Below are 72,089 nucleotides of genomic sequence, written 5' to 3'. Positions count from 1 at the left end.
CACATTTATACCCACTCTGTTACTGGGACTGCATGATTATACCCACTCAGTGTTACTGGGACTGCATATTTGTACCAACTCAGTGTTACTGGGACTGCACATGTATACCCACTCACTGTTACTGGGACTGCACATTTATACCCACTCAGTGTTACTGGGACTGCACATGTATACCCACTCAGTGCTACTGGGACTGCACATTTATACCCACTCAGTGTTACTGGGACTGCATGATTATACCCACTCAGTGTTACTGGGACTGCATATTTGTACCAACTCAGTGTTACTAGGACTGCACATGTATACCCACTCACTGTTACTGGGACTACACATTTATACCCACTCAGTGTTACTGGGACTGCACATTTATACCCACTCAGTGTTACTGGGACTGCACATGTATACCCACTTAGTGTTACTGGGACGGCACATTTATACCCACTCAGTGTTACTGGGACTGCACATGTATACCCACTCTGTTACTGGGACTGCACATTTATACCCACTCTGTTACTAGGACTGCACATTTATACCCACTCTGTTACTGGGACTGCATGATTATACCCACTCAGTGTTACTGGGACTGCATATATGTACCAACTCAGTGTTACTGGGACTGCACATGTATACCCACTCAGTGTTACTGGGACTGCACATTTATACCCACTCAGTGTTAATGGGACTACACATTTATACCCACTCTGTGTTACTGAAACTGCACATTTATAACCCACTCAGTGCTATTAGGAGTACAGGCCTACACCCTCTTGATGTTACAATTACACTCAGTGTTACTGGGACTAGGACTGCACATTTATACCCACTCAGTGTTACTGGAACTGCACATTTATACCCACTCAGTGTTACTGGAACTGCACATTTATACCCTCTTAGTGTTACTGGGTCTGCACATGTATACCCACTCGGTGTTACTGGGACTGCACATTTATACCCACTCTGTGTTACTAGGACTGCACATTTATAACCCACTCAGTGTTACTGGGACTGCACATTTATATCCACTCAGTGTTACTAGGACTGCACATTTATAACCCACTAAGTGTTACTGGGACTGCACATTTATACCCACTCAGTGTTACTGGGACTGCACATGTATAACCCACTCAGTGTTACTAGGACTACATATTTATAACCCACTCAGTGTTACTAGGACTACATATTTATAACCCACTCGGTGTTATTAGGTCTGCACATTTATACCCACTCAGTGATATTAGGAGTGCAGGCCTACACCTGCTTAATGTTACATTTACACTCAGTGTTAGTGGAACTGCAAGTTTATACCAATCTGGCAGTGTGATATTGCTTATTGATTGCAGACTGCCAGTCCAGGCACTCATTTCCATTAGAAACCAGTTCACGTCTCTTACTCGTTTCCTGTCCAGGAGGTGATTAATATTCCAGAGACATTGTCCACATGTTGTGCTAGCAGTTGAGGTTGCATAGCAATGGCCAGTGGTACAAAAACCATGGTAATGATTATTCTATGAAGAATGTCTGAGAAAAGGGTTACTTCTGCAATTTATAGTTTCCCAACAATAATAAAGCTCCTCACAAAATCAGTAAAAACAGTCACTGGCACAAGCTGATAAATAGCTAACCACATACAAACATTTGTATACACTGACATAAAGGTGACACAGACATACTCTGACACTTAGGCACAAACAATGTGATATGTGCACGCCAACACTCTAGTAGAGACACACAGTGGTACATGCACACTAACAGCAACAGACACTGACATAATAGCACACACACACACACACACACAGTGGTACATGCACACTGACAGCAACAGACACTGACATAATAGCACACACACAGTGGTACATGCACACTAACAGCAACAGACACTGACATAATAGCACATACACACAGTGGTACATGCACACTGACAGCAACAGACACTGACATAATAGCACATACACACAGTGGTACATACACACTAACAGCAACAGACACGGACATAATAGCACACACACAGAGTGATACATGCACACTAACAGCAACAGACACTGACATAATAGCACACACACACAGTGGTGCATGCACACTAACAGCAACAGACACTGACATAATAGCACACACACAGTGGTACATGCACACTAACAGCAACAGACACTGACATAATAGCAAACACACAGTGGTACATGCACACTGACAGCAACAGACACTGACATAATAGCACACACACAGTGGTACATGCACACTAACAGCAACAGACGCTGACATAATAGCAAACACACAGTGGTACATGCACACTGACAGCAATATACACTGACATAATAGCGCACACACACACAGTGGTACATGCACACTAACAGCAACAGACACTGACATAATAGCACACACACACACAGTGGTACATGCACACTAACAGCAACATACACTGACATAATAGCGCACACACACACAGTGGTACATGCACACTAACAGCAACATACACTGACATAATAGCGCACACACACACAGTGGAACATGCACACTGACAGCAACAGACACTGACATAACAGCACACACAGTGGTACATGCACACTCACAGCAACAGACACTGACATAATAGCACACACACACACAGTGGTACATGCACACTAACAGCAACAGACACTGACATAATAGCAAACACACAGTGGTACATGAACACTGACAGCAACATACACTGACATAATAGCGCACACACACACACACACACACACACAGTGGTACATGCACACTGACAGCAACAGACACTGACATAATAGCACACACACAGTGGTACATGCACAACAACAGCAACAGACACTGAAATAATAATACACACACAGTGGTACATGCACACTAACAGCAACAGACACTGACATAATAGCACACACACAGTGGTACATGCACACTAACAGCAACAGACACTGACATAATAGCACACACACAGTGGTAAATGTACACTAACAGCAACAGACACTAACATAATAGCACACACACAGTGGTACATGCACACTAACAGCAACAGACACTGAAATAATAGCACACACACAGTGGTACATGCACACTGACAGCAACAGACACTGACATAATAGCACACACAGTGGAACATGCACACTGACAGCAACAGACATTGACATAACAGCACACACACACACAGTGGTACATGCACACTGACAGCAACAGACACTGACATAATAGCACACACACACACACACACACACACACAGTGGTACATGCAAACCAACAGCAACAGACACTGACATAATAGCAAACACACACAGTGGTACATGTACACTAACAGCTACAGACACTGACATAATAGCACACACACACACAGTGGTACATGCACACTAACAGCAACAGACACTGACATAATAGCACACACACACAGTGGTACATGCACACTAACAGCAACAGACACTGACATAATAGCACACACACACAGTGGTACATGCACACTAACAGCAACAGACACTGACATAATAGCACACACACACAGTGGTACATGCACACTAACAGCAACAGACACTGACATAATAGCACACACACACAGTGGTACATGCACACTAACAGCAACAGACACTGAAATAATAGCAAACACACAGTAGTACATGCACACTAACAGCAACAGACACTGAAATAATAGCACACACAGTGGTACACATACACTAACAGCAACAGACATTGAAATACTAGCACACACACTGTGCTACAAGCACACTAACAGCAACATAGCTGGTACATCAGTGTATATATATACTAGTGCCTGTCAGTGTATATAGTTCTTTGTTCTCCTTTGGATGCGTACATGTAATTTGAACTGCACCCCGGGCAAGCTATTGAAATCAAAGGAACTGTGAGTGCTATACTACTAGTGGATATATATATATATATATATATACACACACATACATACACACACATATACATATTTAGACACACATATATGCACACACACACACACACATATATATATATATATATATACACACACATATATATATATACACACACATACATACACACACATATACATATTTAGACACACATATATGCACACACACACACACACATATATATATATATATATATATATATATATATATATATATAATGTGTGCCTATCACAATGGAGTATTTGTTTTCCTCCAAAAAATAGAGTCCATGCAAAAGATGTGACAGCACCACAGTAGTTACTGCTGATAGTTTCCTTATTAAGATACAAAAAAACTCAAAAGGTGCGACGTTTCAGACCTACATGGTCCTTAATCATGCATAGTAAAAACAGGTGAGTACACACATTTAAAAAGCCTACCTGAACCAATCAAATCACACAGTGCCTCTAGTTCATATTAACCCTTGTCTATCCAGGCTAGTCTTTCAATGAGACAGCAACATCTAGTGGTATCAGTAGAGAACATTATAAAAAACTTTAAAAAAAAATCAAAAATCAAAATATAAACAAATGCAAATAATAATCCCTATTCAGACCATTTGGATTAAGGGTATTCAAAAATTTGATCCACCATACTTCCTTTTGTTTTAGCCTGAGTTCTTTGTCCCCCCTCTCCTATACTGGGGAATATGGTCTATGACCTGAAAATGGAGCTGACTGGACTGTTTGGACCCATTTGTGTAAATGTGCAGAGACCGGTAAAGTCATATCCTTAGATCTAATAGAAGTTTTATGCTGGCCGAATCTTTCCCTGAATGCCTGGGTGGTCTCGCCAATGTAACATAGCCCACATGGGCATTTAAATAAATTAATGGCATAGTCTGTCTGGCAGGTATAGAGGCCATTAATTTTCAATTGCTTTCTTTTGTCATTCTGAGCTAAATATTTACCCTTGATGACAGAGTTACACTGTACACAATGTAAACAGGGATAACATCCCTTATTAGGAGTAGTTAAATAGTTAATAGTAGCAGGTTCAGTAGTACCAACATTAGCTCTAACTAAATTATCTCTGAGGTTCCTTACCTACGGTATGAGAGCATAGGGGGGCAATTTAAATGACTCAACTTCAGGATTATATTTTGGATAAAAGATACCAATGTTTCCTTACAATTTTAAAGATGTCTTTACTCCTATCACTATATTCTGTTGAAAAAAACAATCTGTTCTTGTTATTTCTCTCAATTGATTGTATTTCTTTACTTTTATCAATAGTTAAATCATCAATAGTTTTGTCAATTAATCTCTTTGGGTACCCTCTTTTTATAAACATATTACCCATAGACTGTAACCTATCAGAGAGCTTTTTTTGATCTTTAAAGATCCTTTTTGTGAGTAACAATTGACTTTTTGGTATTGAATGGAACACAGTTTCTGGATGAAAACTCTCATACCTTAGTCAAAGTATTTTTGTCCCCCTGTTTATATACCATAGTATCCAGAAAACTGATTTTTTTTATAAGAGTGGGTAAGGGTAAATTTCAGACCTGACAGACATATTATTGTCTTCAACAACTTGTAGCAGGGACTACAATGGACCCCCCCATATGCCAAAAATATCGTCTTATATATCTACAGCCAAAGCTTACATTCACTTTTAAATAGGTTTTTACCATAGACATATCTGTCTCAAAATCACTCATAAACAAATTGGCATATGAGGGGCCCACATTGGAGCCCATAGCTGTGACTCTTTTCTGCATATAGTAGGTATCCTGAAAAAAGAAGTAATTGCAAAAGAGCACAAGTCTCAGTAAATCATAAAAAAAATCACATTGCAAACAGTTATATAATTTAACTATCTTCCAATAACCCTTTAACAGTAAGCAATCCTGCCTCATGGGGGATAGAAGTATACAAGCAACGTCAAGGGAAACATCAAGGGAAAAAAATAATCGCATGATTCCTCAATTATCAATATATTCCAATCTTTCTAAAAAATCATGAGCATCTTTGATGAAAGATTTTTGTGTTTTCAATATAGGAAATGAAATCCTATTAAAAAAAAATAGAAATATTGGAATAAACTGAATCTGTACCGGGCCACAATAGGCCAACCTGGAGAGTAAAAAAGATCTTTATGAATTTTCGGCAATGTGTAAAAAAAAATAGAGGTTATTGGAAATTTTTGCCAAAAGAAAACATAAACTTGTTTTGTAATGAAAACATAATTGTGGGCCCCTATCTAGTATAACTCTTACCGTCCTTTTGCATATTCTAGGATTTCATATACATCACCATCGGATAGTTGCTGTAATATTTCTGAATATAATACTCAGTATACGATATAACAACTGTGTCCTCCCTTATTTGCACTTTTAATGGTAATCTCTTTATTTGTTTTTTAATTTTGACATAGCCTCATTCTCCTCTCTAGTCAAATTATATTGGCGGTTTCACTGGAGTCCTATCAAAACTTGGTTAGAAAGATCATAAGATTCTTTTGCACAAATTATACAAAAGTTTCTACCCCTGCGATTGTTGATTGCTAGTAGGAGGAAGATAGGAAGATTTCTTATTTTACCCACAGTATTTAGATTAAGTGGCATAGAATCTGATTAGCTCTAATTTATTACACATTTATCGTTATTTTCAAGCATAAACCTAGGTTACGAGTTTTTGCGATACGGCTTTTAATGCTGAAAAAATGGCAATTTCATTGTAAAAGCAGTAATGCCGCTATTGCGAGTCGTGTCGTTATAGCTGTACAGCAAGCATTTTAGCCTGTAACGCAACGTCCATTCGCACTCAAAAAAAGGATTTTCATAGCGCCGGTATTACAGGTTGTGCGGTGAGGCTAAAAAGCTTGCATTACAGCCTAATACTATATAAAATCAGCCAATAGGAATGCAAGGTATGCCATTTTAAACACGGCTACCTTGCATTGAAGCTTCAGTGGTACGGCGGGGACCGTATGAAGAGAACGCTCCACACTGGATGTCTTTGCCGCTCCGCTCCGCCGGGATGAAGGCTAGAAGTCCCCTCTCCGTGATGGGATGAAGATGTCGCCGTCTGGATGAAGACTTCTCGCCGCCTGGATGGAGATTGATGTCCGGACTTCAGGAACAGTGAGAAGATATTCTGGGTTAGTGTTAGGTATTTTTTTATTTTTATGGTTGTTTTTTTTTTCAGATTAGGGTTTGGGCTTTTGAAAAAGAGCTAAATGCCCTTTTAAGGGCAATGGAAAAGAGCTGAATGCCTTTTTAAAGGGCAATGCCCATCACAAATGCCCCTTTAGGGGCAATGGGTACATTAGGTTTTTTTAGAGTTAGTTTTTTTATTTTTGGGGGGTTGGTTGGGTGGTGGGTTTTACTGTTGGGGGGACTTTGTATTTTTTTTACAGGTAAAAGAGGCTGTTTAACTTAGGGCAATGACCTACAAAAGGCTCTTTAAAGGGCTATTGGTAGTTTATTGTAGGCTAGGGGTGGTTTTATTTTGGGGGGGGTATTTTTATATGGCTATTAGATTAGGGTATAAATGTTTTTTATTTTTGATAATTCCGTTTATTATTTTTGTAAGCTTAGTGTTTTTTATTTATCGTAATTTAGTGTTATTTTTTGGAAATTTTAGATTTTTTAATTTTTTTCGTAGTGTTAGGTTTTTTTAAATTTTAAATTTAGATTTTTTTAAGTGGTAGTATTTTTTATTTTATTGGAGTAGTAAGGTTAGGTTGATTTATAGTTTAATGTTAGGTTTATTTTTATTTCACAGCTAAGTTTTTATTTACTTTAAGATAGTTATATTTAGGGCTGCAACAACTAATCGGTAAGATTGATCATAAAAATAGTTGTCAAAGAATCTCATTATCAATTAGGTGGTCAGCGATTAGTTGGTCAATTGCACAGCACCAACTGCTTCAATCCGATGAACTCCTGCACATGGTATTGTGCAAACATTTTTATTTATTTATTTTTTTCTTCTATATGATTAATTGGATGATTATTGTCCAATAAATATATCGGATAGAAAAAAGATTACAAAAATAAATTCCATTTTGTTTGCTCAATCTTAGTTGCAGTAGATCATCAGATTAAAGCAGCTGGTGCTGTGCAACTGACCAACTAATCGCTGACCACCTAATTGATAATGAGATTTGTTGACAATTATTTTTATGATCAAACTTACCGATTAGTTGTTGCAGCCCTAGTTATATTGTAATTTTAATTTAAAGTTAGGGGGGTGTTAGGTTTAGGGGTTAATAGTTTAATTTAGTGTTCTGAGATGTGGGGGGCAGCGGTTTAGGGGTTAATAGGTTTATTTAGTGGCGGAGATGTGGGAGGCCGGAGGTTTAGTGGTTAATAACTTTATTATAGTGTTGGTGATGTTGGGGAGCGGCGGAATAGGGGTTAATAATTTTATTTAGGTGGCGGCAATGTTGGGGGCAGCAGGTTAGGGGTGTTCAGACTTGGGGTTTATGTTAGGGTGTTAGGTTTAAACATAACTTTTTTTCCCCATAGACATCAATGGGGTTGCGTTTCGAAGGATTTTCATTCCGAGATCGCAGGTGTTAGTTTTTTTACTAACATTCTTCAGCCTGCAGGCATTCAACTGTGAGTACAATGAGGTTGAATGAATAGGGATTATGATTTGCATTTTTAAAAAAAAGTTTTTTATAATGTTCTCTACTGATACCACTATATGTCGCTGTCTCATAGAAAGACTAGCCTGGATAGGCAAGGGTTAATATGAACTAGAGGCAATGTGTGATTTGATTGGTTCATGGAGGCTTTTTAAATGTGTGTACTCACCTGTTTTTACTATGCATGATTAAGGACCATGTAGGTCTGAAACGTCGCACCTTTTTAGTTTTTTTGTATCCCAATAAAGAAACTATCACCAGTAACTACTGCGATGCTGTCACATCTTTTGCATCTATACTATAATCGCGTTTGTAATGCGTCCGTCTGTGTTGCCAGTTGCACACACATCCTCAAAAGGAATGTTGGCTGCGCGAAGCAGTCAAAAGAATATTGGCTGAGCTCCCGCAGCCAAAAGAATCCACCTGGATGCAGCGAAGTGATTCTTTCCCCACCCTGATATTTTCAAATTCCACCTGGATGCAACTTAGGCAAACCCGAAGCCTTAAAAAAAAAAACATGCAACCGCACAAAATAAATAAAACTCACATAACCGCCCGCAAGAAATAAAAATAAAAACACGTAACCGCCCACACGAAGTATAACAAAAAAAAAATAACCTCCCGCACAAAGTATAAACAAACACCTAAACCGTCAACCTCCACATCGCAAAACAATAAAGTAATTAACCCCTAATCTGCATATAACAGAATTAAAATATTAACCCCTTAACCGCAAAACCCCCACATTGTAAAAAACCTATTTAACCTTTTAACTCTTAATCCGCCAACCCCCCCACATCGCAATAAACCTAATTAACCCCTAAACTGCCAAACACCCACATCGCAATCAACCTAATTAACCTATTAACCACTAAACCTCCAACCCCCCCACAACACAAATAACTAATTTAATTACTAAGCCCCCTGAACTAACACCCCCTAAATTAACCCCAATTACTGCTAAATTACAAAAAATAAAAAAGTCTGACATTACAGAAAAAAATTATCAAAAATAAAAAAAAATATACCTAATCCATATGAAAATAAAAAAGCCCCCCAAAATAAAAACACCCCTAATCTAAACTATCAATAACCCTTAAAAGGGCCTTTTGTAGGGCATTGCCCTAAGTTAAACAGCTCTTTTACCTATAAAAAATACTAAGTCTCCCCTAACAGTAAAACCCCCCACCCACCAAACTCTGCAAAATAAAAGAAAATAACACTAAAAAAACTAAACTATTCATTGCCCCAAAAGGGGCATTTGTATGGGCATTGACCTTAAAAGGGCATTCAGCTCTTTTACTGCCCTTAAAAGGGCAATCAGCTCTTTTTCAAGCCCAAAAAAACCCTAATCTAAAAAAAAAACCACCCAAAAAATAAAAAAAAAAAAGCCTAAACCTAAGCCCCAAATAGGTACTCACTGTTCCTGAAGTCCGGCGGAGAAGGTCTTCTTCAAGCCGGCTCCATCATCTTCTAACTTCATCCGGATCAAAGGCGGTGCGGAGCTGTCTTCCCGATGCCTGGATCCTCAGCGGCGGTCCTCGGGCGGTGGCGGTCCTCAGCGGCGTGGAGGCTCCTCTTTATTGCGATCATCCATCGCACACTGAAAATTGAATGCAAGGTTCCACATATTTATTGGGGTACCTTGCATTCCTATTTGGCTGAAATTTTGAAACCAGCCAATAAGATGAAAGCTTACTGAAATCTTATTGGCTGATTTGAACAGCCAATAGGATTTCAGTAGCTCTAATCCTATTAGCTGATTTCAAAATTTCAGCCTATAGGAATGCAAGGTACCCCAAATTGATTGCAGTACCTTGCATTCAATCTATAGTGTACGAAGGACATCGGATGAAGAGGAGCCTCCATGCCATTGAGGACCGCCCCTGAGGATCCACGCTCGGGGGAAGACAGCTCTGTATCCTTCGCTCGTCCTCGCTGCCAGTGAGGACTACCACTGAGATCCACACTCCGCACCTTCACTTCACTTAGTGCTAGGTTTTTTATTTTGGGGGGTTTGGTGGTCGGGGGGGGGTTTTACTGTTAGGGGGTAATTGGTCATTTGTTAGGTAAAAGAGCTGTTTAACTTAGGGCAATGCCCTACCACAAGCCCTTTTAAAGGGCTATTGATAGTTTAAGTATTAGATTAGTGGTGTGTTTTTATTTTGGGGGATTTTTATTTTTATAGGGGTATTCGTTTGGATTTAACATTTTTTATTTTGGATAGCTTTGGGTTTTTTTTCTGTAATTTTACATTTTTTATAATTTTAGCTTTGGGGTTGAAGTTTTTTTTTTTTAAATAGACTGCCCTCTGGGCAGGCTTATCGCCTAGTGTATATATATACATACACACAGAGAAGTGCACTCACAGGAATGAACAACTGGCTCAATACCATTGTTAGCCTGTTCTATGGTGATTTACAACCTGGGTGCAACTTCCCTTAGCCCAGTAATGCTTTTCACAGAGTAGAACTTTCCTGTAGTATATCAGTCTGATCCCCGCCTATTACAGTCAGTCCAGGCACTGAAATACCAGGCAATTCCTCTCTGAACAAAGAACACAGCAACCCCCAGAAGATCATTTTTGGCCTTCATTGGGCCTCGTCAGTGAGGTGTAGCAGTATTCCTCTAAGGCACACTGAGCAAGGAGTCCACGCCTGGTTGCCCCATTTTCACATAGGGAGACTAAATACACACAGAGTAAATGCACTCACAGGAACGAACAACCAGCTCAATACCATTGTTCGCCTGTTCTATGGGCAATTTCCCACCTGGGTGCAACTTCACTTAGCCCAGTAATGCTTTTCACAGAGTAGAACTTTCCTGTAATATATCAGACTGATCCCGCCTATTACGGTCAGTCCAGCGCCGACAGGGCAATGCCTTCTGAACAAGGAACACAGCAACCCCATGACGATTGTTCCGCCTTCATTGGGCCTCGTCATGAGGTGTAGCCATATTCCTCTAAGCACACTGAGCAAGGAGTCCACATCTGGTTGCCCCTTTTTTTCCCATAGGGGACTAAATACACACAGAGAGAAGTGTATATATATATATATATATATATATTAATATTTTTTTTTTTTTTTTTTTGTTATAAATACCTTGTTCATATAACATATACCTTTCAACCCTTATAATACTTTTTATATATTTATAGGAATATTAGTGCATATATTAGTGTAAACACTTCATTTTAATGTATTTATGTTGCGTTTGGTGCACATTTTGTTTTAACTCTTATACTTTACATTAGGGGGGCCAATTTATGAAAGTGGGAGTGGACATGATATGATGTAGTGATTCATGTCCGCCGCACATCGATAAATGCCGACAGTATACACTGTCGGCATTTATCATTGCACAAGCAGTTCTTGTGAACTGCTTGTGCAATGCTGCCCCCTGCAGATTCACGGCCAATTGGCCGCTAGCAGGGGGTGTCAATTCAGCCTGATTGTATAGGATCAGGCGGATTGAGGTCCGCAGCCTCAGAGGCAGACAGACAAGTTATGGAGCATGGTCTTTAACTGCTGTTCATAACTGCTGTTTCCCCCTAGGTCTACACAGGGCCTTCTTTAATATTGCTGGGGTCTCTGGGCAAAAATTTTCTTGGGCCCCCCCCCTGCCCATGCAATCCACACCAACATCCCAAAACACAACTAAATCAATGTTTTTTTTTTTTTAAAATGATTAGGCCCAGCAGTGGTTCATAAACTGTTGGGCTAATCATTTTAAAAAAAATATGAAATCAATTGCAATATGTGAAACTGGACTCTAAGCATACTAATAATAAATACATATATAAATTTCCTCCACTGTGGATTAATGTAATATATTTACTAATTAATTAAATGTTCTTATTTAATTTATTTATATATATTTTTTACGTACATAAATACTTAATGCAATGCACGGCATCACATAGTAGTAATCAGTGGGGCCGGGGGCCCTGTAGACCTAATGTCTACAGGGCCCCGGTACAAGAATTTATTTTGGGCCCCCCTAAAAGCATCTCACCAGTTTTGGGATATTCACTACATATGTATTATTTAGACAGCCACTGTACAGCAAAATTACCACTTGCATGAATACCAAGGGAATGCCTAACATAACAAACTCCCCTAACCCATATACACACACTCTCTCCAGAGCATACACATGTACACACAAACACACACTCTCCAGAGCATACACATATACACACAAACACACACTACAGAGCATACACATGTACACACAAACACACACTCTCCAGAGCATACACATGTGCACACAAACACACACTCTCCAGATCATACACATGTACACACAAACACACACTCTCCAGAGCATACACATGTACACACAAACACACACTCTCGGAGCATACACATGTACACACACAACACACACTCTCCAGAGCATACACATGTACATTACAAACACACACTCTCTCCAGAGCATACACATGTACACACAAACACACACTCTCCGGAGCATACACATGTACACACAAACACACACTCTCCAGAGCATACACATGTACACACAAACACACACTCTCCAGAGCATACACATGTACACACAAACACACACTCTCCAAGCATCACACATGTACACACAAACACACACACTCTCCGGAGCATACACATTACACACAAACACACACTCTCCAGAGCATGACACATGTATAGTACAAACACACACTCTCCAGAGCATACACATGTACACACAAACACACACTCTCCAGAGCATACACAAGTACACACACAAACACACACTCTCCAGAGCATACACATATACACACAAACACACTCTCCAGAGCATACACATGTACACACAAACACACACTCTCCAGAGCATACACATGTACACACAAACACACTCTCCAGAGCATACACATGTACACACAAACACACACTCTCCAGAGCATACACATGTACACACAATCACACACTCTCCAGATCATACACATGTACACACAAACACACACTCCCGAGAGCATACACATGTACACACAAACACACACTCTCCAGAGCATACACATGTACACACAAACACACACTCTCCAGAGCATACACATACACACACAAACACACACTCTCCAGAGCATACACATATACACACAAACACACACTCTCCAGAGCATACACATACATACACAAACACACACTCTCCAGAGCATACACATAGACACACAAACACACACTCTCCCGACATACACATATACACACAAACACACACTCTCCAGAGCATACACATGTACACACAAACACACTCTCCAGAGCATACACATGTACACACAAACACACACTCTCCAGAGCATACACATGTGCACACAAACACACACTCTCCAGAGCATACACATACACATGTACACACAAACACACACTCTCCAGAGCATACACATATACATGTACACACACACTCTCCAGAGCATACACATATACACACAAACACACACTCTCCAGAGCATACACATGTACACACAAACACACTCTCCCATGAGCATACACATGTACACACACACATACACACTCTCCAGAGCATACACATGTGCACACAAACACACACTCTCCAGAGCATACACATACACATGTACACACAAACACACACTCTCCAGAGCATACACATATACATGTACACACACACTCTCCAGAGCATACACATGTACACACAAACACACACTCTCCAGAGCATACACATGTACACACAAAAACACTCTCCAGAGCATACACATGTACACACAAACACACACTCTCCAGAGCATACACGTGTACACACAAACACACACTCTCCAGAGCATACACATGTACACACAAACACACACTCTCCAGAGCATACACATATACACACAAACACACACTCTCCAGAGCATACACATGTACACACAAACACACACTCTCCACAGCATACACATGTACACACAAACACACACTCTCCAGAGCATACACATATACACACAAACACACACTCTCCAGAGCATACACATATACACACAAACACACACTCTCCAGAGCATACACATGTACACACAAACACACACTCTCCAGAGCATACACATGTACACACAAACACACACTCTCCAGAGCATACACATGTACACACAAACATACACTCTCCCGAGCATACACATATACACACAAACAAACACTCTCCAGAGCATACACATGTACACACAAACACACACTCTCCAGAGCATACACATGTACACACAAACACACACTCTTCAGAGCATACACATGTACACACAAACACACACTCTCCAGAGCATACACATGTACACAAAAACACACACTCTCCAGAGCATACACATATACACACAAAACACATCACTCTCCAGAGCATACACGTGTACACACAAACACACACTCTCCAGAGCATACACATGTACACACAAACACACACTCTCCAGAACATACACATATACACACAAACGCACACTCTCCAGAGCATACACATATACACACAAACACACACTCTCCAGAGCATACACATATACCCACAAACACACACTCTCCAGAGCATACACATGTACACAAACACACACTCTCCAGAGCATACACATGTACACACAAACACACATTCTCCAGAGCATACACATACACACACAAACACACTCTCTCCAGAGCATACACATAAACACACACTCTCCAGAGCATACACATGTACACACAAACACACACTCTCCAGAGCATACACATGTACACACAAACACACACTCTCCAGAGCATACACATACACACACAAACACACACTCTCCAGAGCATACACATGTACACACAATCACACACTCTCCAGAGCATACACATGTACACACAAACACACACTCTCCAGAGCATACACATATACCCACAAACACACACTCTCCAGAGCATACACATGTACACACAAACACACACTCTCCAGAGCATACACATGTACACACCAAACACACATTCTCCAGAGCATACACATACACACACAAACACACTCTCTCCAGAGCATACACATAAACACCACATCTCCAGAGCATACACATGTACACACAAACACACACTCTCCAGAGCATACACATGTACACACAAACACACACTCTCCAGAGCATACACATACACACACAAACACACACTCTCCAGAGCATACACATGTACACACAAACACACACTCTCCAGAGCATACACATGTACACACAAACACACACTCTCCAGAGCATACACATGTACACACAAACACACACTCTCCAGAGCATAAACATGTACACACAAACACACACTCTCCAGAGCATACACATGTACACACAAACACACACTCTCCAGAGCATACACATGTACACACAAACACACACTCTCCAGAGCATACACATACACACACAAACACACACTCTCCAGAGCATAAACATGTACACACAAACGCACACTCTCCAGAGCATACACATGTACACACACAAACACACACTCTCCAGAGCATACACATGTACACACAAACACACACTCTCCAGAGCATACACATGTACACACAAACACACACTCTCCAGAGCATACACATGTACACACAAACACACACTCTCCAGAGCATACACATGTACACACAAAACACACACTCTCCGGAGCATACACATGTACACACAAAACACACACTCTCCAGAGCATACACATGTACACACAAACACACACTCTCCAGAGCATACACATGTACACACAAACACACACTCTCCGGAGCATACACATGTGCACACAAACACACACTCTACAGAGCATACACATGTACACACAATCACACACTCTCCAGAGCATACACATATACACACAAACACACACTCCCCAGAGCATACACATACACACACAAACACACACTCTTCAGAGCATACACATGTACACACAAACACACACTCTTCAGAGCATACACAAATGTATGTACACACTCTATATAATCCAATATTAAAAATCCAAAGTATGTGTGCACTGTGCAGTATACTGAGGTGTGTCTGACCTGTAAGGGGGAATCGTGACATTTGGGGAGAACAAGATCAGCTATGGATCATCTAATCAATCAAGCGAATGCTTTTTAATGTGATTCTGGTGTGAGGTTAGCTGGTTAAATAGATTTAGGGCTGGTTAAAGAAATTTAGGGCAGCCAACAGGAGCAAAGCAAGGTAAAGACTGAGGAGGAAGCATGGAGGTGCAGACAAATATAAGTTTACTGACTGGAACAGCAGAACTACTATGGGAAGCTGTAAAATCTGAGACAGAGAGAGAAAAAAATCTATAAAAATAAACCTTACCTTAATGTGTGAAGTATCAGCATGACACTATACATCAGCCACAGAAGCACATGTCACTTCCCTCTCACCCTGCACTAGACAATGTTGCATGGGGGAAGGGTTTGTGTGCACTTATTCTTACCCCTGACACCTTTCTACAAAGCACTGTTCCCCTAACAAACTTCAGTTCGTTGATCTGAGGGCCACATCAGAAAAAGCAGGGCTAAGGGGGGCAAGCAGACTGGATGCTGCCTGTCCAAGGCTGCATGGATACAGTGTAACACGAGTCACACAGCCTCAAGACTGAAAAGAGCAGTGTCTGCAGCTGCACATATGTTTAAATTCTCACGTGCCTTCCGCTCCAGCTTTCTACTGCATGCGCCTACGGTCAGCCTTACCCTGAACAATCCCCACCACCAGTGCAGTTACCTGGTAACAGTGGTAACCCCAGCAGGACCTTTTCTGATGCAGTGGGATTGGCTGGATGCCGAGTTAAGGCTTAGCATTCAGTGCTGCACAGTGCACACCTAAAACAGCACGTGGCACTAGCTTGGCATGTCACATGATACCGGCACGGTCTGACACAGTTTCTCACAAATAAATATAAGCAGAGAACTTTTGACTGTGACAGTATTAGGACTGACTGTGTGTGTTAGGATGGACATTAGCAGTCTGGCATGACTCTTGGGCCCCACAAAAAAAGACTGGACCCTGGGCAGTTGCCCCTTTTGCCCTGTGTTAAAAACGGCCCTGGGTCTACACTTGCGCAAACCTGACATGCGCAAAATTTGACTACACTCAAGCAAACGTGATTACTTTCAGCTTGCAATATGAAAGCAATGTTGCAACCCACTGTAACAATAGTGTGCCACTTGTAATCTAGCCCTTTATGTATAGAGCAAGGGTTGGGCACACAGCATATTCTCGCCTGACTAGTACCTTTCTTCCCATAACTGGTTTCCCTCACATACATTAGAACATTTGAGCATGATCTTATTTGTTAGGGGACTAACAGGATATGTTAATAAAATGTTGCCCCCTCCTTGATCGTGTCTGAAGCAATAGTGACAGCTGAATAAAACCTTCAGGTCAGAACCTACAAACACAATTAAATAGATACATTTAAATTGCTAAATAAACTTCAGTCACCCCTAGGATAAACATATGGCAGCTTTTAGTGGGGAGGGTGTTTTCTTAAACAATTGGAAGACAACATATAATTGCTTTTGAATCTCAAAGAGGATATTTTCTTATTCAGGCAAGTAACTATTAAAACATATTAGTCTATATACCAAGTGGAGTAATATTTATTTATTTTATTTAAATTAAAAAATTTTAAAAGAGCGTCCCAAATAAATCAAAATATTCGCCAAGAATAAGATATACAGAGATATAATAGTTCTAAGAACCACAAACACAACAGACAAACAAAGGAACAGCGCTAACATGTTGGAAAGTTAAAATGTAATCTACTTTGTAAGAATATGTGGACACAAAGTAAAATACAATAGACCAATACAAAATATAGTGACAGCTGGCCAGACCACACACACAATGCATTTCAAGGGCTTTTCCTTTAATTGTCATTTTTAAGAAAAGAAAATGAAGACGGCAGAAATAGCAATGATAGTTTAGTGGTGACAATGACAAGAGCTTGGTCAAGTGGAATTTACAAAAAATATACCATAATAGATGATTCTAAATCACAAACAGTGCAACCTCTTGCTCACTTCTGATTCCAGGATAAATAAAGAGTAGAAAAAGAAAACACACACTTTAATTAATGGGAAAATAATGTCTGTGGTCAGATACCACGGGATGCTGGAAGAATACTCCACGTAAGTAAGATTCAGGTTGCCCATTCTGAATGACCGAAGTTATGACGTGATGATTAAGAGCTAAGTAAATCATATAAATATAATTAAAACTGCGTCACATGGTAGTTCTTCAATTATAACCCACTCAATCGCTGTTGATAGCTTTATCCAGCGCAAGAGCACACTATATTTATCTGACAGGCGCAATAAGCTGTTGGGATTGAAGAACAACCCTGTGGCACGGCTTGAAAAAAAAATATAGCACCAGGAAGGAGTTTTTTCAAACCCATAGCTGAGAACTTTTAAAAACAATAAAAGTTCAGAAATGAGTCTTTGCACAAGGTGAGAGTCCTATTATAGTTGTAAATTCTCCACATACAGCACAATTTATCGGCAAACATTTTAGTGTTTACTGCCCATCTATGTGTTTTTAATTAATTAAGCCATTATTATTTACTTTGTTTCTGTATGTTGCTGCATTAAGGGAAAAAAATATTAGGCTGCTGAGGGGTCTCGTTGTTCAGACGAAACCAGGTTTGAAATTTGTTGAGATCATTTCACCTATCTGTTCTAGCCGATTATCATTGGTTGTTCCTGCCATTAACCCCTTGGATGTAAATCTACGTCATGTGGTACATAGCACATTGTATGGCATAATGTAGATCCATGTTCATAATGCTGGAAGCCAGTATCTGCCTTCATATGGTAACGGAGTACACTTGGTGCCTCTTTACAATATGAAGGCAGATTGCCAGATCGTTACAGACAGGGACAATTTTAAAAGTGTGGTGCACAGCTGCAATTAGCGGCCTACTAATAACCAAAAAGCAAAGGCAAAGTTATGTATGTCAGCTATTTCTGAACAAAGCTTTTTAACCATTTGTGTTATGACTGCACAAGCTGTATATAAATAATTTCAGTTTGCAAAATTTTGCTGGTTTTCTTTTATCGCATTTGGCGGCAAAAAAGGTGGCATGAAATATACCAAAATTGGCCTAAATCAGTACCTTGGGTTGTCTACTTAAAAAATATATATAGTTTTAATAGGTAAAAAAAATAATGAAAAAAACAAGGCTCAATTTTTTTTCCAATGGATTGATAGCAAAAATGCTACAAATTCTACAGCATTTTCGGCAAGGTTTTTTTCTGAAATTCCCAATACTTAATCTTAAGGGGATTAATAAATATAGTTATGTTAAATTGTCAAGATTTGTCACCTAAAGAGTATGCAAAATTTAGAAATCTGTAATTGCCCCAGTGAAGTGCCTTATTTCACAGACAAGTCTCGCTGTGCCAAAGTTGATAAGGTTATCTTGTTTTATTCTATATGTTAGAGTAGACCGTGGTATAGAGGGTATTGTTTGTTTCATGTATTTTCAGTTTCTTAAAGGGACACTCAAGTCAAAATTAAACTTTCATGATTCAGATAGAGCATGCAATTATAATTTACGTTCCAATATACTTCCATTAACAAAATGTGCACAGTCTTTTTATATTTACACTTTTTGAGTCACCAGCTCCTACTGAGCATGTGCAAGAATTCACAGAATATACGTATATGCATTTGTGATTGGCTGATGGATGTCACATGGTACAGGGGGGAGTGGAGATAGACATAACTGAAATATGTTAGAAAAAAATCTACTATTCGTTTGAAGTTCAGACAAGGGCGTATACGCTGTCGGCATTTAACATTGCACAAGCATTTCACAAGAAATTTTAGATTAGTGGAAACAAATTCTTGTTAAAAACACCAGCATGTTCTGGCTAATTATACAAGCTTTACAACACCTAGATTCAATAAAAACATTCTTTGTGAAACTAATACGCTGCCTGCAAACACTTGCCTCAACATAGCAACTCGAAAACTCGAAAAATCATAAAGATTTGTACCTATTCTTGACACAGCTGGGAGTTTTGAGTTAAGCTCCATTATAATCAATTGACCTGCATGTATCTCATAACTGTTCTTATCTCAGCACATAGAACAAGTTCCACTGTAAAATGTACCAGCATCACAAACACGTCTTTAAAGCGTTACAGAACGAACAAAAGTCATTAAAGCAACATCAAAAATCCCTCTATAAAACCTTACACTCAAAAATATGCACACAATAAAGCATGAGAATAGTTAAAGGAACAATAAAGTCATAGGGGTAGATTTATTGAGCAGCAGATGTTGCTTTCTACCCGCGAAGTTTTAGGTCGTAAGACAGCTGCTCCTTAACTTGTCCGCCACCAATTGGCCGCGAATGTGCAGGGGGCGGCATTGCACAAGCATTTCAAAAGAAATGCTTGTGCAATGTTAAATGCCGACAGCGTATGCTAAATTTGATAATAGAAGAAAACTGGAAAACTGTATGTTCTACCTAAATCATGAAAGAAAAATGTGGGGCTTCATGTCCCTTTAAATAAAATAAAACTAAAAAACAAGACAGCCTAGCAAACTTTGTAATAGCAGGTGATGAACATGAACGTAAGATACATCACATGGGCAACACAGTCTTTATGTGTAGGTAAAACCCCCCACTGTGGGCCAGATTACAAGTGGGGTGCTATTTAGTGCTTTCACTCACACGCAAACACCGCCAGAAGAAAACGCTATACGCATGTAGGTTAGGGCACATACTTCAAGTTAAAAGTAAAATGTTTGAACGTGAGCGAAAGCCAATGCGCGTTAACTTGAGGACTTTGGATATCGTGACTCTGCTAACTTCTTTTTCCCATAGACTTCAAGGGAGCATGCAAACTGAAAAACCTAACACTTATCACTTGCGCGCCAACCCGACACAGCGTTCAACCTTCAGCACTAACCCGAAGGTAGTTATGAATATTTTACATTCCAATGTTCTTCACATAGGTGAAAATGTTCTATTTATTTATAAATACATATGATTATTTTTTTGTAAAATATGTATACATATACCTATATATCTATATGAATATATACAGGTATATATATATATATATATATATATATATACACAGATATCTATAGGAATATATAGTTAAAAATACAAAGAAAATTTTAATGTGAAAAACATTGGAATGTAAAACACAAATTGCATTTTTTTCTCCATGTTTTATAGTATTTGACTGGAAAGGGCTCTAAAGTATATATATAGACATACATATATACATATAAACATAAATACACATGTATACATATACACATATACATACATACACATATTTAGACATGAATATGTATGTTTATATACATTATAGCCCTTTCCATTTATACATCTTGTGATATACCATATACCTTTAACCCTTACAACTTTATTTTTAATATGCATGTGGATAATTATTATTAGATAATGTATATATGAGTGTAACACTTTATTTTAATCTATTTATGCTATGTTTGGTGCAACTTTTTATTCAGTTCTTCTAACCCTTTACACATGTGGTTGCGTTTACTTTCAACGTGTAATATGAGTTAACCTGAGTGCGATATTGCAATATCAGGCACACATTAACTTGTAATCTAAACCCATATCTCTAGAATGCACAAAAATACTCCTTTTCACAGCCGTGAGTTGGGAGTCAATCTCCATTATAATCAGTGCTGCTGCCGCTACGTTATAACGTTCACGTCTTGGTGAATAGAACGGGTTACTCTATGAACTATGCCAGGACATTAAAAATCCCTTCAAAATGTTACAACACAAACTAATTCCTATGAAAAAAAAAGAACTAACTCTAAACCATCCACTCTAACATATGCACAAATGAAAACCTGAAAACAGTTAAAGAGAAATAAAAGAAGACAACCTCAACAACATTTGAAATAGTGAGACATAAGCACAAGACTAGATAGTTCACAAGTAGTATAAAGTCTTTATAAATTCCACCCATGCGGAAGATGAAAAACCAGCTTGCGCTTGTAAAACACCCTAGATCACTCAAGGCCAGCCCGTAGAGTCTCTAAGGCTAACTTTAAAGTGACACTTAACCAAATGTGTTTTTTTTCACGATTCAGGTACAGCAGCAATTTTAAGCAACTTTCTAATTTACTTCTATTATCAATTTTACTTCATTCTCTTGCTATCTTTATTTGAAAAAGGAGGAATGTAATCTTACATTTAGCCACCAATCAGCAAGCGCAACCCAGGTGCTGAATAAAAAAATGGGCCGGCTCCTAAGCTTTACATTCCTGCTTTTGAAATAAAGATAGTAAGAGAACGAAGAAAATTTGATAATAGGAGTAAATTATAAAGTTGCAAAAAATTGCTGCAATCATGAAAGAAAGAAATTGAGTTTAGTATCCCTTTAACTTAGTGAAATAAAATATTTTACAATTACATTAACCACTTTACAAGAACGCTTCCTAAGTGTTGTTCTTCTCTTCTGGTAGTGGTTCCCGTTTGAGGTGCAATACATTGAACACCTCTAGCTACTATAGATACTATAACAAGGGAATGTAGCCCAATGTGTATATGCGAATAATATCCAAACATAACATAATAATAAGCAGTAATAGACATAATAAATGGCCCTTCTCTAGTAACAGGCTTCCTGTTCACAGATATCCATTACGCACATGCAATATAGATTATTATAAATACCATGGGGTCTATTTATTATTGTGCGAGCGGACATGATCCAATATTGCGGATCATGTCCGCTGCCTATCGATAAATGCTAACGGCATTTATCATTGCACCAGCAGTTCTTGTGAATTGCTGGTGCAATTCCGCCCCCTGCAGATTCACGGCCTATCGCTAGCAGGGGGTGTCAATCAACTACAGAGCTTGATAAATATGCCCCCATGTCTGATGTAAAAGTAAAATATTTGAGTACCAAGAATAAAAAAGTCTATTATCTCAATGTAGAATCACATAATCAGACCAAACCTGGATGTTGTACAGAATTACACTTTCCTCTACTTGATGCTGAAACAGGATTAACTATTTAAAGCATTATGGTCAATGCTGGATCTGTGTTTTAGGTGTTTCAAACCAGTATGCGTCTTCAGAAGCTATCAAGAGAATTTCCTGAGGCGCAAACAGCTGCAGTGTAAATCTCAGTCAAAAATTACTCAGCCTCACACCTTGATGTGCAGGACTCAGAAAGTCTGCTATTTCGTACAGTACTGAAACCCAGCGTCTAGTAGATTGCAGAAAGAAAAGTAGTTTCTTGAGGGCAGAAAAAAACAAAACAAACAAGAATCCCACGCAGTATACGAGATGACCGTACACAACAGGGAGCCTGTTTAATTGTTCATTCGCCACTTGGAGCCAAGGGAGTTATTGGCGGTGGAACATTTAAAGGTAAAGTCCCTGCTGAGACAAAACTGTTCAGAAGGGAGTCATATACTGTATATGAAGGAACATTATAATGTAAAAAAGTAATATTGTGTTAAGAGAATTGTATTGTTAAAGTGCATTTTTTACTTTTTTGGCAAACTACTTCAGCATACTCAAAGTTGTACTCCTGGAACAGCCTATATTATGTTTTCAGAGGTGTATATAGCGTATACGTATGTATGAACAAGTGCACAATGAGAGAGAGAGAGAGAGAGAGAGAGAAGAGAGAGAAGAAGAAGAGAGAAAAGAGAGAGGAGAAGAAGAAAAAAGAAGAGAGGAGAAGAGAGAAGAAGAGCGGAGAAGAGAGAAGAAGAGCGGAGAAGAAAGAAGAAGAGAGAAGATAGAAGAAGAGAGGAGGAGAGAGAAGAAGAGAGGAGAAGAGAGAAGAAGAGAGAAGAAAAGAGGAGAAGAGCGGAGAAGAGAGAAGAAGAGCGGAGAAGAGAGAAGAAGAGAGGAGAAGAGAGAAGAAGAGAGGAGAAGAGAGAAGAAGAGCGAAGAAGAGAGAAGAAAAGAGAAGATAGAAGAAGAGAGGATGAGAGAGAAGAAGAGAGGAGGAGAGAGATGAGAGAAAAAGAGAGGAGAAGAGAGGAGGAGAGAAGAGGAGAGAGGAGAAGAGAGGAGAAGAGAGAAGAAGAGCAGAGCAGAAAGAAGAAGAGAGGAGGAGAGAGAAGGAGAGAGGAGAAGAGAGAAGAAGAGAAGAGAGGAGGAGAGAGAATGAGAGAGAAGGAGAGAGGAAAAGAGAGGAGAAGAGTGAAGAAGAGAGAAGAGAGGAGAAGAAGAGAGGAGGAGAGAAAGGAGAAGAGAGAGAGAAGAGAGGAAAAGAGAAGAGAGTAGAAGAGAGAAGAAGAGAGGAGAAAAGAGGAGAAGAGATATAAAATAAAGAAGAGAAGAAGAGAGGAGAAGATAGAGAAGAAGAGAGGAGAAGATAGAGGAGAAGAGCAGAGAAGAGAGAGGAGAAAAGAGAAGAAGAGAGAAGAGAAGAGAGAAAAAACTAGAGACGAAGAGAGGAGCAGAGAGAGGAGAAGAGAGACAGAAAAGAGGAAAAGAGAAGAGAAGAGAGGAGAAGAGAGAAGAAGAGAGGAGAAGAGAGGAGAAGAAAGAAGAAGAGAGGAGGAGAGAGAAGGAGAGAGGAGAAGAGAGAAGATGAGAGGAGAAGAGAGGAGAAGAGAAAAGAAGAGGGGAGAAGAGAGGAGAGGAGGAGAGAGAAGGAGAGAGGAGAAGAGAGGAGAAGAGTGAAGAAGAGAGCAGAAGAGAGGAGAAGAAGAGGAGGAGAAGATAGAGAAGAAGAGAGGAGAAGATAGAGGAGAAGAGAGGAGAAGAGAAGAGAAGAAGAGAACAGAAGAGAGAAAAAAACTAGAGAAGAAGAGAGGAGGAGAGAGAGGAGAAGAGAGAGAGAAGAGAGGAAAAGAGAAGAGAATAGAGGAGAAGAGAGAAGAAGAGAGAAGAAGAGAGGAGAAGAGAGAAGAAGAAAGGAGAAAAGAGGAGAAGAGATAAAAAATAAAGAAGAGAGGAGGAGAGAGAGGAGAGAGGAGAAGAAAAAGAAGAGAGGAGAAGAAAGGAGAAGAAAGAGAAGAGAGGAGAAGAGAGAAGAAGAGAGAAGGAGAGAGAGGAGAGATGAGAAGAGAGTAGAAGGAAGAAGAATATAGAAGAGTGAAGAAGAGAGAAGAAAAGAAGTGTGGAGAAGGGAGAAGAAGAGAGAGAAGAGTGGAGAAGAAAGGAGAAGAAACGAGGAGAGAGAGGAGAAGAGAGAGAAGAGAGGAGAAGAGAGAAGAAGAGAGGAGAGGAGAAGAAAGAAGAGAGAAGACGAGAGGAGAGAGAGAAGATATGAGAAGAGAGTAGAAGAAAGAAGAAGAGAGAGAAGAGTGGAGAAGAGAGAAGAAGAGGAGAGTGGAGAAGGTAGAAGAAGGGAGAGAAGAGAGGAGAAGAGAGGAGAAGAAAGGAGAAGAAAGGAGGAGAGAGAGAGAAGAGAGGAGAAGAGAGAGAGAAAAGAGGAGAAGACAGAAGAACAGAGAAGAAGAGAGGAGGAGAAGAGAGAGATGAAAGGAGAAGGAAGAAGAGAGAAGAGCAAAAAAGAAAGGAGAAGGGAGAAGAAGGGAGAGAAGAGAGGAGAAGAGAGGAGTAGAGAGAAGATGAGAGAAGAGAGGAGAAAAAAGGAGGAAAGGAAAAGTGAGGAGGAGAGAGAGGAGAGAGAAGAAGAGAGAGAAGAGAGGAGAAGAAAGGAGAAGAGAGGAGGAGAGAGAGGAGAAGAGATAGGAGAGAGAGTAGAGAGGATAAGAGAGAGAGAATAGAGGAGAAGAGAGAAGAAGAGAGAGAAGAGAGGAGAAGAGTAGAAGAGAAGAAGAAGAGAGGAGAAGAAAGAAGAAGAGAAGAGAAGAAGAAGAGAGGAGAAGAGAGGAGAAGAAAGAAGAAGAGAGGAGGAGATAGGAGAGAGGAGAAGAGAGAAGAAAAGAGGAGAAGAGAGGAGAAGAGAGGAGAAGAGAGGAGGAGAGAGGAGGAGAGAGAGGAGACAGGAGAGAGAGAAGAGAGAAGGAGAGAGAGAGGAGAGAAGAAGATAAGAGTGGAGAAGAGAGGAGAGGAGAAGAAAGGAGGAGAGAGGAGGAGAGAGAGTAGAAGATAGAGAAGAGAGGATAAGAGAGAAGAAGAGAGAAGAAATGAGAAGACAGAAAAATAGAGAAGAAGAGAGGAGGAGAGAGAGGAGAGAGGAGAAGAGAAAGAAGAGAGGACAAGAAAGAAGAAGAGAGGAGAAGAAAGAGGAGAGATAAGAGAGAGGAGAAAGAGAGAGAGAGAAGATAAAAGAAGAGAGAAGAAGAGAGAAAAGAGGAGAGGGGAAGAGAGAGGAGAGGTGAATGTTGAGTCTGAATTCTGGTTGCATGTTGTAAGTAGCATTTTATTTGCAGAATATACATTCATATTGCAGCACTGACAAACACACATTTTGTGCTATGTGCTAAAACTATTATCTAAAGGAATATTATATATCCATGAAAATGCAAGGATATGATATTCCTCTAGGGCTGTAGGGGGCCCCATTAGTGCTTAGACTGTTACTTCTGAGAGAATAAACGGGGCAGAGAGAGAGAGAGAGAGAGAGAGAGAGGAAGAGAGATAGGAGAGGAAAAGTGAAAGTGGAGAAGAAAGAAGAGTTAAGACAGAATGAAGAAAAAAAGAGTGAAGAGATATGAGAGAGGGGAAAGCAATAGTGTAAAGAGAAGATATGGCCTGAGAGATAAGGGAGAGGGGAAAAAGAGAGATTGAAGAGAGGAGGGAGTCGGGAACGATAGCTAAGAGCAAGAAGGGAGAAATTATAGTTAATGAAATAAATCTCCAGGGGGCCTATTTATCAAATGTCTGTCGGACCGGATCAGGCAGTGCGGATCAGGTCCGACAGACATCGCTGAATGCGGAGAGCAATACGCTCTCCGTATTCAGCATTGCATCAGCTAGTAGCATTGTCCTGGCTAGTAGCTTAGGAATTTAAATGTTGAGCCCTGTATCTATCTATCTATCTATCTATCTCTCTATCTCTCTCTCTCTCTCTCACTCTCTCTCTCTCTCTCTCTCTCTCTCTCTCTCTATGTATATACACAGTGTTCTCCCCAGGGTACTTTCTTACTGGGCACACCACCCAGCTGATTTTACTGACAACCCAGCAAAATTTAATATGTGTTCAATATTTGTTTCTCAAATTATCATTTAATCAAGTTATATTAAATTATGCAATTAATTATTGCATTGGATAGCTTAAGTAACATTTATAAAAAACAGAAAATGTTATAATATTACAAAGTACTACACTGCCCCCACCCACTACTTCATAATGCCACCCTGCTAGAAACAGTTTCTTTTATATATATATATATATATATATATATATATATATATATATATATATATATATATATATATATATGAAATAAATTTAAAAAATGAAAAACTTTAACAGCATAGAATATTACATTTTTATCCTAGAATGTTCCTTTAAGGGACTGATCCCTGCTAGGACAAAATGTACTAATATAATCACTGATTATTATTTTCTCTTTTATACCAAATTATAACAATCTCTTCCCTGTTAAACAATATATTTAGTTGTTCTCTACTAAATGTTTACAATTACAAACATTGTGTTTCTCAGGAATAAAGATGCCTCTTTCCTAAGGAATCCAGCTGAGTGGGGGTTAAGAGCAATCTCTACATCTGAGCATCTAGGCAAAACGGCTGCCTAATGATCATAACAGAATACTCTCTGGCATATGCCGGATCTGGCCACCGACAGCTGGCACTTTCTCTGTCCTGTGCCGAGTTGGCAACCATGCAAAAATGCTGCTTGGTCCAGAGCGCTAAGGGGTGGGAGAGCACTCAGGAACAGAAGGGAGGAGATGCTATTCATTAAATCTGATGAGAGCTAATGGTGCCCATGACCTCCCCCCTCCAGCCCTGGATCTGACATAGCGTGGGCAGTGCCAAGTTCAAAATTATATTAAAGCATTACACTACTGACTCATAAACACATTGATGATATTTACATATGTAAGAAAATAGCTATATTTTTTCACCACTTTCATTGTTTCTCCTTTCTTGCCAAGCTTCTAAATAGCACAATAGTTCTCTACTGTAAATAACATCATGTCCTGTCTTGCTACATTTCTCGCTTTCACACTTCAACATTTCAGTTCTTTGTATTTTATGTTTCTCTATTCATCTCAACCTTACCTGGACCTCTGTTCCTCTACATAATCTGTTACCCTGTAGCCCTACTTTCTTCTGCATAATGATACATTCCTATCCTTTTCCTACCCTTGTATTCCTATCCTCTACATAACCATACATTCCTATCCTTTGCCTATTCATTCCTATCCACTGCCTAACCATATATTCTTATCCTTTGCCTATTCATTCATATCATCTGCCTAATCATACATTCCTATCCTCTACCTAACTATGCATTCATATTCTCTTCCTAATCATACATTCTGATCCTCTGCCAAATCATACATTTTTATCCTCTACCTAACCAAGCATTCATATTCTATACCTAATCATACATTCCTATCCTCTGCCTAACCATGCATTCATAGTCTATGTCTAGTCATACATTCCTATCCTCTACCTAACAAAGCATTCATATTCTATACCTAATCATACATTCCTATCCTCTACCTAACCATGCATTCATATTATATGCCTAATCATTCATTCCTATCCTCTACCTAACCATGCATTCATATTCTATACCTAATCATACATTCCTATCCTCTACCTAACCATGCATTCATATTATCTGCCTAATCATACATTCCTATCCTCTGCCTAATCATACATTCCTATCCTCTGCCTAACCATGCATTCATATTCTATGTCTAGTCATACATTCCTATCCTCTACCTAACCATGCATTCATATTCTCTGCCTAATCATACATTCCTATCCTTTGCCTAACCATGCATTCATATTATATGTCTAGTCATACATTCCTATCCTCTGCCTAACCATGCATTCATTTTCTCTTCCTAATCATACATTCCCATCCTCTGCCTAACGGTGCATTCATATTCTCTTCCTAATCCTACATTCCTATCCTCTGCCTAACCATGCATTCATATTCTCTGTCTAATCATACATTCCTATCTCCTGCCTAATCATACATTCCTATCCTCTGCCTAACCATGTATTTATAATCTCTTCCTAATCATACATTCCTATCCACTGCCTAACCATGCATTTACATCCTCTGCCTAATCATACATTCATATTCTCTTCCTAATCATACATTCCTATCATTTGCCTAACCATGCATTCACATCCTCTGCCTAATCATACATTCCTATCCTCTGCCTAACCATGCATTCATATCCTTTGTAAAACCATACAATCCTATCCTTTGTAAAACCATACATTCCTATCCTTTATAAAACCATATGTTCCTATCCTTTGTAAAACCATGTATTCTTATCCTTTGTAAAACCATACGTTCCTATCCTTTGTAAAACCATGTATTCTTATCCTTTGTAAAACCATACGTTCCTATCCTTTTGGAAAACCATGTATTGCTATCCTTTGTAAAACAATACGTTCCTATCCTTTGTAAAACCATACGTTCCTATCCTTTGTAAAACCATGCATTCCTATCCTTTGTAAAACCGTGTATTCCTATCCTTTGTAAAACCATGCATTCCTATCCTTTGTAAAAACCCTGCATTCCTATCCTTTGTAAAACCATGCATTCCTATCCTTTGTAAAACCATACGTTACTATCCTTTGTAAAACAATGCATTCCTATCCTTTGTAAAACCATGTATTCTTATCCTTTGTAAAACCGTGTATTCCTATCCTTTGTAAAACTATATGTTCCTATCCTTTGTAAAACCATGTATTCCTATCCTTTGTAAAACCATGCATTCCTATCCTTTGTAAAACCATGTATTCCTATCCTTTGTAAAACCATGTATTCCTATCCTTTGTAAAACCATGCATTCATATCCTTTGTAAAGCCATTTATTCCAATCCTTTGTAAAACCGTGTATTCCTATCCTTTGTAAAACCATGCATTCCTATCCTTTGTAAAACCATGCATTCCTATCCTTTGTAAAACCATGCATTCATATCCTTTGTAAAGCCATTTATTCCAATCCTTTGTAAAACCGTGTATTCCTATCCTTTGTAAAACCATGCATTCCTATCCTTTGTAAAACCATGCATTCCTATCCTTTGTAAAACCATGCATTCCTATCCTTTGTAAAACCATTTATTCCAATCCTTTGTAAAACCATGTATTCCTATCCTTTGTAAAACCATGCATTCCTATCCTTTGTAAAACCATTTATTCCAATCCTTTGTAAAACCGTGCATTCCTATCCTTTGTAAAACTATGCATTCCTATCCTTTGTAAAACCATGCATTCCTATCCTTTGTAAAACCATTTATTCCAATCCTTTGTAAAACCATGCATTCCTATCCTTTGTAAAACCATGCATTCCTATCCTTTGTAAAACCATGCATTCCTATCCTTTGTAAAACTATGCATTCCTATCCTTTGTTTAACCATTTATTCCAATCCTTTGTAAAACCATGCATTCCTATCCTTTGTAAAACCATGCATTCCTATCCTTTGTAAAACCATGCATTCCTATCCTTTGTAAAACCATGCATTCCTATCCTTTGTAAAACCATGCATTCCTATCCTTTGTAAAACCATGTATTCCTATCCTTTGTAAAACCATGCATTCCTATCCTTTGTAAAACCATGCATTCCTATCCTTTGTAAAGCCATTTATTCCAATCCTTTGTAAAACCGTGTATTCCTATCCTTTGTAAAACCATGCATTCCTATCCTTTGTAAAACCATGCATTCCTATCCTTTGTAAAGCCATTTATTCCAATCCTTTGTAAAACCGTGCATTCCTATCCTTTGTAAAACCATGCATTCCTATCCTTTGTAAAACCATGCATTCCTATCCTTTGTAAAGCCATTTATTCCAATCCTTTGTAAAACCGTGTATTCCTATCCTTTGTAAAACCATGCATTCCTATCCTTTGTAAAACCATGCATTCCTATCCTTTGTAAAGCCATTTATTCCTATCCTTTGTAAAACCGTGTATTCCTATCCTTTGTAAAACCGTGTATTCCAATCCTTTGTAAAGCCATTTATTCCTATCCTTTGTAAAACCGTGTATTCCTATCCTTTGTAAAACCGTGTATTCCTATCCTTTGTAAAACCGTGTATTCCTATCCTTTGTAAAACCGTGTATTCCTATCCTTTGTAAAACCATGCATTCCTATCCTTTGTAAAACCATGCATTCCTATCCTTTGTAAAACCATGTATTCCAATCCTTTGTAAAACCATGCATTCCTATCCTTTGTAAAACCATGCATTCCTATCCTTTGTAAAACCGTGCATTCCTATCCTTTGTAAAACCGTGCATTCCTATCCTTTGTAAAACCATGTATTCCTATCCTTTGTAAAACCATGCATTCCTATCCTTTGTAAAGCCATGTATTCCAATCCTTTGTAAAACCATGTATTCCTATCCTTTGTAAAACCATGCATTCCTATCCTTTGTAAAACCATGCATTCCTATCCTTTGTAAAGCCATTTATTCCAATCCTTTGTAAAACCGTGTATTCCTATCCTTTGTAAAACCATTCATTCCTATCCTTTGTAAAACCATACATTCCTATCTTTTGTAAAACCATGCATTCCTATCCTTTGTAAAACCATACATTCCTATCCTTTGTAAAACCATGCATTCCTATCCTTTGTAAAACCATGCATTCCTATCCTTTGTAAAACCATGCATTCCTATCCTTTGTAAAGCCATTTATTCCTATCCTTTGTAAAACCGTGTATTCCTATCCTTTGTAAAACCATGCATTCCTATCCTTTGTAAAACCATGCATTCCTATCCTTTGTAAAGCCATTTATTCCAATCCTTTGTAAAACCGTGCATTCCTATCCTTTGTAAAACCATGCATTCATATCCTTTGTAAAGCCATTTATTCCAATCCTTTGTAAAACCGTGTATTCCTATCCTTTGTAAAATCATGCATTCCTATCCTCTTCCTAACCGTGGATGCTTAGGGGCCGAATTATCAATTTCTGAATGGAGCTTGATGCCCCTGTTTCCGCATGAGCCTTCAGGCTCGCCGGAAAACAGAAGTTATGAAGCAGCAGTCTAAAGACCGCTGCCCCATAACCTGTCTGCCTGCTCTGAGGCACTAGGCAGAAATCAACCTGATCGAATACGATCGGGTTGATTGACACCTCCTGCTAGCGGCCGGCCGCGAATCTGCAGGGGCCGGCATTGCACCAGCAGTTCTTGTGATAAATGCGTATGCTGTCGGCATTTATCGATGTGCAGCAGACATGATACTCTACATTGTATCATGTACACTCGCACTATGATAAATCTACCCCTTATTCTCTGCCTATTCATTCATATCCTCTGCCTAACCATACATCCCTATCCTCTGTTAAATCATACATTCCTATCATTTGCCTAACCATGCATTCATATTCTCTGCCTATTCATTCATTCATTAATTCATTCATTCATTCATTTCCTCTACCTAACCATACATCCCTATCCTCTTCCAAGTAATACATTCCTATCCTCTGCTTAATTATACATTCTTATTCTCTTCCTAATCATACATTCCTTTCCTTTGCCTAACCATGCATTCCTATCCCCTACCTAACCATGCATTCATATTCTCTTCCTAATCATACATTCCTATCCTCTACCTAACCATGCATTCATATTCTATACCTAATCATACATTCTGATCCTCTGCCAAATCATACATTCCTATCCTCTACCTAACCAAGCATTCATATTCTTTACCTAATCATACATTCCTATCCTCTACCTAACCAAGCATTCATATTCTATACCTAATCATACATTCCTATCCTCTACCTAACAAAGCATTCATATTCTATACCAAATCATACATTCCTATCCTCTGCCTAATCATATATTCCTATCCTCTGCCTAATCATACATTCCTATTCTCTGCCTAATCATATATTCCTATCCTCTGCCTAACCATGCATTCATATTCTATACCTAATCATACATGCCTATCCTCTGCCAAATCATACATTCCTATCCTCTACCTAACCAAGCATTCATATTCTAAACCTAATCATACATTCCTATCCTCTGCCTAACCATGCATTCATAGTCTATGTCTAGTCACACATTCCTATCCTCTACCTAACCATGCATTCATATTATCTGCCTAATCATACATTCCTATCCTCTGCCTAACCATGCATTCATATTCTATGTCTAGTCATACATTCCTATCCTCTACCTAACCAAGCATTCATATTCTCTGCCTAATCATACATTCCTATCCTCTGCCTAATCATACATTCCTATCCTCTGCCTAATCATACATTCCTATCCTCTGCCTAACCATGCATTCATATTCTCTGCCTAATCATACATTCCTATCCTCTGCCTAACCATGCATTCATATTCTCTGCCTAATCATACATTACTATCCTCTGCCTAACCATGCATTCATATTCTCTGCCTAATCATACATTAATATCCTTTGCCTAACCATGCATTCATTGGCATCTATTTATCAAGCCGTCAACTTACTTGCATTCGAAGGCACCAATACGCTCGCCTAAGATCGCCTAAAATCGCTGCCGCGAACCTGTATACACTCTCCAAAATAACCAAAAAAGCTGTCAAAAAGCCGCGCACCAAGTACGGTGCGATGAGCAGCTGACTGTTGTTAACTAACAGTCATCAATCTCGCTGCTCTTCGGCTTTTTCCCAGCTTTCTTGGTACCCTATCACTAAACACCCACACTATACTATACTGTTACCCCCTATACCGCCGCTCCCGGAGCCTACCGCCACCTACATTATACTTATTAACCCCTAATCTTCCGCCCCCTACACCGCCGCCACCTACATTATACTTATTAACCCCTAATCTGCCCCCCCTACACCGCCGCCACCTACATTTTATTTATTAACCCCTAATCTTCCGCCCCCTACACTGCCGCCACCTACATTATATTTATTAACCCCTAATCTGCCCCCCCGACACCGCCGACACCTACCTACATTTAATAACCCCTAATCTGCCGCCCTTAACGTCGCCGCCACTATATTAAATTTATTAACCCCTAAGTCTAACCCTAACCCTAACACCCCCTAACTTTATAATTTAAATAAATCTAAATAAATATTCATATCATTAAATAAATTATTCCTATTTAAAACTAAATACTTACCTGTAAAATAAACCCTAAGCTAGCTACAATATAACTAATAGTTACATTGTTGCTAGCTTAGGGTTTATTTTTATTTTACAGGCAACTTTGTATTTATTTTAACTAGTTACAATAGTTATTAAATAGTTATTAACTATTTAATAACTTCCTAGCTAAAATAAATACAAATATACCTGTAAAATAAAACCTAACCTAAGTTACAATTACACCTAACACTACACTATAATTAAATTAATTGCCTAAACTAAATACAATTAAATATAATTTAATAAAATTGTAAAACCATGCATTCCTATCCTTTATAAAACCATGTATTCTTATCCTTTGTAAAACCATACGTTACTAGCCTTTGTAAAACCATACGTCCCTATCCTTTGTAAAACCATGTATTCTTATCCTTTTTTAAACCATACATTTCTAGCCTTTGTAAAACCATATGTTCCTATCCTTTGTAAAACCATGTATTCTTATCCTTTGTAAAACCATACGTTCCTATCCTTTTGGAAAACCATGTATTGCTATCCTTTGTAAAACCATACATTCCTATCCTTTGTAAAACCATGCATTCCTATCCTTTGTAAAACCATGCACACCTAACAAAACACTATAATTAAATTAATTCCCTAAACTAAATACAATTAAATACAATTAAATAAAATGATCTAAAGTACAAAAACAAACACTAAATTACAGAAAAGTCTTCATCCAACCGGGCTGAAGTCCTCAACGATGCCGGCAGAAGTGGTCCTCCAGGCGGGCAGAAGTGGTCCAACCAGACGGGCAGAAGTCTTCATCCAGATGGCATCTTCTATCTTCATCCATCCAGCGCGGAGCGGCTCCATCTTCAAGACATCCGACGCAGAGCATCCTCTTCATTCGACGTCTTCTTGAACAATGACGGTTCCTTTAAGTGAAGTCATCCAAAATGGCGTCCCTTCAATTCCGATTGACTGATAGAATTCTATCAACCAATCGGGAATGCAAGCTCAATCCTATTGGCTGATAGGATCAGCCAATAGGATTGAACTTCAATCCTATTGGCTGATTGCATCAGCCAATAGGAATTTTCCTACCTCAGCCAATCGGAATTGAAGGGACGCCATCTTGGATGACGTCACTTAAAGGAACCGTCATTGTTGAAGAAGACATCGTCAGAAGAGGATGCTCCATGTCGGATGTCTTGAAGATGGAGCCGCTCCGCGTGGGATGGATGAAGATAGAAGATGCCATCTGGATGAAGACTTCTGCCCGTCTGGAGGACCACTTCTGCCGGCTTCGTTGAGGACTTCTGCCCGGTTGGGTGAAGACTGCTCACGGTAGAGTGATCTTCAAGGGGTTAGTGTTTTTTTAAAGGGGGATTGGGGGGGGGTTAGAGTAGGGTTGGTTGTGTGGGTGGTGGGTTTTAATGTTGGGGGGGTTTGTAATTTTTTTTTACAGGTAAAAGAGCTGATTACTTTGTGGCAATTCCCCCGCAAAAGGCCCTTTTAAGGGCTATTTGTAATTTAGGGTAGGGTAGGGCTTTTTATTTTGGGGGGGCTTTTTATTTTGTTAGGGGGATTCGATTAGGTGTAATTAGTTTAAAAATCTTGTAATTTGTTTATTATTTTCTGCAATTTAGTGTTTTTTTTAATTTAATTGTATTTAATTGTATTTAGTTTAGGGAATTAATTTAATTATAGTGTAGTGTTAGGTGTAATTGTAACTTAGGTAAGGTTTTATTTTACAGGTATATTTGTATTTATTTTAACTAGGAAGTTATTAAATAGTTAATAACTATTTAATAACTATTCTACCTAGTTAAAATAAATACAACCTTGCCTGTAACATAAAAATAAACCCTAAGCTAGCTACATTGTAACTATTAGTTTTATTGTAGCTATCTTAGGGTTTATTTTACAGGTAAGTATTTAGTTTTAAATAGGAATAATTTATTTCATGATAGTAATATTTATTTAGATTTATTTAAATTATATTTAAGTTAGGGGGTGTTAGGGTTAGACTTAGGTTTAGGGGTTAATACATTTAATATAGTGACGGCGACGTTGGGGGCGGCAGATTATGGGTTAATAAATGTAGGTAGGTGGCGGCGGTGTAGGGGGGGCAGATTAGGAGTTAATAAGTATAATGTAGGTGGCGGCAGTGTAGGGGGGGCAGATTAGGAGTTAATAAGTATAATGTAGGTGACGGCGGTGGCGGGGCAGCAGATTAGGGGTTAATAAGTATAATGTAGGTGGCGGCGGTGGCAGATTAGGGGTGTTTAGACTTGGGGTACATGTTAGGGTGTTAGGTGTAAATGTTACCATAGGAATCAATGGGATATCGGGCAGCAGCGAACATAAGCTTTCAATGCTTTCAGACTCCCATTGATTCCTATGGTATCCACCGCCTTTAGGGTGGCGGATTGAAAACCAGGTACGCTGGGCCGGAATAACTAGCAAAAGTAGTCAGATTGTGCTGAATTTGCATTCATAACATCTGTAATGATGTAAGCATCAATCTGTGTCGGCGGATTGTATGTTACGTCACAAAATTCTACTTTTGCCGGCCTGTAGGGTTTGATAGCTAAGGGGAATCAGGCTCGCCACAAATACGCTTCGGAATTCCAGCGTATTTGCGGTTGACGGCTTGATAAATAGATGCCATATTCTCTTCCTAATCATACATTCCTATCTTCTGCCTAACCATGCATTCATATTCTCTGTCTAATCATACATTCCTATCCTCTGCCTAACCATGCATTTATATTCTCTTCCTAATCATACATTCCAATCCTCTGCCTAACCATGCATTCATATTCTCTTCCTAATCATACATTCCAATCCTCTGCCTAACCATGCATTCATATTCTCTGTCTAATCATACATTCCCATCCTCTGCCTAACCATGCATTCACATCCTCTGCCTAATCATACATTCCTATCCTCTGCCTAACCATGCATTCATATTCTCTGTCTAATCATACATTCCTACCTCTGCCTAACCATGCATTTATATCCTCTGCCTAATCATACATTCACATCCTCTGTCTAACCATGCATTCATATTCTCTGTCTAATCATACATTCCCATCCTCTGCCTAACCATGCATTCACATCCTCTGCCTAATCATACATTCATATTCTCTTCCTGATCATACATTCCTATCCTCTGCCTAACCATGCATTTATATTCTCTTCCTAATCATACATTCCAATCCTCTGCCTAACCATGCATTCATATTCTCTGTCTAATCATACATTCACATCCTCTGTCTAACCATGCATTTATATTCTCTTCCTAACCATGCATTCACATCCTCTGCCTAATCATACATTCATATTCTCTTCCTGATCATACATTCCTATCCTTTGCCTAACCATGGATTCACATCCTCTGCCTAATCATACATTCCTATCCTTTGCCTAACCATGGATTCACATCCTCTGCCTAATCATACATTCCTATCCTTTGCCTAACCATGGATTCACATCCTCTGCCTAATCATACATTCCTATCCTTTGCCTAACCATGGATTCACATCCTCTGCCTAATCATGCATTCCTATCCTCTGCCAAATCATACATTCCTGTCCTCTGCTTAATCATACATTCCTATCCTCTGCCAAATCATACATTCCTGTCCTCTGCTTAATCATACATTCCTATCCTCTACCTAACCATGCATTCATATTCTATACCTAATCATACATTCCTATCCTCTACCTAACCATGCATTCATATTCTATACCTAATCATACATTCGTATCTTCTACCTAACCATGCATTTATATTCTATACCTAATCATACATTCCTATCCTCTGCCTAACCATGCATTCCTATCCTTTGTAAAACCATCTGATCCTATCCTTTGTAAAACCATGCATTCCTATCCATTGTAAAACCATGCATTCCTTTCCTTTGTAAAACCATGCATTCCTATCCTTTAAAACCATGTATTCCTATCCTTTGTAAAACCATACGTTCCTATCCTTTGTAAAACCATGTATTCCTATCCTTTGTAAAACCATACGTTCCTATCCTTTGTAAAACCATACGTTCCTATCCTTTGTAAAACCATGTATTCCTATCCTTTGTAAAACCATGTATTCCTATCCTTTGGAAAACCATGTATTCCTATCCTTTGGAAAACCATGTATTCCTATCCTTTGTAAAACCATGTATTCCTATCCTTTGTAAAGCCATACGTTCCTATCCTTTGTAAAACCATGTATTCCTATCCTTTGTAAAACCATGTATTCTTATCCTTTGGAAAACCATGTATTCCTATCCTTTGTAAAACCATGTATTCCTATCCTTTGTAAAGCCATACGTTCCTATCCTTTGTAAAACTATGTATTCCTATCCTTTGTAAAACCATGTATTCCTATCCTTTGGAAAACCATGTATTCCTATCCTTTGTAAACCCATACGTTCCTATCCTTTGTAAAACCATACGTTCCTATCCTTTGTAAAACCATGTATTCCTATCCTTTGGAAAACCATGTATTCCTATCCTTTGGAAAACCATGTATTCCTATCCTTTGGAAAACCATGTATTCCTATGCTTTTTTAAAGCCATACGTTCCTATCCTTTGTAAAACCATGTATTCCTATGCTTTGTAAAACCATACGTTCCTATCCTTTGTAAAACCATGTATTCCTATCCTTTGTAAAACCATGTATTCCTATCCTTTGTAAAAACATGAATTCCTATCCTTTGTAAAACCATACATTCCTATCCTTTGTAAAACCATGTATTCCTATCCTTTGGAAAACCATATGTTCCTATCCTTTGTAAAACAATGTATTCCTATCCTTTGTAAAACCATGTATTCCTATCCTTTGTAAAACCATACGTTGCTATCCTTTGTAAAACCATGTATTCCTATCCTTTGTAAAACCATGCATTCCTATCCTTTGTAAAACCGTGCATTCCTATCCTTTGTAAAACCATGCATTCCTATCCTTTGTAAAACCGTGTATTCCTATCCTTTGTAAAACCATGCATTCCTATCCTTTGTAAAACCATGCATTCCTATCCTTTGTAAAACCATGCATTCCTATCCTTTGTAAAACCATGTATTCCTATCCTTTGTAAAACCATGCATTCCTATCCTTTGTAAAACCATGCATTCCTATCCTTTGTAAAACCATATGTTCCTATCCTTTGTAAAAACATGCATTCCTATCCTTTGTAAAACCATGCATTCCTATCCTTTGTAAAACCATACATTCCTATCCTTTGTAAAACCATGCATTCCTATCCTTTGTAAAACCATGCATTCCTATCCTTTGTAAAACCATGTATTCCTATCCTTTGTAAAACCATGCATTCCTATCCTTTGTAAAACCATGCATTCCTATCCTTTGTAAAACCATGCATTCCTATCCTTTGTAAAGCCATTTATTCCAATCCTTTGTAAAACCGTGTATTCCTATCCTTTGTAAAACCGTGTATTCCTATCCTTTGTAAAATCATGCATTCCTATCCTTTGTAAAGCCATTTATTCCTATCCTTTGTAAAGCCATTTATTCCAATCCTTTGTAAAACCGTGTATTCCTATCCTTTGTAAAAGCATGCATTCCTATCCTCTTCCTAACCGTGGATGCTTAGGGGCCGAATTATCAATTTCTGAATGGAGCTTGATGCCCCTGTTTCCGCATGAGCCTTCAGGCTCGCCGGAAAACAGAAGTTATGAAGCAGCAGTCTAAAGACCGCTGCCCCATAACCTGTCTGCCTGCTCTGAGGCACTAGGCAGAAATCAACCTGATCGAATACGATCGGGTTGATTGACACCTCCTGCTAGCGGCCGGCCGCGAATCTGCAGGGGCCGGCATTGCACCAGCAGTTCTTGTGATAAATGCGTATGCTGTCGGCATTTATCGATGTGCAGCAGACATGATACTCTACATTGTATCATCTACCCCTTATTCTCTGCCTATTCATTCATATCCTCTGCCTAACCATACATCCCTATCCTCTGTTAAATCATACATTCCTATCATTTGCCTAACCATGCATTCATATTCTCTGCCTATTCATTCATTCATTCATTCATTTCCTCTACCTAACCATACATCCCTATCCTCTTCCAAGTAATACATTCCTATCCTCTGCTTAATTATACATTCTTATTCTCTTCCTAATCATACATTCCTTTCCTTTGCCTAACCATGCATTCCTATCCCCTACCTAACCATGCATTCATATTCTCTTCCTAATCATACATTCCTATCCTCTACCTAACCATGCATTCATATTCTATACCTAATCATACATTCTGATCCTCTGCCAAATCATACATTCCTATCCTCTACCTAACCAAGCATTCATATTCTTTACCTAATCATACATTCCTATCCTCTACCTAACCAAGCATTCATATTCTATACCTAATCATACATTCCTATCCTCTACCTAACAAAGCATTCATATTCTATACCTAATCATACATTCCTATCCTCTGCCTAATCATACATTCCTATCCTCTGCCTAATCATACATTCCTATTTTCTGCCTAATCATACATTCCTATCCTCTGCCTAACCATGCATTCATATTCTATACCTAATCATACATGCCTATCCTCTGCCAAATCATACATTCCTATCCTCTACCTAACCAATCATTCATATTCTAAACCTAATCATACATTCCTATCCTCTGCCTAACCATGCATTCATAGTCTATGTCTAGTCATACATTCCTATCCTCTACCTAACCATGCATTCATATTATCTGCCTAATCATACATTCCTATCCTCTGCCTAACCATGCATTCATATTCTATGTCTAGTCATACATTCCTATCCTCTACCTAGCCAAGCATTCATATTCTCTGCCTAATCATACATTCCTATCCTCTGCCTAATCATACATTCCTATCCTCTGCCTAATCATACATTCCTATCCTCTGCCTAACCATGCATTCATATTCTCTGCCTAATCATACATTCCTATCCTCTGCCTAACCATGCATTCATATTCTCTGCCTAATCATACATTACTATCCTCTGCCTAACCATGCATTCATATTCTCTGCCTAATCATACATTAATATCCTTTGCCTAACCATGCATTCATTGGCATCTATTTATCAAGCCGTCAACTTACTTGCATTCGAAGGCACCAATACGCTCGCCTAAGATCGCCTAACACCTGTATACACTCTCCAAAATAACCAAAAAAGCTGTCAAAAAGCCGCGCACCAAGTATGGTGCGATGAGCAGCGGACTGTTGTTAACTAACAGTCATCAATCTCGCTGCTCTTCGGCTTTTTCCCAGCTTTCTTGGTACCCTATCACTAAACACCCACACTATACTATACTGTTACCCCCTATACCGCCGCTCCCGGAGCCTACCGCCACCTACATTATACTTATTAACCCCTAATCTTCCGCCCCCTACACCGCCGCCACCTACATTATACTTATTAACCCCTAATCTGCCCCCCCTACACCGCCGCCACCTACATTATATTTATTAACCCCTAATCTTCCGCCCCCTACACTGCCGCCACCTACATTATATTTATTAACCCCTAATCTGCCCCCCCTACACCGCCGCCACCTACCTACATTTAATAACCCTAACACCCCCTAACTTTATAATTTAAATAAATCTAAATAAATATTCATATCATTAAATAAATTATTCCTATTTAAAACTAAATACTTACCTGTAAAATAAACCCTAAGCTAGCTACAATATAACTAATAGTTACATTGTTGCTAGCTTAGGGTTTATTTTTATTTTACAGGCAACTTTGTATTTATTTTAACTAGTTACAATAGTTATTAAATAGTTATTAACTATTTAATAACTTCCTAGCTAAAATAAATACAAATATACCTGTAAAATAAAACCTAACCTAAGTTACAATTACACCTAACACTACACTATAATTAAATTAATTGCCTAAACTAAATACAATTAAATATAATTTAATAAAATTGTAAAACCATGCATTCCTATCCTTTATAAAACCATGTATTCTTATCCTTTGTAAAACCATATGTTACTAGCCTTTGTAAAACCATACGTCCCTAAGCTTTGTAAAACCATGTATTCTTATCCTTTTTTAAACCATACATTCCTATCCTTTTGGAAAACCATGTATTGCTATCCTTTGTAAAACCATACATTCCTATCCTTTGTAAAACCATGCATTCCTATCCTTTGTAAAACCATGCACACCTAACAAAACACTATAATTAAATTAATTCCCTAAACTAAATACAATTAAATACAATTAAATAAAATTATCTAAAGTACAAAAACAAACACTAAATTACAGAAAAGTCTTCATCCAACCGGGCTGAAGTCCTCAACGATGCCGGCAGAAGTGGTCCTCCAGGCGGGCAGAAGTGGTCCAACCAGACGGGCAGAAGTCTTCATCCAGATGGCATCTTCTATCTTCATCCATCCAGCGTGGAGCGGCTCCATCTTCAAGACATCCGACGCAGAGCATCCTCTTCATTCGACGTCTTCTTGAACAATGACGGTTCCTTTAAGTGAAGTCATCCAAAATGGCGTCCCTTCAATTCCGATTGACTGATAGAATTCTATCAACCAATCGGGAATGCAAGCTCAATCCTATTGGCTGATAGGATCAGCCAATAGGATTGAACTTCAATCCTATTGGCCGATTGCATCAGCCAATAGGAATTTTCCTACCTCAGCCAATCGGAATTGAAGGGACGCCATCTTGGATGACGTCACTTAAAGGAACCGTCATTGTTGAAGAAGACATCGTCAGAAGAGGATGCTCCATGTCGGATGTCTTGAAGATGGAGCCGCTCCGCGTGGGATGGATGAAGATAGAAGATGCCATCTGGATGAAGACTTCTGCCCGTCTGGAGGACCACTTCTGCCGGCTTCGTTGAGGACTTCTGCCCAGTTGGGTGAAGACTGCTCACGGTAGAGTGATCTTCAAGGGGTTAGTGTTTTTTTAAAGGGGGATTGGGGGGGGTTAGAGTAGGGTTGGTTGGGTGGGTTTTAATGTTGGGGGGGTTTGTAATTTTTTTTTTTACAGGTAAAAGAGCTGATTACTTTGTGGCAATTCCCCCGCAAAAGGCCCTTTTAAGGGCTATTTGTAATTTAGGGTAGGGTAGGGCTTTTTATTTTGGGGGGCTTTTTATTTTGTTAGGGGGATTCGATTAGGTGTAATTAGTTTAAAAATCTTGTAATTTGTTTATTATTTTCTGCAATTTAGTGTTTTTTTAAATTTAATTGTATTTAATAGTATTTAGTTTAGGGAATTAATTTAATTATAGTGTAGTGTTAGGTGTAATTGTAACTTAGGTAAGGTTTTATTTTACAGGTATATTTGTATTTATTTTAACTAGGAAGTTATTAAATAGTTAATAACTATTTAATAACTATTCTACCTAGTTAAAATAAATACAACCTTGCCTGTAACATAAAAATAAACCCTAAGCTAGCTACATTGTAACTATTAGTTTTATTGTAGCTATCTTAGGGTTTATTTTACAGGTAAGTATTTAGTTTTAAATAGGAATAATTTATTTCATGAAAGTAATATTTATTTAGATTTATTTAAATTATATTTAAGTTAGGGGGTGTTAGGGTTAGACTTAGGTTTAGGGGTTAATACATTTAATATAGTGACGGCGACGTTGGGGGCGGCAGATTATGGGTTAATAAATGTAGGTAGGTGGCGGCGGTGTAGGGGGGGCAGATTAGGAGTTAATAAGTATAATGTAGGTGGCGGCAGTGTAGGGGGGGCAGATTAGGAGTTAATAAGTATAATGTAGGTGACGGCGGTGGCGGGGCAGCAGATTAGGGGTTAATAAGTATAATGTAGGTGGCGGCGGTGGCAGATTAGGGGTGTTTAGACTTGGGGTACATGTTAGGGTGTTAGGTGTAAATGTTACCATAGGAATCAATGGGATATCGGGCAGCAGCGAACATAAGCTTTCAATGCTTTCAGACTCCCATTGATTCCTATGGTATCCACCGCCTTTAGGGTGGCGGATTGAAAACCAGGTACGCTGGGCCGGAATAACTAGCAAAAGTAGTCAGATTGTGCTGAATTTGCATTCATAACATCTGTAATGATGTAAGCATCAATCTGTGTCGGCGGATTGTATGTTACGTCACAAAATTCTACTTTTGCCGGCCTGTAGGGTTTGATAGCTAAGGGGAATCAGGCTCGCCACAAATACGCTTCGGAATTCCAGCGTATTTGCGGTTGACGGCTTGATAAATAGATGCCATATTCTCTTCCTAATCATACATTCCTATCTTCTGCCTAACCATGCATTCATATTCTCTGTCTAATCATACATTCCTATCCTCTGCCTAACCATGCATTCACATCCTCTGCCTAATCATACATTCCTATCCTCTGCCTAACCATGCATTTATATTCTCTTCCTAATCATACATTCCCATCCTCTGCCTAACCATGCATTTATATTCTCTTCCTAATCATACATTCCAATCCTCTGCCTAACCATGCATTCATATTCTCTGTCTAATCATACATTCCCATCCTCTGCCTAACCATGCATTCCCATCCTCTGCCTAATCATACATTCCTATCCTCTGCCTAACCATGCATTTATATTCTCTTCCTAATCATACATTCACATCCTCTGTCTAACCATGCATTCATATTCTCTGTCTAATCATACATTCCTATCCTCTGCCTAACCATGCATTCACATCCTCTGCCTAATCATACATTCATATTCTCTTCCTGATCATACATTCCTATCCTTTGCCTAACCATGGATTCACATCCTCTGCCTAATCATACATTCCTATCCTCTGCCTAACCATGCATGCCTATTCTCTACATAGGCATGCATTCCTATCCTCTGCCAAATCATACATTCCTGTCCTCTGCTTAATCATACATTCCTATCCTCTACCTAGCCATGCATTCATATTATATACCTAATCATACATTCCTATCCTCTACCTAACCATGCATTCATATTCTATACCTAATCATACATTCCTATCCTCTACCTAACCATGCATTCATATTCTATACCTAATCATACATTCGTATCTTCTACCTAACCATGCATTTATATTCTATACCTAATCATACATTCCTATCCTCTGCCTAACCATGCATTCCTATCCTTTGTAAAACCATCTGATCCTATCCTTTGTAAAACCATGCATTCCTATCCATTGTAAAACCATGCATTCCTTTCCTTTGTAAAACCATGCATTCCTATCCTTTAAAACCATGTATTCCTATCCTTTGTAAAACCATACGTTCCTATCCTTTGTAAAACCATGTATTCCTATCCTTTGTAAAACCATACGTTCCTATCCTTTGTAAAACCATACGTTCCTATCCTTTGTAAAACCATGTATTCCTATCCTTTGGAAAACCATGTATTCCTATCCTTTGGAAAACCATGTATTCCTATCCTTTGTAAAACCATGTATTCCTATCCTTTGTAAAGCCATACGTTCCTATCCTTTGTAAAACCATGTATTCCTATCCTTTGTAAAACCATGTATTCTTATCCTTTGGAAAACCATGTATTCCTATCCTTGGTAAAACCATGTATTCCTATCCTTTGTAAAGCCATACGTTCCTATCCTTTGTAAAACTATGTATTCCTATCCTTTGTAAAACCATGTATTCCTATCCTTTGGAAAACCATGTATTCCTATCCTTTGTAAACCCATACGTTCCTATCCTTTGTAAAACCATACGTTCCTATCCTTTGTAAAACCATGTATTCCTATCCTTTGGAAAACCATGTATTCCTATCCTTTGGAAAACCATGTATTCCTATCCTTTGGAAAACCATGCATTCCTATCCTTTGGAAAACCATGTATTCCTATGCTTTTTTAAAGCCATACGTTCCTATCCTTTGTAAAACCATGTATTCCTATCCTTTGTAAACCCATGTATTCCTATCCTTTGTAAACCCATACGTTCCTATCCTTTGTAAAACCATACGTTCCTATCCTTTGTAAAACCATACGTTCCTATCCTTTGTAAAACCATGTATTCCTATCCTTTGTAAAACCATGTATTCCTATCCTTTGTAAAAACATGAATTCCTATCCTTTGTAAAACCATACATTCCTATCCTTTGTAAAACCATGTATTGCTATCCTTTGGAAAACCATATGTTCCTATCCTTTGTAAAACCATGTATTCCTATCCTTTGTAAAACCATGTATTCCTATCCTTTGTAAAACCATGTATTCCTATCCTTTGTAAAACCATGCATTCCTATCCTCTGCCTAACCCTCTGTCAGTCATATATATTTTTTTCTCTACTTAACCATACATTCCTATCTCTTGGCTAACCAAGTGTACTTGTCCTGTCTAACCATGCATTGCTATCATTTGTTTCTAACCATGCACACAGTAAAAATCGTATTTAAAGCCAGATTACAAGTGGAGCGTTGTAAAATAATGTATTCCTATCCTTTGTAAAATCATGCATTCTTATCCTCTGCCTAACCACCTGCTTCCCCAGGTCATTCTGCTCTCTGCCATTCCCAAAGGCCTCCTGTCTTCTGCCATTATCCAGGTCCTCCTTCCCTCTGCCAATCCCTAAGCCCTCCTACCTTCTGCTATTCACCATGCTCTCCTTCCTTCTGCCATTAATCAGGCCCTCCTGTTATCACATTCCTCCTGGCCCACTTGCCCTATACCAATACTCAGAACTTCATTCCCTCTGCCATTCCACAGGCCCACCTGTCCTCTGCCATTACTAAGGACGTCATTCCTTTTGGAATTCCACAAGCCCACCTGTCCTCTGCCATTACTAAGGACGTCATTCCTTTTGGAATGCCACAAGCCCAACTGCCCTCTGCCATTACTAAGGACTTCATTCCTTTTGGAATTCCACAAGTTCACAACCCCTCTGTCATTACTAAGGACTTCTTTTCCTCTGCCGTTCCACAAGCCCACCTGCCCACCTCCATTGCTAAGGACTTCATTCCTTTTGGAATTCCACAAGTTCACAGCCCCTCTGCCATTAATAAGGACTTAATTTCCTCTGCCATTCCACAAGCCCAACTGCCCTCTGCCATTACTAAGGTATTTATTCATTTTGGAATTCCACAAGTTCACAGCCCCTCTGCCATTACTAAGGACTTCTTTTCCTCTGCCATTCCACAAGCCCACCTGCCCTCTGCCATTGCTAAGGACTACATTCCTTTTGCAATTCCACAAGCCCACTTGTCCTCTGCAATTACAAAGGACTACATTCCTTTTGGAATTCCACAAGCCCAACTGCCCTCTGCCATTACTAAGGACTTCATTCCTTTTGGAATTGCACAAGCTCATCTGCCCTCTGCCATTACTAAGGACTTCATTTCTTTTGGAATTCCACAAGCCCACCTGCCCTTTGCCATTATTAAGGACTTCATTTCTTTTGGAATTCCACAAGCCCACCTGCCCTCTGTCATTATTAAGGACTTCATTTCTTTTGGAATTCCACAAGCCCACCTGTTCTCTGCCATTACTAAGGACTTCATTCCTTTTGCAATTCCACAAGCTCACCTGCCCTCTGCTATTACTAAGGACTTCATTCCTTTTGCAATTCCACAAGCTCGCCTGCCCTCTGCTATTACTAAGGACTTCATTCCTTTTGCAATTCCACAAGCTCGCCTGCCCTCTGCTATTACTAAGGACTTCATTCCTTTTGCAATTCCACAAGCTAATCTGTCCTCTGCCATTACTCAGGACTTTATTCTCTCTGCCATTCCACTGGCACACCTGTCCTCTGCCATTGCTCAGGATGTCATTCACTCTGCCATTCCTCAGGACCACCTGCCTTCTTCTATTTCCAAGACTCACCTGCCATTTCTTAAGTCCACCTACCAGCTGCCATTACCCATAACTTCCTGTCCTCTACTATTAATAAATATAATTTATTTTGTATTTTTCAAGTGTTTTGATTTTAGAAAATGTATAATTCTGTATGTAGAAAACATAAACTGTATGAAATTAAATTTTGTAAGATTATTTACTTATTTCAATAGCAATTAGTGATTTAAACGTCAAAGAACCATATTGGGAATTAAATATGCTAAACATTTTTTTTGGAGCATAATATTGTAATGTTAGTGTCTGTCCCTCACATATACAGGACCTTCTTAATGAGATAAACAGTTCTAAAGCTAAAACTTGCCTTTCGAAAATTATTTGAGGGACCTTGCAGTCTTGACAAGACTTCTTAGACCAGAGAGAATTGTGGCTTAAGGGTCCAATTGTCTAACATTCACTAGCATAGAGACAAATATGAGGACTCACTAGTGTGCAAACCTCAGTCATTTCTCTATAAAAAAGGGTCTGAACCTGGACATTTCTGCAAGTGACAAGCTGCCTCCCATAGGATTTAATGAAGCCCTCTGGAATAGAGAATCTCTCATATGAAAGGAAATAACGAAATTATGCTGTGTTTAAGGATACTTTACCATGTTTTCACTTTGCATGACTCTCTTTCTCTACAGTTCAACCAGTGCATTGTATATTTTGAGAAAAACTTACCAGCTTTAATTTTGTGTGATAAAACAGCGAGACCAAAAGGTGTAACATGACTAGAAAATACAATGACACCTGTGAGATAACTTCAGACCCAAGAAACATCCCTGTTCAGCCCAGTCACAAAGGCTGAAAGACTCATTTTACATTAGAAAAATTAAGTTTGTGTAGTATTCTGTACTTTTTGGTATGATTTTAACAAGGTATTTTAAAATTACCTTATACATTAAAGGCTAGATTATGAGTGGAGCGCTAACACTTACACGCTAGCAATAAGGGTTTTTTGCAGCTTTTTGTGCTCCTTAGGTTTTTTTTCTCGTATTGCAAGTTGCAAGTAAACATGATCGCTTCAGCGCAATTGAAGTTAATGCACAGCGCGCAACCTCAGAGCTCTGGTTAACTTTATTGTGAAACAAAACGTGTCATAAAACACATCAAAAATACATTACAAAGTACAGTTACACTCATAATAACACCAGCTAATAAATATACATTACACAGTACAGTTACTCATAATAACACTATCTAATAAATATACATTACACAGTACAGTTACACACATAATAAAACTATCTAATAAATATACATTACACAGTACACTTACACACATAATAACACTATCTAATAAATATACATTACACAGTACAGTTACACACATAATAAAACAATCTAATAAATATACATTACACAGTACAGTTACACACATAATAAAACAATCTAATAAATATACATTACACAGTACAGTTACACACATAATAAAACAATCTAATAAATATACATTACACAGTACAGTTACACACATAATAACACCAGCTAATAAATATACATTACACAGTACAGTTACTCATAATAACACCATCTAATAAGTGTACATTACACAGTACAGTTACACACATAATAACACCATCTAATAAAAATACATTATGCAGTACAGCTACACACATAATAACACCATCTAATAATAATACACTACACAGTACAGTTACACACATAATAACACCATCTAATAAATATACTTTACACAGTACAGTTACACTCATAACACCAGCTAATAAACATACATTACACAGTACAGTTAAACTCATAATAAGCCTATCTAACAAATATACATTACACAGTACAGTTACACTCATAATAACACTATCTAATAAATATACATTACACAGTACAGTTACACACATAATAACACTGTCTAATAAATATACATTACACAGTACAGTTACACACATAATAACACCATCTAACAAATATACATTACACAGTACAGTTACACTCATAATAACACTATCTAATAAATATACATTACACAGTACAGTTACACACATAATAATACCATCTAATAAATATATATTACACAGTACAGTTACACTCATAATAACACCATCTAATAAATATACATTACACAGTACAGTTACACACATAATAATAACATCTAATAAATATACATTACACAGTACAGTTACACACATAATAATACTATCTAATAAATATACATTACACAGTACAGTTACACTCATAATAACACTATCTAATAAACATATATTACACAGTACAGTTACACTCATAATAACACCATCTAATAAATATACATTACACAGTACAGTTACACACATAATACTATCTAATAAATATACATTACAAAGTACAGTTACACTCATAATAACACCATCTAATAAACATATATTACACAGTACAGTTACACTCATAAAAACAACAGCTAATAAAACATAATTTATGTAAGAACTTACCTGATAAATTCATTTCTTTCATATTGGCAAGAGTCCATGAGCTAGTGACATATGGGATATACAATCCTACCAGGAGGGGCAAAGTTTCCCAAACCTCAAAATGCCTATAAATACACCCCTCACCACACCCACAATTCAGTTTAACGAATACCCAAGCAGTAGGGTGATAAAGAAAGGAGTAGAAAGCATCAACAAAGGACATTTGGAAATAATTGTGCTTTATACAAAAAATCATAACCACCATAAAAAGGGTGGGCCTCATGGACTCTTGCCAATATGAAAGAAATTAATTTATCAGGTAAGTTCTTACATAAATTATGTTTTCTTTCATGTAATTGGCAAGAGTCCATGATCTAGTGACATATGGGATACCCAAGATGTGGCTCTCCACTCAAGAGTCACTAGAGAGGGAGGGAATAAAATAAAAACAGCCATAATCTGCTGGAAAAAAAATAATCCACAACCAAAAAATATAAGTTTATTTCATTTGAAAGAAAAAAACTTAAATCAAAAGCAGAAGAATCAAACTGAAACAGCTGCCTGAAGAACTTTTCTACCAAAAACTGCTTCCGAAGAAGCAAATACATCAAAACGGTAGAATTTAGTAAATGAATGCAAAGAGGACCAAGTTGCCGCTTTGCAAATCTGATCAACTGAAGCTTCATTCTTAAAAGCCCACAAAGTGTAGACTGATCTAGTAGAATGAGCTGTAATTCTCTGAGGCGGGGCCTGACCCGACTCCAAATAAGCTTGATGAATCAAAAGTTTCAACCAAGAAGCCAAGGAAATAGCAGAAGCCTTCTGACCTTTCCTAGGACCAGAAAATAAAACAAATAGACTGGAAGTCTTCCTGAATTCTTTAGTAGCTTCCACATAATATTTCAAAGCTCCTACCACATCCAAAGAATGTAAGGATCTTTCCAAAGAATTCTTAGGATTAGGACACAAGGAAGGGACAACAATTTCTTTACTAATGTTAGAATTCACAACCTTAGGTAAAAATTGAAAAGAAGTCCGCAAAACTGCCTTATCCTGATGAAAGATCAGAAAAGGAGACTCACAAGAAAGAGCAGATAGCTCAGAAACTCTTCTAGCAGAAGAGATAGCCAAAAGGAACAACACTTTCCAAGAAAGTAGTTGAATGTCCAAAGAATGCATAGGCTCAAATGGAGGAGCCTGTAAAGCCTTCAAAACCAAATTAAGACTCCAAGGAGGAGAAATTGATTAAATAACAGGCTTAATAAGAACTAAAGCCTGTACAAAACAGTGTATATCAGGAAGTATAGCAATCTTTTTGTGAAATAAAACAGAAAAAGCGGAGATTTGTCCTTTCAAGGAACTTGCAGACAAACCCTTATCCAAACCGTCCTGAAGAAACTGTAAAATTCTAGGAATTCTAAAAGAATGCCAGGAGAATTTATCAGAAGAACACCATGAAATGTAAGTCTTCCAAACGCTATAATAAATCTTTCTAGAAACAGATTTACAAGCTTGTAACATAGTATTAATCACTGAGTCAGAGAAACCTCTATGACTTAGTACTAAGCGTTCAATTTCCATACCTTCAAATTTAATGATTTGAGATCCTGATGGAAAAACGGACCTTGAGATAGTAGGTCTGGCCGAACGGAAGTGGCCAAAGCGGGCAACTGGACATCCAAACCAGATCCGCATACCAAAACCTGTGTGGCCATGCTGGAGCCACCAGCAGCACAAATGATTGTTCCATGATGATTTTGGAGATCACTCTTGGAAGGAGAACTAGAGGCGGGAAAATGTAAGCAGGATGATAACACCAAGGAAGTGTTAGCGCATCCCCTGCTTCCGCCTAAACATCCCTGGACCTGGACAGGTATCTTGTTTAGATGAGAGGCCATGAGATCTATCTCTGGAAGACCCCACAACTGAACAATCTAAGAAAACACATTTGGATGGAAAGACCACTTCTCTGGATGTAAAGTCTGGCGGCTGAGATAATCCGCCTCCCAATTGTCTACACCTGGGTTAAGCACCGCAGAGATTAGACAAGAGCTGGATTCTGCCCAAACAAGTATCCAAGATACTTTTTTCATAGCTTGGGGACTGTGAGTCCCACCCTGATGATTGACATATGCCACTGTTGTGATATTGTCTGTCTGAAAACAAATGAACGGTTCTCTCTTTAGCAGAGGCCAAAACTGAAGAGCTCTGAGAATTGCAAGGAGTTCTAAAATATTTATTGGTAATCTCGCCTCTTGAGATTTCCAAACCCCTTGTGCTGTCAGAGATCCCCAAACAGCTCCCCAACCTGAAAGACTCGCATCTGTTGTGATCACAGTCCAGGTTGGCCGAACAAAAGAAGCCCCTTGAACTAAACGATGGTGATCTATCCACCATGTCCGAGAGTGTCGTACATTAATTCAGCATACAAAGCTGTAGAGGTCTCATGTGAAAATGAGCAAAGGGGATCGCGCCCAATGCTGCAGTCATGAGACCTAAAACTTCCATGCACATAGCCACTGAAGGGAATGACTGAGACTGAATGTGCCGGCATGCTGCAACCAATTTTAAACGTCTCTTGTCTGTTAGAGACAGAGTCATGGACACTGAATCTATCTGGAAGCCTAAAAAGGTGTCCCTTGTCTGAGGAATCAAGAAACTTTTGGTAAATTGATCCTCCAACCATGTTTCCAACGAAACAACACTAGTTTATTTGTGTGAGATTCTGCAGTACGCAAAGACTGAGCTAATACCAAGATAACGTCCAAATAAGGAAACACCGCAATACCCTGTTCTCTGATTACAGAGAGTAGGGCACACAGAACCTTTGAAAAGATTCTTGGAGCTGTTGCTAGGCCAAATGGAAGAGCAACAAATTGGTAATGCTTGTTTAGAATCTCAGAAACTGATAATGTTCTGGATGAATCGGAATATGAAGGTATGCATCCTGCAAGTCTATTTTGGACATATAATGTCCTTGCTGAACAAAAGGCAGAATAGTCCTTGTAGTCACCATCTTGAAAGTTGGTACTCTTACATAACGATTCAAAATTTTTCAGATCCAGAACTGGTCTGAATAAATTTTCCTTCTTTGGTACAATGACTAGATTTGAATAAAACCCCAAACCTTGTTCCTGAGGAGGAACTGGCATGATTACCCCTGAAGACTCCAGGTCTGAAACACACTTCAGGAAAACCTGAGCTTTTACTGGATTTGCTGGGATACGTGAGAGAAATATCTTCTCACAGGAGGTCTTACTCTGAATCCTATTCAATACCCTTGAGAGACAATGCTCTGCATCCATTGATTTTGGACAGATTTTATCCAAATATCTTTGAAAAACCTTAATCTGCCCCCTACCAGCTGAGCTGGAATGAGGGCCGCACCTTCATGCGGACTTAGGGGCTGACTTTGGTTTCCTAAATGGCTTGGATTTATTCCAATTTGAGGAAGGCTTCCAATTGGAAGCAGACTCCTTGGGGGGAAGATTGAGTTTTTGTTCCTTATTCTGACGAAAGGAACTTAAATGGTTAGAAGCCTTAGATTTACCCTTAGGTTTTTAATCCTGATGCAGAAAAACTCCCTTCCCCCAGTGACAGTTGAAATAATAGAATCCAACTGAAAACCAAATAAATGATTACCTTGGAAAGAAAGAGATAGTAATCTAGATTTAGATGTCATATCAGCATTCCAAGAAGAGCTAAAGACATGGATCTAACATCAGTTTTGATAATATGAAAAATTGCATCACAATAAAATGATTAGCATATTGCAATAGGCGAATAATGCTAGATAAGTCAGAATCCAATTCCTGTTGCACTAAATTCTCCAACCAGAAGGTTGATGCAGCCGCAACATCAGCCAAAGAAATTGCAGGTCTGAGAAGATGACCTGAATATAAATAGGCCTTCCTTAGATAAGATTCAAGCTTCCTATCTAAAGGATCCTTAAAAGGAAGTACTATCTTCCATAGGAATAGTGGTATGTTTAGCAAGAGTAGAAATAGCCCCATAAACTTTGGGGATTCTTTCCCAAAACTCTATAGATTTTGCTGGTAAAAGATACAATTTTTTAAACCTTGAAGAAGGAATAAAAGAAGTACCTGGCTTATTCCATTCCCTAGAAATCATATCAGAAATAGCCTCAGGAATAGGAAAACCTCCTGGAGAAACCCCAGGAGGTTTAAAAACAGCATTTAAATGTTTATTAGACTGAACGTCAATAGGACTGGTTACCTCAATATCCAAAATAATTAACACTTCTTCTAATGAAGAACGCATATACTCTATTTTAAATAAATAAGTAGATTTGTCAGTGTCAATGTCTGAGGAAGGATCTTCTGTACCAGATAGATCCTCATCAGAAGAGGATAAATTATGTTGTTGGTCATTTGAAATTTCATCAACTAAATGAGAAGTTTTAAAAGACCTTTACGTTTATTAGAAGGTGAAAATGCAGACAAAGCCTTCAAAATAGAATCAGAAACAAATTCTTTAAAATTTACAGGTATATCATGCACATTAGAAGTTGAAGGAACTACAACTGGCAATGTGCTATTACTGATGGATACACTAACTGCATGTAAAAGTTTATCATGACAACTATTACAAATGACATTCAGCGAAATAATTTCAACAATTTTACAACAAATGCACTTAGCTTTGGTAGGACCGATGTAAGGCAGCAATGTTTCAGCAGAAACTTCTGAGGCAGGATCAGATAAAGACATCTTGCAAAATGTAAGAGAAAAAAAACAACATAAAAAGCAAAATGATCTATTTCCTTATATGACAGTTTCAGGAATGGGAAAAAAAAGCAAATAGCATAGGCCTCTGATAGAGAAAAAATCAAGAGGCAAACATCAATGGGGTATTGAAATAATGAAAAAAATAATAATAATAAATAATAATAATGAAAATAACCGGAAATGACACACTCGCGTCACTAATGACGCAACCGTGTGAAAGGTCTCGGCGTCAAGTGTGACGCCGGAAATTACGAAGTTGCGTCATAGACGTATTTTTCCGCACCAAAAATATTTTCGCGCCAAGCATGACGCAATAAAGTTTAGCATTTGACGCACCCGCGGGCCTAATGCCACCCACAATTTGCAAGAAGTAGTCAATTGAAAAAAGACTAAACCCCAGGTAAGAATTTTTTTTATAAAAGATGTTTATATTACCCAAATATGAAACTGACAGTCTGCAGAAGGATATACATGAACCTGACTCATGGCAAATATAAGTACAATACATATATTTAGAACTTTATATAAATGCATAAAGTGCCAAACCATAGCTGAGGTGTCTTAAGTAATAAAAAAACATACTTACCAAAAGACACCCATCCACATATAGCAGATAGCCAAACCAGTACAGAAACAGTAATCAGTAGAGGTAAGGGTAAATTGAGAGTATATCGTCTATCTGAAAAGGGAGGTAGGAAATGAATCTCTACGACCGATAACAGAGAACCCATGAAATAGACCCCCGTTAGGGAAATCATCGTATTCAATAAGTGATACTCCCTTCACGTCTCTCTGACATTCGCTGTACTCTGAGAGGAATCGGGCTTCAACAATGCTGAGAAGCGCATATCAACGTAGAAATCTTAGCACAAACTTACTTCACCATCTCCATAGGAGGCAAAGTTTGTAAAACTGAATTTTGGGTGTGGTGAGGGGTGTATTTATAGGCATTTTGAGGTTTGGGAAACTTTGCCCCTCATGGTAGGATTGTGTAGCCCATATGTCACTAGCTCATGGACTCTTGCCAATTACATGAAAGAAATATACATTACACAGTACAGTTACATTCATAATAACACCAGCTAATAAATATACATTACACAGTACAGTTACACTCATAATAACACCAGCTAATAAATATACATTACACAGTAAAGTTACACAAATAATAACACCATCTAATAAATATACATTACAAAGTACAGTTACACTCATCATAACACCAGCTAATAAAAATTATAAGGGCTCAAAGATATGAGGTCTCAGGCAGGCAAAGGTATTTAACATAGACTTATATATACATATATATATCCATCTTTAGACATGTATATGTATGTATGTCTATTTTGTGCACATATGTATTTATGTATTTATATGTGTATTTATGTATTTACAGACATATATACACATAAATACATTTGTACACATATATAGACATATGATATATATTCGCCTTTAGGTATACCTTTCACTACATGTCTAGGATGGCATGAATCAAATTGCAAAATGGTGTTGCCTGCAGTGGGTGGTATCAATTGTTTTTTTAAACATATAGCTACAAGTAGGCACAAAATTAATATAAAACATGTAAATAATTCTTAAGTAGAAGAGATAAAATCATTTATGTTCTTTTTGCAAGTATTGGACAAACAATATCTGCACTGTAAGTGGCAAATTGCGGATAAAACATTCCATAATAAAGTATCTGTATTACACCAAATATATGTAAGGATACAGCGTATACGTGCTTCTCTGTCAGCATAGACATTATAAAGTGAGGGAATAAGCATATGTAGACTTCATATTGTTGATACTTAAAACAATTAAACCTAAGACTTGATATTCCATATTGTAACATTTTTCTTGTACTATGTTTATTAGTAAAAACAACAAATCTTAAACGTAGTTTAGTGCTATATACACAAATTAATTCATTATGAGCTTTCAAAAGGTTGTATTTAACAATGTAATATTTTAGGTACATATACCTGTAAATATTTGAAATATAGTAAGGTGTGGACAGGTCAACAGGTAAGCACTGACCAAGTGCGCATGCGCACAAAATGCGTATGCGTTTAGTATTTTAGTTACAAACAATAAATTAAACCATAGGTACTGCATAGTGAAATATAATTACATACAGTAATAAACAAGATATACGATTGGTTACATATCTTAGTAGTAGCTGAACAATACAGTGATATCTTATAGTCGTGTAGGAAACAACTAGTCCTGGTTAGTAATATCTTTATAAGTGTCTAAATCGTAGTTTTACTCATTGGTCTCGAAGTTGGTTATTCTGATAGATTCTAGTATGGGGAAGGTATAGTGTACTAGATGGGTGGGGAAAACAAGACAGTGGAGGGAAGAGAGAGGGGAAGATAAAAAGAAAAAACTAATTTTAAATTTGCAAGGTCATGTAAGATAGGGGAAATATCTAGGCGTAGTCCTGGTTTTATCGTTATAGATCTTAATTTAAAGGGTCTATGATCTATCTGTGCATCCACGCATCTCAGATTTCCCAATACGTTTCAATTCTATCTTGTGATGTGTTTTTCCATCTCTGTATTGTATTCTATAGTAGCCATAACTTTAGATATATGTGGAGGATCCTGTTTTTTCGAGTCCCTAGCAATTGAGAGTTTGGTAGCTGCTAAGATATATATCACAATTTTCCCTGATTTGTTAGAGATTGTGTCAAAGATGTGGAGTAGGGCCAAGGCAGGGGTGAAGTTTGAAGTAATATCATGTGATTTGAACAGGGATACTATCTCCTGCCACAAGGGTTTTAATTTTGGGCAATCTCACCACATACATAAATCAGAGCCTATTTGCCCGCATGATCTCCAGCAGAGAGGTGAGGATGTTGGGAACATCTTGGCAAGCCTACTAGGAGTTCTAAGCCCCTTTAGGAGGATTTTAATGTAAGATTTCGAGAATCTTAATAGAGTGTAGCGTCTTTTTTGTTTGGAGTATAGCAGTCTCATGTTCTTGCTCTGTGAAAGCTCTTCCCAGTTCTCTATTCCATTCATTGAGTTGCCACGGTAGACCATTAGATCAATCAGACAAGACACTTATATAGTGGGATTGAGAGAGGTTTGCATATTTTTGTCCCTGTAAGCCATAGCCTTTCCCAATCTGTGTATTATCTTAGAGGTTGTTTTGCAAAGCCCAGGTGCAAATAAAACTGAGCACTCTAAAGCTTTCAAACCTAGACCAGGACGGTACTGATTCATATCTCGGTATTATCTCCATCGCAGAGGTCAGATACGTTTGGTTGTATAGGTTGGCTGCCCTTATAAAAGGTCCATATGAGTCCATTCTTCTATATGTATATTTGTGAGTTCCCAAAAGAGATCTTTCAGGTGATGAGCTGGGGATGGATGGGGGCAATTGTTGTATACGTAAGTATACTTTTCCAGATCTGGAAGTTATGTAGAATCACAATGTTGGTTATTGATTTGGTTAGTTTCAAATGGTGTGGTATCCATAGAATGTCTGGAAGTGATAAGTTAGAAGGAAGTGCTGCTTCCTCAGTATGGTACCAGCCTGGCCTATTCTCTACTTGACTCCATTCTGTAATTTAAGATAATCTGGTTGCCTCCTGATATAAGAAGATATTAGGGAATGCTACCCCCCCCCCTTTTGAGTAACTTCTTTGTAAGATACTATGGGCTATTCTGGGCTTTTTGCCTTGCCAGACATAATCTAAAAAGAATATGGAGTTGCTATAAAGTTGTATATGGTACATTAAGCGGTATACACCTAAATAGGTAGAGTATTTTTGATAATAGCGTCATCTTTATCGCAGCTATTCTGCCTAACCAAGAAATATCTTTAAAATCCCAGGTTCCGATTAGGGGGTCGATCCGATATAAATCGTCGCCCGCAAAAGCCGGCGACGCCAATATTTGCGCGGGTTTGGTATCACATATACGGCGTAACCTAGAAGTTACGCCCGTATATTTCTGCCGTCGCCCGTAGTTTTTTGGGCTATAGGCAGGTATACCAAACCAGCGCAGTTTGGTATCCAATATGCAACGTAAGGACTTACGTGGCGAAAATGGAGAAAACTTACTCCATTTTCACCTCGCCACAAAAAGCAGCCGTAAGAAGCCTTACGCTGACTATTGGAGCCCCGTAACTCCCTAAACTGGCTGCTAAAATAAACCTAACACCTAACGCATGCGCAATGTCTATCTCCCTGTCAACCGCGATCTTCTAAAATAAACCTAACACCTAACGCATGCGCAATGTCTATCTCCCTGTCAACCGCGATCTTCTAAAATAAACCTAACACCTAACGCATGCGCAATGTCTATCTCCCTGTCAACCGCGACCCCCCCCCCCGAAATCCCTAATAAAGTTATTAACCCCTAAACCGCCGCTCCCGGACCCCGCCGCCATCTACATAAACTAACCCCCTACTGTGAGCCCCTAAAACCGCCGCCATCTACCTTATCTATCCCCTAATTAGAACCCCTTACACCGCTGTCATCTACCTTATCTATCCCGTAATCTGACCCCTTACACCGCCGCCACCTATATAAAAATTATTAACCCCTAATTTAATCTACCTACCCCGCCGCCAGCTATGTTATCTATATTAACCCTAAGTATATTATAGTTAATATAGTTATTACATTATATATATTAACTATATTAACCCTAATTATCTTAGGGTTAATATAGTTACTATAGTATTTATATTAACTATATTAACTCTATCTAACCCTAACTAAATTTATATTAAATTAATCTAATTCATTTATAAACTAAAATATTCCTATTTAAATCTAAATACTTACCTATAAAATAAACCCTAAGATAGCTACAATATAATTAATAATTACATTGTAGCTATGTTAGGGTTAATATTTATTTTACAGGTAAATTGTTAATTATTTTAACTAGGTATAATAGATATTAAATAGTTATTAACTATTTAATATCTACCTAGTTAAAATAATTACCCAATTACCTGTAAAATAAATCCTAACCTAAGTTACAAATACACCTACACTATCAATAAATTTAATAAACTACAAACATCTATCTAAAAATACAATTAAATTAACTAAACTAAATTACAAAAAAAACAAACACTAAATTACAAAAAATAAAAAAAAGATTACAAGATTTTTAAGCTAATTACACCTATTCTAAGCCCCCTAATAAAATAATAAACCCCCAAAATAAAAAAAATTCCCTGCCCTATTCTAAATTAAACAAATTCCAAAGCTCTTTACCTTACCAGCCCTTAAAAGGGCCTTTTGTGGGGCATGCCCCAAAGAATTCAGCTCTTTTGCATACAACAAATACAATCCCCCCCCCCCATTACAACCCACCACCCACATACCCCTATTCTAAAACCACCCAAACCCCCCTTAAAAAGGCCTAACATTACCCCCCTGAAGATCTCCCTACCTTGTCTTCACCACACCGGGCCGAACTCCTGATCCGATCCGGGCGATGTCTTCCTCCAAGCGGCAAAGAAGAATTCTTCCTCCGGCGATGTCTTCCTCCAAGCGGCAAAGAAGAATTCTTCCTCCGGCGACGTCTTCCTCCAAGCGGCAGCAAAGTCTTCATTCTTCCGGCGGCATCTTCAATCTTCTTTCTTCGCTCCGCCGCCGCGGAGCATCCATCCAGGCCGACGACTGAACGACGAATGAGGTACCTTTAAATGACGTCATCCAAGATGGCGTCCGCCGAATTCCGATTGGCTGATAGGATTCTATCAGCCAATCGGAATTAAGTTAAAAAAATCTGATTGGCTGATTGAATCAGCCAATCAGATTCAAGTTCAATCCGATTGGCTGATCCAATCAGCCAATCAGATTGAGCTTGCATTCTATTGGCTGATCGGAACAGCCAATAGAATGCGAGCTCAATCTGATTGGCTGATTGGATCAGCCAATCGGATTGAACTTGAATCTGATTGGCTGATTCAATCAGCCAATCAGATTTTTTTAACTTAATTCCGATTGGCTGATAGAATCCTATCAGCCAATCGGAATTCGGCGGACGCCATCTTGGATGACGTCATTTAAAGGTACCTCATTCGTCGTTCAGTCGTCGGCCTGGATGGATGCTCCGCGGTGGCGGTGCGAAGAAAGAAGATTGAAGATGCCGCCGAAAGAATGAAGACTTTGCTGCCGCTTGGAGGAAGACGTCGCCGGAGGAAGAATTCTTCTTTGCCGCTTGGAGGAAGACATCGCCGGAGGAAGAATTCTTCTTTGCCGCTTGGAGGAAGACATCGCCCGGATCGGATCAGGAGTTCGGCCCGGTGTGGTGAAGACAAGGTAGGGAGATCTTCAGGGGGGTAGTGTTAGGCTTTTTTAAGGGGGGTTTGGGTGGTTTTAGAATAGGGGTATGTGGGTGGTGGGTTGTAATGGGGGGGGGGGTTGTATTTGTTGTATGCAAAAGAGCTGAATTCTTTGGGGCATGCCCCACAAAAGGCCCTTTTAAGGGCTGGTAAGGTAAAGAGCTTTGAAATTTGTTTAATTTAGAATAGGGCAGGGAATTTTTTTTATTTTGGGGGTTTATTATTTTATTAGGGGGCTTAGAATAGGTGTAATTAGCTTAAAAATCTTGTAATCTTTTTTTTATTTTTTTTTATTTAGTGTTTGTTTTTTTTTGTAATTTAGTTTAGTTAATTTAATTGTATTTTTAGATAGATGTTTGTAGTTTATTAAATTTATTGATAGTGTAGGTGTATTTGTAACTTAGGTTAGGATTTATTTTACAGGTAATTGGGTAATTATTTTAACTAGGTAGATATTAAATAGTTAATAACTATTTAATATCTATTATACCTAGTTAAAATAATTAACAATTTACCTGTAAAATAAATATTAACCCTAACATAGCTACAATGTAATTATTAATTATATTGTAGCTATCTTAGGGTTTATTTTATAGGTAAGTATTTAGATTTAAATAGGAATATTTTAGTTTATAAATGAATTAGATTAATTTAATATAAATTTAGTTAGGGTTAGATAGAGTTAATATAGTTAATATAAATACTATAGTAACTATATTAACTATATTAACCCTAATATAATTAGGGTTAATATAGTTAATATATATAATGTAATACCTATATTAACTATAATATACTTAGGGTTAATATAGATAATATAGCTGGCGGCGGGGTAGGTAGATTAAATTAGGGGTTAATCATTTTAATAGAGATGGCGGCGGTGTAAGGGGCTTACATTAGGGGTTAATAATTTTAATATAGATGGCGGCGGTGTTAGGGGCTCACTTTAGGGGGTTATAGATATAATATAGCTGGCGGCGGGGTACGGGAGCGGCGGTTTAGGGGTTAATAACTTTATTAGGTAGCGGCGGGCTCCGGGAGCGGCGGTTTAGGGGTTAATACATATTTTATTGTTAGGCTAGTGAGGGGGGATAGCGGATAGAGGGTTAGACGTGTCGGGCTATGTTAGGGAGGCGTGTTAGACGTGTCGGGCTATGTTAGGGAGGCGTGTTAGACAGTGCGGGTGTTTTAGACTTTAGTCAGGTTTTATAGGCGCCGGCAGTTTCTAACGTGCCGCAAGTCACTGGCGACGCCAGAAATTTGTACTTGCGCAGATTTCTGGACATCGCTGGTTTGTGAGACTTACGGCACGTTAGCATCTGATGGCGCCATATATGGGATAGCTCGAGTTGCGAGCTGAAACTGCGGGCGACGCCGGTTCCCTCGCTTGCGCCGCAAACTGCGATCTATATCGGATCGCGCCCTAGATTCTTAGGGGTCAATTTATCAAGCTCCGTATGGAGCTTGATGCCCCTTGTTTCCGTCGAGCCTGAAGGACCTCTATTCATCTACATAATCTGTTACCCTGTAGTCCTACTTCCTTCTGCATAATGATACATTCCTGTCCTTTTCCTACCCTTGTATTCATATCCTTTGCCTATTCATTCATTCATATCCTCTGCCTAATCATACTTTCCTATCCTTTGTCTAATCATACATTCCTATCCTCTGCCTAATCATACATTTCTTTATTCTGTCTTACCATGCATTCATTTCTCTGCCTAATCATGCATTCCTATCCTCTGCCTGTATTCCTATTCTCTGCCTAACCATGCATTCCTATCTTCTGCCTAATCATACATCCCTACCCTCTACCTAGCCATGCATTTATATTCTCTGACTAATCATACATTCCTATCCTCTTCCTAACCATACTTAGGGGCCAAATTATCCCCCCCCCAAATTACCCCCCCCACCCCTGTTTCTGCGCAAGCCTTCAGGCTCAACGGAAACAGAAGTTGTGAAGCAGAGGTCTAAAGACCGCTGCTCCATAACTTGTCCACCTGCTCTGAGGCCGTGGACAGAAATCAACCCAATTGAATACGATTGGGTTGATTGACATCTCCTGCTAGTGGAAGATTGGCCGCAAATCTGCAGGGGGCGGCATTGCACCAGCAGTTCACAAGTCCGCATTTATCGATGTGCGGAGGACATGATATACTACATCGTATCATGTCTGCTCACACAATAATAAATATACCCCTTGATGTCTAGGATAAGTTTGTTATAATTTTCCTAAAGCATATATTCCGGATCATGACTAAGAAGGATTCCTAAGTGTTTGAGGTGAGTTGGGGACCAGAAAAAGTGATAGTTTGCTTTTAGTTGAGTAAGGAATTGTGGGGAGACGTTAATAGTATATGCATCCGTCTTAGAGAGGCTAACTTTATAATATGTAATTTTGCCAAATAGTTCAATTAACTAAAATACAGCGGGGAGCAATGAAAGTGGATCTGTGATCAATAGGGTCACGTCATCTGCAAATAGTGCAATTTTCTCTTCACAAGTGCCTATACGGATTCCAGTTATAGATTGAGATGTCCTTATCACCTGAGCGAAGGATTCCATCACCATTGCAAATATCAATGGGGACAGAGGGAATCCCTGCCTTTTACCATTTATGATCTGGATCTCTGGGGAGCAGAATTCCTTGTATCCTCGCAAACGGGGAGGTATAAAGCTACAATGAATGGTTCTGGGAAGCCGAATATCCTTAGGACTTCCCAAAGGTATTCCTATCTGACCCTGTCGAATGCCTTTTCGGCATCTAGCGACAGGGCCACTACAGGGTAATTGCGTATTTTTGCGTCGGAAAAGATGTTAATGAGCTTTCTCGTGTTGTCACGTCCTTGACGTCCCTCCATAAATCCCACCTGGTCACAATGGATAAGGTTTGGTAGTATATGTACTATCCTGTTAGCGAAGATCTTCAAATAGAGTTTCATATTTACGTTTATTAAAGATATAGGACGAAAGTTTCCGCACTCAGTATGGTTTTTCCCTGGCTTAGGTATTGTAGTATGAATGCTTCGAGAAATTCTTTGAGAGATTATCCTTTCTGTTTTATTTTATTGAAGGTCTTTAGTAATATTGGTTTTTGGAGCGGTTGTAGCTTTTTGTAGAATGTTCTCGTGAGTTGATCTAATGCAGTGTATATAAACCACCCATGTGGCATAGTAGTTTACTGTCCTGCTTAGTTGTAGGAGAGCCAGAAATGGGTGGTCGTGCAGGTATCTCTTTAAGGAGTTACTATATAGGACCTCAGTGGATATATTTATGGGAGTGGGTATTTGGCAGGGTTAGTGTACACAGTTTCAATATTGTCCAGTGTTGTGTGTAAAGGCAGGAGTTTACCTCCTGTTGATGGAAAAGTTTTACTCTCTGGTGCAAGTTCAGAGGCCTCCTGCCTTTAACACTCCTCTCAGTTTCCAGTATGTATAGCTTCAGGGCTCAGCCGAGCCTCAGTTGGACTCCTTTATCTATATATAAGTATAGATATATATTGTACCAAAATACTGTGATGTGTTCCTCATAAGCATATGGAAGTGTAGGTTACATCCCTTAGCAAGATACACCGCTATGATGACAAATTTGTCAATAGGGAATTCTGTGAAGGACTTCATAGAACTAATAGATCCTTTTAATAATCTTGCTTGAGCTAGCAGCTGAGGGAGAACTGGGAACCTATAGATTTTGAGTCCTCATTTCATAGTGACAGTTTTTTGATCCATAGTGTGATCTGGAGAACAGACCAGAAATAGTGTGTCACACTATCTCATACTACAACCCCTCCTGCCTTCTGCTATCTCCCAGACTGCCCTCTGCCATTATCCTGGCTTTTCTATATTCTTCCCCCATTCTCTATTTCTCCAGGTGCTCTGAGCATCAGTTCAGTGCTTCTGTTTTTAGAGAGCCACAACTATAATTAATGGCGAATCTCATCAAGTACAGATTAGCATGCAGGGAATGGCAGTATAACAAGGATTATTTAGTCATTCCAGACGTCGTATTAAAGAACATGTGCACCAGACAGCTGAGGCAGAAGTCCCTATACATTAACCAATGCCCTACCTGTATTCCTTGCATCTGCAACCCAACTGTCTGAACTACAAAAATTACCCTAAGTAACTTGTTATCTTGGCAGCAAGATTCACAGAAATATAGGGAAAATTATACAAAGTATATTTTGTGTAATACATTAATCGATTAGGGTAGAAAAACACATACAATAAACCTATAGTATCTACCAAATAAAATAAATATAATTCAAAAATAAATAATAATAATACAAAATAATAGAACTGATGAGTGTTCCAAAGCCATTATGAAAGTTAGAAAGTGGGGACAAACAAAACAAAAACTTTAATTCTGCTTTCAATGAGTTTGCATTACTAAAGTTCTCAGTCTACAGACTTCGCAGCTCTATAGGTGTAATTCAGTAATTTAGTGTATTTTCACGTATACATGATTTTTTTATGTAAATAACATCCCTGGGATATCACTGTCATAACAAATAAATCAGGGGTGTCATGCAAGTTACAAAATGACATGAGAATCCCAAAGCAATGAATACATTTTTCAGATTTGGATAGTTTACTCATGGATTGCTAATTTAGTGCAGGATTATAAATGGAGCACAAAATATAGCTTTTGCTAAAGCGATATTTGCACACCACTTTGTAATACCAGCACTGGTATTACAAGTGAGGTGCAATGTGAACGTGACCTTGCGTTTCGCATTCCACGTAAGCATTGCGCTCACGAGAGCACACTTCAATAGGCTCCAATGGAAGCCTTGTTCTGATGCTGTCAGACACATGGGAACTAGCACAGCTGTCAGGATATCTGTGAGTGTTATTAAACAGTATATATATATATATATATATATATATATATATATATATATATATATATAAATATATATATATATTTATTATTTATACATGATAAGAAGAAGAATTTATTTTATTTGTGAAACTGTGTGTGAGGCAGCCCCCTCTGTTCAGAAACATAGATGTGTAGAACAAAAGAAGATCCCTCTTCTATGTAATAAAAAAATGATCAGGTAATGACCTCATGTGGAGATATGCAGACATGATGTCAGAGATGGGCCTTTGAGGCTTAAGTGTATGCGGAGAAGAACCTATTTTTACAGAAGAAAATGACCGTTACACTTAGGTGTTAAATTGTGCCATGCTGAGTCTTACACAAAGAATCTGAACTCAAGTTACCTACAGACATATGGGAATGCTGTGACTTAATCTTCATATAAGATTATATTAACAACATGTATGTATGTATATATATATATATATATATATATGTGTGTGTGTGTGTATATATATGTATCGATCTGAAACGTCTGCTGTATTGAAGGGCTGCATTGGTGAATTTGAAATGTGTTATAGAGTCTCAGAATAATAACATCTGTTTCTTTTTATTTTTCAGACAGACATGTAATAACAAGATGTCCTATAAATATTGGTCATAAACAAAATCCCTGCACTCAAAAATTCTTAGAAACATGAAATATACTGTATTCACATTAAGATACAATATAATGCCAGGATGTTGAATGCAATGATTTTGTGAAGAGCCAAATAATTTAGAGTATAATTGCTTACTAGTATGATACTGGAAGTATACTCATGTTTGGTCTCTATAAATACATGCTAAAATTGTATTAGATGGGATAGATATGTTGACCAGATAAGTTTCTTAATATCAGGAAATAATGAATATATTAAATATACAATTAAAAGATGTAGTAAACTGCAATATTGATAATGAGGCTGCATAACCAAGAGATGTTCAGCTCGAAGGGCCTATCACAGACAAGCCCCCGTGGTGCGTATCCCATATTCACCAATGATTTGAATAAAAAGGGGTGTGGTATATCACGTGATATAACCTCTTGCAAGAGGAAGGAAAAGGGTCTTGGCTGCTGAATATTGACTGACAAACTGTTGCCTTGGATTCCAGACTCTATAACGCAAATGTGAACCTAACTTCCTTATCCATATTCCAAAAATACCTGTCTTAATTTATGAGGTGAACTTCAATTTTATCTGGTAATGTATAAAAGGTTATTTCATACTTTTATATTTAAATCGAAGATATTCTAAAGCTTTAGTTAGATTGTAGTAAGTATACTGGTATTAAATATTAATATTTAGAAAGAATTTTGTATTTTAATATCATAAATTAATTACAGTTATTGCTATATATATATATTTTAGAATTTGCCTTATTGTCGCTACATAAGAGATCATTTCAGGCCAGACATATTGGCATATAAATTGGCTGTTTGCATTAATAATATATACAATTTCTGGTGTTTTTAATTGAAGTTATATAAAATCATTTGTGGGCTAAATAACCTAATTATACTTGTCTGAAAGTTATCTTAATTATATTGAAATCCAGTAAGAATTGTGTGAAGTATCTTGGTATATTGTTTATATAAACACTGTGAAGTTAGCGGTTCATATTCTGGTATCTTATTGTGGTATTTTAATGTGATTCATTGTGAGTAAGGTTAATTTAAAGGTATTTTTTTTTAATGATCTTTGTAAGAATATTATAACAGCATATGTGTATGGTTGATTCATAATCTAGTTTCTATATATATATATATATCAATGTGTTTATAAATCTTAACTACTCTAAAGAATTTAGGAATAATTATTAATTTCAATTGTTTCGTATATACATTTTAATTAGGGGTTTGTTTTTAAGAATAATAACAAATACATTTTATTATAACCGTAGTATATACTGACACATTGAAGGGGGTAAGTATTACAGCGATGGGCAGAAAATATAAATATATATGTAGATGATTATATACATATATATTTATGTGTTAATATGTGTATATAGACATAGACATATTAACACATAAATATATATGTATTTAATCATTTACATATATATTTACAGGGAACACACAGTTCCCCTAGACCTTAAGGTAAAGGCACCCCACTCTCGCCACTTTTAATCCCTGATAACTGCTTTATTTAAAAAAATAGAGATGCAATTGGGGCACATTTAGAAAATTAATCAGAGATCTAAAATTGTAATGGCTGGTAATCGCGGGCAAATTTGCCCGTTTGCGGAGGCGTGCGATAAATTACAGCTCCACTTGTAATCTAGCCCTGAAAGTGATGGTAAATCCTAGCATTTGCGAAACGCTAGGATTTACCAGTGGAACAAATAAAGGGGACTTTTATTCATGAAATATAAAATTCTTAATTCTGAAAGCTCCTTTATTTGTTTGCAGCATTTGCTGCACTAAGCTGCTAAGACAGCCCACAGCAGAACGCTATTTGCTGTGAGGTGACGTTTCCACCTCTTAGCCAAAAGCTGTGCAGGAAATCTGGCTTGGTGCCAGCTGTGTGCTTGATTAGTGAATTGAACCAGCTGTGTGTGCTTGATTAGTGAATTGAACCAGCTGTGTGCTTGATTAGTGAATTGAACCAGCTGTGTGCTTGATTAGTGAATTGAACCAGCTGTGTGCTTGATTAGTGAATTGAACCAGCTGTGTGCTTGATTAGTGAATTGAACCAGCTGTGTGCTTGATTAGTGAATTGAACCAGCTGTGTGCTTGATTCGTGAATTGAACCAGCTGTGTGTGCTTGATTAGTGAATTGAACCAGCTGTGTGCTTGATTCGTGAATTGAACCAGCTGTGTGCTTGATTCGTGAATTGAACCAGCTGTGTGCTTGATTCGTGAATTGAACCAGCTGTGTGCTTGATTCGTGAATTGAACCAGCTGTGTGCTTGATTCGTGAATTGAACCAGATGTGTGCTTGATTAGTGAATTGAACCAGCTGTGTGCTTGATTAGTGAATTGAACCAGCTGTGTGCTTGATTAGTGAATTGAACCATTTGTGTGCTTGATTAGTGAATTGAACCAGATGTGTGATTGATTAGTGAATTGAACCAGATGTGTGCTTGATTAGTGAATTGAACCAGCTGTGTGCTTGATTAGTGAATTGAATCAGCTGTGTGCTTGATTAGTGAATTGAACCAGCTGTGTGCTTGATTCGTGAATTGAACCAGCTGTGTGCTTGATTCGTGAATTGAACCAGCTGTGTGCTTGATTAGTGAATTGAACCAGCTGTGTGCTTGATTAGTGAATTGAACCAGCTGTGTGCTTGATTAGTGAATTGAACCAGCTGTGTGCTTGATTAGTGAATTGAACCAGCTGTGTGCTTGATTAGTGAATTGAACCAGCTGTGTGATTGATTAGTGAATTGAACCAGCTGTGTGATTGATTAGTGCATTGAACCAGCTGTGTGATTGATTAGTGAATTGAACCAGCTGTGTGCTTGATTAGTGAATTGAACCAGATGTGTGCTTGATTAGTGAATTGAACCAGATGTGTGATTGATTAGGGAATTGAACCCGCTGTGTGTGCTTGATTAGTGAATTGAACCAGCTGTGTGCTTGATTAGTGAATTGAACCAGCTGTGTGCTTGATTAGTGAATCGAACCAGCTGTGTGCTTGATTAGTGAATCGAACCAGCTGTGTGCTTGATTAGGGAATTGAACCAGCTGTGTGCTTGATTAGGGAATTGAACCAGCTGTGTGCTTGATTAGTGAATTGAACCAGCTGTGTGCTTGATTAGTGAATGGAACCAGATGTGTGCTTGATTAGTGAATGGAACCAGCTGTGTGATTGATTAGTGAATTGAACCAAATGTGTCATTGATTAGTGATTTGAACCAGCTGTGTGATTGATAAGGGAATTGAACAGATGTGTGCTTGATTAGTTAATTGAACCAGATGTGTGCTTGATTAGTGAATTGAACCAGCTGTGTGATTGATTAGTGAATTGAACCAGATGTGTGATTGATTAGTGAATTGAACCAGATGTGTGCTTGATTCGTGAATTGAACCAGATGTGTGCTTGATTAGTGAATTGAACCAGATGTGTGCTTGATTAGTGAATTGAACCAGCTGTGTGCTTGATTAGTGAATTGAACCAGCTGTGTGCTTGATTAGTGAATTGAACCAGCTGTGTGCTTGATTGGTGAATTGAACCAGATGTGTGCTTGATTAGTGAATTGAACCAGCTGTGTGCTTGATTAGTGAATTGAACCAGCTGTGTGCTTGATTGGTGAATTGAACCAGATGTGTGCTTGATTAGTGAATTGAACCAGATGATAACAAAGGAGATGGGTAACATAGTTGTGAGCATTTTGAATAAACATTCAGAGACACTTTGCAGAAGAACAATCAAGCAGGTTACAGGAACACTGACCACACTCACCAATAGTTTCCATAGCTCAATGCCAAAATCCAAAGTAACCAGCATGCAATACGCACAACATGTTAAGTATTGTTCTGCTTCTCTGACGTAGAGTGGAGGATAAGATGCCACAATATGCAAACACATATATACATATGACCAACAGAGACCCAATGTCTCATTCCTATAGACTTCCCTGCCAAGTCCACAGCTCATGGGCAGATTTGTACAATGTGGGACAGGTCAAAGGACAGAGGCCAGGACAGTTGGCTGATCCATAGAAGCAAAAGCAAATGCCCACTATACCTACAATGCTTTGCAAATCAGTTAAAGAGACATACACACATTTCTCTACAACAGGTTAATTGCACACGTCACTTACTAGAATCACTAAACACAACATACAGACACATCACCTGACTATGTAATCAATAAAACCCTGATATTGTCATTAATTTGTCATTAAGCTATAGTAGGAATAACAAGGCAAATAAAGATTTTGTGTTGTGTTCAGGAGGTAACAAATTCCAGCGTGAGGGGTATTAACCGAAGATTGTGACAATAACAGTGCGGCATTCAGAAATTGTTATCTGCTGAAAAAGCAAAATTGTAATAGCCCTTTAAAGGGATAGAAAAAAGGTCAAAATTGAAATGTGCACCGGTGCAATTTGAAATAGAAGCAATCTACTTCCATTAGAACAAATGCTTCTAGTAAATGTTATTACTGTTTATCAAACACACATATGCTGTGAGGGCCCGTGCACACACCTGCCCAGAGAGCTGTCAGTGTTGTGTGTTACATCTGTGAAGATATAAAGGGACATGAAACCAACATTTTTTCTTTCATGATTTAGACAGAACATACAATTTTAAACAACTTTCCAATTTACTTATATTATATAATTTGCTTCCTTCTCTTGTT

Source organism: Bombina bombina, chromosome 12 (assembly GCF_027579735.1).
Source record: "Bombina bombina isolate aBomBom1 chromosome 12, aBomBom1.pri, whole genome shotgun sequence".
NCBI lineage: Eukaryota > Metazoa > Chordata > Amphibia > Anura > Bombinatoridae > Bombina > Bombina bombina.
The sequence above is the reverse complement of the archived record's forward strand: the minus strand, read 5'-3'. Positions refer to the sequence as shown.